Genomic DNA, 72,089 nt, shown 5'->3' with positions numbered 1-72,089 from the left:
AGCTGTGCCAACCGTGGCTAAGGGATAGAGTTCTGCAGTCTCGAAAGGGCGCCATGGCAATCAGCGTGGGACTGAACAATTAGACGGTGAGGGAAGGATACTGAAATTGTCCCAACCCTGTTACAGTTTGAAACGCCCCTCAACTGCTGTCCACTGCTTCACTCCTAGCTCTGCCCCTTTGAAATTATTAATCCCTACCCCCCGGTAGGCGGAGTTCTCCAGGCCCATACTCAGGAGTCACCACTGCTGTACATTATGTGCCGGTTGTAGAGGCAGAGCGGGGAACATCAGAGAACGCCACAAATTACACAGTGGGCAAGGAGATGGCTGGAGACAGCTGCACAGCCATGCCTTGCAAGTTCGAGAGAGCTGTTGAATTTCAGCACTTCAAGTCAGAGCCTGCCCCCTGCTGCCCAAGCAGTCCGTGACAGTTAGTGTCGAGGAGGGGGGGATTTGTGCATGTGTGCTATCAGTGTGTGTGTGGGGGGGGTGGGGGGGTGGAGGATGTGTGTGACTGTGAGGGAGCTGTCAGTGTCAGTGGGGAGAGGAGCAGGAGGGAGTTGTCAGTGTGTGGAAGTGATGAGAGTTGTCAGTACTGGGGAAATGTGTGTGTGTGTGTGTGTACTAGATTTAGGAGTGTGTGTTTGTGAGAGGTTTCAGTTGGGGAATTAGAGTTCATACAGTAATTAAATGTTTTCATATTGAGAACTACATCTCCCAGCATATACAGTGTGCTGGGGATGCTAACAAGCTTTATTTAAAAGTTTAAAAAACATTGCTTTTATGACTGCAATGGTTAAAAAGGGAGAGCTATAAATCAATTTATCAGTGAATGATCGCAGTTTGAGCTGTTACATTTTACTGAACCACCTATCCCTCCACACTCACTACCTGTCCTCAGGATACATTTACCATCCCGGCAGACGGTATACCGGCGGTCATTTGACCGATGTTGGAATCCTGACACCACTTGGGAGACTGGTGCCGGCACACAGACAGCCAACATCCCGAAGGCGAGTATTGGAGGGAGGGTTAGGACCGGGGGAGCGGGTGTTAGGGAAGGCACTAGGAGGGGGGGGGGGGTTAGTCCTAGCTGCCACCCCCTGAGGGTTAGCCCTATCCGCCGCCCCCACAGAGGATTAGGATTAGGTATCATGTGACTGCTGGAATCCCGAGCGCCGGATGCCATACCCAACCCCCTTTACTTTTTCAGGCATTTCTATCTCTCCTCTCTCTATGGTGTTCCGATTGCCCACTTTCCCTTGTGCTTTTCTCTCTCTCTCTCTCCTTTGTTTAGAGCATCAGTTTCTGTAGTCCACTTTATCCTTATTTTTTCCAGTGTTTCACTATCTCTCTGATGTAATGAGGATGTATGGTCTAGAGGGATCAGTAATGCATTGTACTGTATAGAGGCGTCAGGGATGTAGCGTAGGGTATAGAGGCGTCAGGGATGTAGCGTAGGTTATAGAGGCATCAGGAATGTAGCGTAGGGAATAGAGGCATCAGGGATGTAGCGTAGGGTATAGAGGCGTCAGGGATGTAGCATAGGGAATAGAGGCGTCAGGGATGTAGCGTAGGGAATAGAGGCGTCAGGGATGTAGCGTAGGGAATATAGGCATCAGGGATGTACTAGCAGGTATATAGAGGTCAGTGTACTGTATAGAGGGGTCAGTAATGCAGTGATGGTTATAGAAAGGTCAGTGATGTAGTGTAGGGTATAGAGGGGTCAGTTATGTAGTGTGGGGTAAAGAGGGGTCAGTAAAGATACTAAGCTGAAGTACTTAGAACACTTCTTGAATTAAGACACAACCTGCAAGAAAAAGTATGCAATATGGGTGAAAAGGCAAATGTCAGAGGTCTGATACAAGTGACCAGCTCCACACCTTGCACCACATAGCGTTATGTTAAACTGGGATATGTTCTTTTTTGGTGTGTGTGTGTGTGTGTGTGTGTCTGTGTGTGTATGTGTGTGTGTGGTGGGGGGGGGGTGCCAAAGGAAATTTTTGCCATTGGCTCCTTTGGTCTAGAACCAGCCCTGATCACAAAATATTTTTGTCTGAGCAGACTGGACACTGATCAGCGTTGGCTCATTCTCAGCCCCCCGCCCAGCCTCTGCTGCCAACAGACTGCTATTAGCTAGTTAACCTTCTGCCTTCCCTATCTATGACAAAGACTTCTGCTAATGCTACCAGACTGTTCCCAGTGGCTTCACACCAACAGTGAATCCCAGCCGATGATGTAGGGCAGCGTGTGGGGGAGGGGGTCAGTTGCTGTGGCTCCAACATGGTAACCGCCAATGGACTGCAATGCTTTATCGATAGGGGGGGCGCCAGTGCCTTACTTTGCCAGGGGCGCTTGGACCCCTAGCTACACCTCTGTTGACCCTAACCGATACCCCTAAACTAACCATAATTCCTGCAGTAAAAATCCATGTTTCTATGTATATAGGGGGTCATTCCGAGTTGATCGCATGCTGCCGTTGTTCGCTGCGTAGCAATCAGTTGAAAAAAAATGGCTAATCTGTGCATGCGCATGCTCCGTAATGTGCATGCGCATCGTACGAGTACAAAGTCCATTGTGGTTTTGCACTAGTTCTAGCGATTATTCCAATCACAGAACAGGCCACAAGGAGATTGACAGAAAGAGGGCGTTTCTGGGTGTCAACTGACCGTTTTCAGGGAGTGCTTGGAAAAATGCAGGCGTGGCAGAAGAAATGCAGACGTGGCTGGGCATTCGCTGGATGGGTGTGTGACATCAAAAGCCGTCCCTCGGTTGTTAGAATCAACGCACACGAAGTGTAACTACAGTGCTGGTCTTATTTTGAAACGATTTTGCAGGCGCTCTGCTACTCAAGTATTCGCACTTCTCCAAAGTGAATATACACTCTCCAGTGGGCAGCGACAATGCGTTTGCATGGCTGCTAAAAACTGCTAGCGAGCAATCAACTCAGAATGACCCCCATAGTGTATTGCAAGAAAATATCTGTAAATCCAATGGTACCGTAAGTGCGGTATATACTCGCACTTCTTTGCGGGGTGAGAACATCTCCCCTAAGTGAAGTCAGCCCTATGAATAGAGTTTGTGTGATCCCTGTGCAGCAGTCACAGAAAGGGTTCATCTCTGCAGTTTGTCACTCAAATTACATTGCTGCATTTTTTCTAGAAGTGGATCTGAGAGCTGTTACCCGCAGACCAGCTACAATAATTATCCTGGGTACTCACTAGACCAGTGGTTTCTTAAACTGCACCCTGGGGTGCCTCAGGACACTTGCAGGGGTGCCTTGGATTGGTGGTCCAGGACCAATTCAAAATATTTATAGTTAGTGTTATAGGCAAAACCAGTGCTGTTGGCTGGCAATCATAACATATGTGCACAAGCAGAAGCAAATCCTGTCCCCTACCAAAGGGCCAGTGCTAGGGTGTTTGGCGCCTCCCTGCAAACTATTAATTTGGGCCCTCTCTCCAATACTTAATAAAGGGACAGTGCGCTCCTTAAAAAAAGAAGGTGTGGTATCACAAGGAAGGGGCATGGCCACACAATAGCACCCCAAATCAAAATACGCCACACAGTAGCACTATCTTATTGTCATTACACCGCATGTAATAATAATAATAATAATACCCACAGTCGCAGTGCCCTTTATACACATAACCACCATATCAGTGCAGCTTACATACATAATGCCAACAGTAGCAGTGCCCCTTCTACACATGCCCATGGTGGCAATCCTTTACATGGCAAATATCAACCTGGTTTTGCCATGTAAAGGATTGCCACTTTAAAAACAAACAATCAAACAAAAACAAAAAAAAACAACAGGAAAAAACACAAAATCTCTCACTTTCTGATTCTCACACCCTATTACATTCCTCCCTATATATTTAAATGTTTCTATTACTGTATGTTCCCTCTTCCCTTCTCCAAACTATACACATCAACATTTTTTTGTATTTCCAGGTAAGTTTTGTGATGTAGGCCATGCACAATTTTAGTTGCCCTAATGTATTTACAGCCTTCTGGAGATATGGCTTCTGGAACTGAACACAGGATTCTAAATGTGGCTGTACCAAGGACCTATACAGTGGCATTACAGGTTGAGTATCCCTTATCCAAAATGCTTGGGACCAGAGGAATTTTGGATATCGGATTTTTCTGTATTTTGGAATAATTGCATACCATAACGAGATATTATGGTGATGGGACCTAAATCTAAGCACAGAAGGCATTTATGTTTCATATACACCTTATACACACAGCCTGAAGGTCATTTTAGCCAATATTTTTTATAACTTTGTGCATTAAACAAAGTGTGTGTACATTCACAGAATTCATTTATGTTTCATATACACCTTATACACACAGTCTGAAGTTCATTTAATACAATATTTTTAATAACTTTGAGTATTAAACAAAGTTTGTGTACACTGAGCCATCAAAACACAAAGGTTTCACTATCTCAGTCTCACTCAAAAAAGTCCGTATTTCGGAATATTCCGTATTTCGGAATATTTGGATATGGGATACTCAACCTGTATTACTTTTTTCTGCTACTGGTTCTTTAACCTATGCAAACAAGCATCTGACTTGCCTTTCCTATTGCTTTGTTACATTGCTTACCTGAAATAGTAATACTTAGATAGCTTTCCTCTTGCCATTATAATGCCCTTAATATTATAGTTAGCCTTTGCATTTTTGAGACGTGTATGATTTTGCATTTTTTGGCATTAAATGTTGCCATGTTCTTGACCATTCCTCTAGTCCAGGGGCGGAACTGCCAGAGACAACGGAGTCAGTTGCCGCCGGGCTCCAGCCCTAAAGGGGCTTCCTCCATTGCCCCCCGGCTGTTACGTGCCCTTCCTACTAAATAGACAAAGGCGCTACCAGCAGGGTCTCGCAGTTTGTACATTCCATGCCGTAACACCCTTCTTTCCACCTTCACAATGAAGCTATTGGTACTTTGCAAAAAAAAAAAAATTATTAGCATTGCAACTCAGCAGATCAATGCAGTGTGCAGCCACACACTCCATATATCTGCTCAGCCACAAAGCTGATTATTTCTTCACAAAGTACAAGGTGAGCTCCAAATAGAGTTCTCTAGCTTAGATTATACCTTTCTATGCAAGGGTAAATAGCTCAATTGTTTGACTGCAATGCCACAGGAAATGGTTTGGATCCAAGACAGTGTGACTGAATAATAAAGAAACCTTAAGATGAGTTCATGAATGTTGTATAAGTATTAGTGAGAGAAGGGGTCAGGAGCATGCTAGGCTGCAAAAAATAAGGTAGGCTGCAAGTGAAAGTAATGATCTCCTATATATTTTCCCAGATCTGTCACTCTGTGTGGCTAACTCTGGGGGAAGTCACAGCAATTAGCGGAGACGGCAACTGCAGGACGATACACCAGTGCCAGCAGCAGACCGTAACAAAGTGACAGATCAAGGAGAATATATAGGAGGTAGGGAGGTGGCCATGGTACATGGCTGGCCAAGGGACACTAGCTCATGTACCCCTTTACCACTGAGGCTGGCCACCAAGGATGGACCTGTCACCAGTGCACATGCAATAACCTCTTCTGCTGCCCTCTTTGCAACTCAGATTGCCCAGTGCTCCCCTTCGCTAACAGTCCACAAAGTTTCCCCATCTCACGATCTGCCTCCTCACCCCCACTTTCATCTCTACAGCACACGCGCATATCATACAAGATCCCATCATGCGTACGTAGGTCTGAAATGCAAGAGGGAGGTTGGGGGGAGATTGGCATGCGCCAGCAACACCACACAGCTCACTGTGACCACAGTGGAGAGGCGCTGCAACAGGACAATACACCAACCTCGGAGCAAGGAACTGCGTCGGTCAGGAGGAGAACTATTTCAATAGCATAAAAAGGTTAATGCGTCCCACCCTATGGACACCAGACTCATCAAGTCACTGTTGCCAGAGTCTCATACAATGACTCTGAACCTCTAAGCACACTATTTGACTGTCCACACCCTGCTGTGCCTATTACCCATCTCCTCCACCACCCTCAACACTGACCCACACATCATTCACCCACAAAGATACAATAAAGGTAGTTTGGATAAATTAGCTAAATGAAATGGATTTAACCAATTTATCTAAATGACCATTTTTGGATGTTTTCCAGTGTTTGTGAGCAAATGGTCAATTGTCATTTGCTGCCACATATTAGCATAATTTTGTTTCAACTAGAAAAAAAAATTGGACAGATAATCTAAGTGTGGATCCAGTTTAAAGGTCCGTATTCACGGCCCGATTTTGGGGAGAGATGTGTGCTGAGCGAACTGCTCAGCACACATCTCTCCACCCGCTCAGCACAGCGTGATGTGTGCTGAGCATACGGGGGGTGGGGGGGCGCTCATTTCACCCCCTGTGTAGGGCATTCTGTGTGTATCCAGCTTAACAGGTGTGAGCATCATACAACTACTGACTTGCGAGTAACTATACAGCAGCTCCATACCTTGTGACTTGAAGAAACACCAGTTAACCCCGGGAATGCTGCAGTCAAAGCAACAATTCCTCTTCTTACATTCCGCTGCACTTATTGTGGGGTAGCCGCAATCCCTTCTGCTGTACGGTTCCACATTACATTGTTTCTTGTCACTTCCTGTTGATGCAGTAAGGAAACATCCAGGAATTACAGCAGCTTAGTTTTTTTTTTTTTAACTGGGGCAATTTAGCTAGATCACAGGGCAATTTAGCTCCTTTGGTCCTTTTTTAGGACCCGTTAATCAGACAGTTGAGCAAACTGAAAAACAGCTAACAGGAAATTTCCACTTAAATGGTATTTTCTAATCTTATCTGACCATGACTAAGAATAAAGGATACACAAGATAAACTCTTAGAGCCATGGACCTTATCCATGTTTAAGCTCCATCAAATCTGTAATCAATAGCACTACATGCTCCCACTTTACCACTGTACTATATACTCTACCTGTGTTTTTAAGGTAAAAACACCATTTAACCCCAGTGACACTTGAATTAAAGCAGCAGCCTCTGGAATAGCATTCCTTAGCATTAATCCCAGGAAATCTGCAATCTTCACGCTCTTTGATAGCCATGCTACATTGCTGTTTACTTGGATGGAGCAGAGAGCACAACATCAGGACATAGGAAATATTACAATGCATGATAAGAAAGGTGTGAGCTCTACAGCAAGGCCTCTAACCCTTCGCCAGTGCCAAATACATAGGGCTTAACTCAGATCTGATCACAGCAGCAAATTTATTAGCTAAAACCATGTACACTGCAGGGGGGGGGGGGTATAATATGTGCAGAGAGAGTTAGATTTTGGTGCGGTGTGTTCAAACTGAAATCTAAATTGCAGTGTAAAAACAAAACAGCCAGTATTTACCCTGCACACAAACAATATAACCCACCTAAATCTCTCTGCAAATGTTATATCTGCCCCCCCATCCCTGCAGTGCACATGGTTTTGCCCACTAGCTAACAAATTTGCTGCATCTGGGAATTACAGCATCTTAATATTTCTTTTTACAGAAGGTTCAGCAAATTAAATTATTTAGTGAAATACTGTAATCATAACAGTTACAGGGATATTGTAGGTAGATTTATTGTCAGTGGATAAATGTAAAAATTAAACCCTTAGGCATAGTTCCAAAATGCTGTCATTGCAATCCAGATTTTAAGGATATCATGCTTGAGCACAGGTGACTTAATTAGAACTTCGGTCAATGTGAATTAACCATTGGACTCAACCATGGTTATCCTTAAAACCCAGGGGTCTATTTAAGATCGATCTTAATCGATGTTGGGCTTCCAGGTTGAAAAAAACACACACATTTACTAACATTTTAAAATTTATATAAAAAAATCATCTGTTCGTAAATGCAGTGCACATGGTTTTGCCCAACTGCTAACAAAAATCCTGCTGCGATCAACTCAGAATTACCCCCCATGGCCCTCATTCCGAGTTGTTCGCTCGCAAGCTGCTTTAAGCAGCATTGCACACGCTAAGCTGCCGCCTACTGGGAGTGAATCTTAGCATCTTAAAATTGCGAATGAAAGATTTGCAATATTGCGATAAGACATCTCTGTGCAGTTTCTGAGTAGCTCGAGACTTACTCTGCCAGTGCGATCAGTTCAGTGCTTGTCGTTCCTGGTTTGACGTCACAAACACACCCAGCGTTCGCCCAGACACTCCTCCGTTTCTCCAGCCACTCCCGCGTTTTTCCCAGAAACGGTAGCATTTTTTCCCACACGCACCTAAAGCGGCCTGTTTCCGCCCAGAAACACCCACTTCCTGTCAATCACATTACGATCACCAGAACGATGAAAAAACCGTGAGTAATATTCCTAACTGCATAGCAAATTTACTTGGCGCAGTCGCAGTGTGAACATTGCGCATGCGCATTAAGCGGAAAATCGCTGCGATGCGAAGAAAATTACAGAGCGAACAACTCGGAATGACCACCTATGTGCACTGCAGGGAAGGCAGATTTAACATGTGCAGAGAGAGTTAGATTTGGGTGTGGTGTGTTCAATCTGCAATCTAATTTGCAGTGTAAAAATAAAGCAGTCAGTATTTACCCTGCACAGAAACAAAATAACTCACCCAAATCTAACTCTTTCTGCACATGTTATATCTGCCTCCCCTGCAGTACACATGGTTTTGCCCAACTGCTAACAAAATTCCTGCTGCGATTATCTTGGAATTACCCCCATCGATTGATGTTTTCACACTGCTCGTGTATATAAGACATAGGGCCTAATTCAGTTTGGATCGTAATACGCGTTCCAACCGCAAAACCTATGAAGAGGATGGGGGCATATACGCAGGGTCCATCCTGTGCGTGTGCCTACATTTTCTCCGGGTGCCCCGCAGAAAATGCGAATGCCTCTGCCTGTCAATCAGTAGAGGGCGTACCTTCGCAGGTATATCGCGATCATGAGCCATGTCTCCCATTTTTGTCATTATAGGTGCTCTGTGAGCTGCTGGCCATGCCCCAGCCCCTCTGTCTCCCGTGAATAGACATTGAGGCTTATTCAGACCAGGTTATTGAGCTTAATACTATAGGATCAAAATTACCCCCAAATTCTATGATTTTAGCTGTTTGAGGTTTTTAAAAAAAATCACCCGAATACAAAATCCGAAAGGGTGGTTTTGCCAAAACGCGTCCGTATCCAAAACACAACTGCGGATCCGAAACCAAAACCAAAACATGAAACACGAACAATGCCCGCTGCACATCTCTAGTTAGGGGAGAAGCATGTAGCCTTGTAGACTATGCACAGCTATATCTAGAAAAATATATGATCTAATCTTTAACCAACCAATGCAAGAAAGTATTTAATGTGAAAATACGAAACACTAGACTAATTGGAGGTGCGCCCTAAAGCAAATTACAATGTTAGGATTAGGGGGTTCGGAAAGACCTCTAGTGTAAACACTACTATATACATTTTAAGATAGGAAGGTACAAATTACATATTCACATTGCATCTATGGGCTGGATTCAAATGTCCCTTTCCTCCCTCAATCGTGCCCGTCAGCAGCTATTCTAATGTTGCTGCCAACGGGTGCGACATGTTTATTTCAGCTCGCTACCCCCAGGGGAAACAAGCTGAAATGTGTGCAAAGAGACCCATTTGGGCAACCAAACGGTGTCTTTTCATGATCGCGCCCATTACTTTATTCAGGTTTAGGTGCTTTGTGCACCTAAACCAGAGTGTAATGGGCGCAATAATTGAGGGCATTTGAATTTCCCTTATATGTGTGTGTGTGTGTGTGATATACACACAGACACACATACTGTATTTCTTTATATAATGGACACCTCAGTTTCTATTCATTCATGTCCTGCCCCCTACTCTGTCAGACCCCTTCCCCTCTACTTTTCTGACCCCAAACGCCACTCATTCTTGTTGAGTGCTGGTGGGCCCATTCAGAATTTTGCTATGGGGCCCACAAAGGTCTAGTTACGCCACTGGGCAGGGTTATAGAGGAGGCGGTGCAAGGCATCCTGGGAACAGTCAAAGCTTTAGCCTGTTGGTGCCTTGGATCAAGATCCAACTCTACACCCCGATGTTAGTGTAGTGCCTTTTGGGGTTAAGGTTTTACAGAAAGTTACAGGTTTTTTTAATTTAGTAAAATATGCCCCATTTTAAAGATAGGGCATTTACATTTGTTGCACCTGTGCAGTACATAGCAGCCTGCAGGGCATGTACAGTGGCTTCATTTGGGTGCACATACATTGCCGGCTCCTGGTCGCAAACTGAAATTATTGTGTGTAAGTGGAATTAGCGGTGTTTATGTCATACAGGGGGGTTGGGGAGGTTTGTGGTTGGTGGGGGGCACGCTGTGTGATTATTATCCTGCATCTATACATACATGCGCTAACACCTGGACATACACTGATGTACCCACACCTAATATCCATACATACACGCCCTGACACCTGGACATACACCAACATTTCCACACCTGCATCTATACATACACATGCTGACACCTGGACATACACCAACATACAAGCACCTGCATCTATATATACACGCGCTGACAAATGGACATACACCGACGTACCCACACTTGCATCTATACATACATGCACTGACATCTGGACATACAAGCACCTGCATCTATACATACACGCGCTGACACCTGAACCTACACTGACCTTCCCACACCTGCATCTATACATACACATTCTGACACCTGGACATACACAGACGTACCCACACCTGCATCTATACATACACGCGTTGACACCTGGACGTACACTGACGTACACACACCTACATCTATATATGCATGGATGCAAATGTGGGTACGTCTGTATACGTCCAGGTGTTAGCATGTGTATGTATAGATGTTAGGTGTGGGTACATCAGTGTATGTCCAGGTGTCAGCACATGTATGTATAGATTCACATGTGGGTAAGCCGGTGTACGTCCACGTGTCAGCATGTGTAGGTATAGATGCAGGTGTGGGTACGTTGGTGTACGTTTAGGGGTCAGCGTGTTTATGTATAGATGTTGGTGTGTGTATGTCAGTGTACGTACAGATATAGGTGTGTGTATGTATGTATGTATGTATGTATGTATATGTATAGAGGAAGGTGTGATACATACATATAACACATACATGATAGATACATACATATATCACACACACGATAGATAGATAGATAGATAGATAGATAGATAGATAGATAGATAGATAGATAGATAGAACACATACATACAAGATAGATAGATACATATATATACACACACATACGATAGATAGATAGATAGATAGATAGATAGATAGATAGATAGATAGATAGATAGATAGATACACATATATATATATATATATCACAAACATATATGATTCATACATATATCACACACACATACATGATACATACATGAGAAAGACCTGGGATGGTGATGAGGCCAGGGCCCCCTGCTGATGTTGCATTGAGGAAGGCAGTGTTCCAGGGCGGATGCCAGTCGGGGAGAGCGCCGCGCAGCCCGGGAAAAATACTGCTGAGGAGCTACATCTGGAAGAGCCCCTGGGAGGGAGAGTGCCACATGCCCCATCTTGCGTGGCAGACTCTGCAGGCCTGCACATGGGAAGGGAGGTCTCTGGCCACACATACTCACCCTTCTGCTGAAGCCCCGCTGCTGTCCCCATCAGCGCTCTCCAGCGGGGAGCGGGGCCAGGATGAACCTCAACCTGTGAGAACTATCTTCATGATCAAGAGATCTCATATGCAAGATAAGTATGTGTTGGAATAGGGCTGGGGAGGGCGGCTGCTCGGGCACCCCCCCGTCAAGTTAAGGAGATTTAACTGAGGAAGCACAAGGGAACTCTCGTCTGGGGACAACAACTGCAGGGAGACCACATCTTTTCAGATGAACATGGGAGGGCGGAAGGCTGCCTAATACTGAAGCACCCTCAGACATTAAACCATATGCAACAACTATTGCAAGCATTCCTTGGGGAAGGTCTGCAGCAGACGGATTTGCATACGGTGATGTCATCCAAGCAGTGGGCCAAAGTTGGCTGGAACCCTCATCTGTATATGAAAAGAGAAAAGGGGCATGCAGGGCATGGCGGCCTTTTGCGGCGCTTGTATAACCCCAAGTTTGCATTAAACACCCCCACCCTCCTTCGGTGTGGGGCTCATGTTGGCCATGCCCAAGCCCCTGAAGCATTCAAGCTGATTTCTTGCAGCAGCTGGGCACTGTAACAGCTTCAGAGCTGCTCTACAAGACAAGTAAAAGGGTGTGGGCCCTGCAGCACCACCTGTAGTTTGCATACACACATATATAGGACAGCATCTCTTATATGCCCCAGGGTCAATAAAATAGTATCCTTGTCTAGGCTATCCATCCCCTCAGATAAGGTATTTGTCCATGCCGCTACAGCACTACACACCCAGGCCGACGCAATTGCCGGTCTGAGTAAGGTACCTGAATGTGTATAAATGGACTTCAGTGTAATCTCCTGTTTGCGGTTAGCACACTCTTTGAGGGTAGCCGTATCCTGGGACGGGAGGGCTACCTTCTTGGATAAGCGTGTTAATGCTTTGTCCACCCTAGGGGAGGATTCCCATCGTAACCTATCCGTTGATGGGAAAGGATACGCCATAAGAATCCTTTTGGAAATCTGCAGTCTTTTATCTGGAGATTCCCAAGCTTTTTCACATAACTCGTTCAGCTCGTGTGAGGGGGGAAAGGTTACCTCAGGCTTCTTTCCCTTGTACATATGTACCCTCTTGTCAGCGACAGGGGGTTCCTCTGTGATGTGCAAAACATCTTTTATTGCCATAATCATAAATCGAATGGATTTTGCCAATTTTGGCTGTAACTTTGCATCATCGTAATCGACACTGGAGTCAGAATCCGTGTCGGTATCTGTGTCAACAATCTGGGATAGTGGGCGCTTATGAGACCCTGACAGTCCCTGCAACATAGGATCAGGCATGGGTTGAAACCCTGACTGACCCAAAGCTTCTGCCTTGTCTAATCTTTTGTGCAATGAGTTTACACTAGCATTTAAAACATTCCACATATCCATCCAATCAGCTGTCGGCGGAGACACCACATTCATTTGCTCCCGCTCCTCTCTAATATAGCCTTCTTCCTCAGACATGTCGACACACGTGTACCGACACACTACACACACAGGGAATGCTTTTTCTGAAGACAGTTTCCCCACAAGGCCCTTTGGAGAGACAGAGAGAGAGTATGCCAGCACACCCCCCAGCGCTATATAACCCAGGAATAAAACAGTAACTTAATGTTTGCCCAGTAGTGCTGCTGTATGTAATTTGCGAATTATGTGCCCCCCCCCCACCCCTCTTTTCAACCCTCTTGTCTAACGTGGTATAAGCAGGGTAGAGTCCGGGGAGCTTCCTCTCAGCGGTGCTGTGGAGAAAAAATGGCGCTGGTGAGTGCTGAGGGAGAAGCCCCGCCCCCTCGGAGGCGGGCTTCTGTCCCGCTTAAACTGTAAAATTGGTGGGGGCTTATACATATATAAAGTGCCCAGCTGTATATATGTTATATTTTTTGCGAAAGAGGTTTATATTGCTGCCCAGGGCGCCCCCCCTGCGCCCTGCACCCTTACAGTGACCGGAGTATGTGAGGTGTATGGGAGCAAAGGCGCACAGCTGCAGTGCTGTGCGTTACCTCAGTGAAGATCATGAAGTCTTCTGCCGCCTCTGAAGTCTTCTTTTCTTCTCATACTCACCCGGCTTCTATCTTCCGGCTCTGCGAGGGGGACGGCGGCGCGGATCTGGGACGGACGGCGAGGGTGAGATCCTGCGTACCAATCCCACTGGAACTAATGGTGTCCAGTAGCCTAAGAAGCAGGACCTTGCAACTCAGAGAGTAGGGCTGCTTCTCTCCCCTCAGTCCCTCGATGAGGGAGTCTGTTGCCAGCAGTGCTCCCTGAAAATTAAAAACCTAACAAAATACTTTCTGTCAGAAAGCTCAGGAGAGCTCCTGAAAAGCATCCAGTCTCCACTGGGTACAGTATCAAACTGAGTTCTGGAGGAGGGGCATAGAGGGAGGAGCCAGTGCACACCCAGAACTAAAGTCTTTCTTAAAGTGCCCATGTCTCCTGCGGAGCCCGTCTATCCCCATGGTCCTTACGGAGTCCCCAGCATCCTCTAGGACGTTAGAGAAAATAGGATTTTAATACCTACCGGTAAATCCTTTTCTCTTAGTCCGTAGAGGATGCTGGGCACCCGTCCCAGTGCGTACTGTGTCTGCAGTTATTAAATGGCCCTTAACTCCAGAACATTTATGTGGAGATGAAAACATCCAAGGAAGACTTGACCATCTTCCTTGGATGTTTTCCCCCTGTGTGACTGCTCTCCAGCCTCGGAGGGTTGCATCCGTGGTCCCTAGGATCCCGTCCTGGATCCCGAACCATCGCCCCTCTAGGTGGTGAGAACTGTGCAGCCACCAATGGAGTGAGATTCTAGTCTTGGAAGACAGGATTATCCTCCGGTGCATGTGTAGGTGGGATCCGGACCACTTGTCCAACAGGTCCCACTGGAACACTCTGGCATGGAACCTGCCAAACTGAATGGCCTCGTAGGCCGCAACCATCTTCCCCAGCAACTGAATGCATTGATGGATTAACACTCTTGCTGGTTTCAGAATTTGTTTGACCAGACTCTGGATCTCCAGAGCCTTTCCACTAGAAGAAAACCTCTTCTGTGTCCAGTATCACTCCCAAAAACAACAACCGCGTCATTGGGACCAACTGCGATTTTGGCAAGTTTAGGAGCCAACCATGTTGTTGAAGAACTGTCAGGGAGAGTAGATGTTTTGCACCAACTGGTCCCTGGATCTCGCCTTTATCAGGAGATCATCCAAGTACGGGATAATTGTGACTCCTTGCTTGCGAAGGAGAACCATCATTTCCGCCATCACCCTGGTGAAAATCCTCGGAGCCGTGGACAGACCAAACGGCAACGTCTGAAATTGGTAATGACAATCCTGAATTGCAAACCTCAGGTAGCTTGATGCAGTGGCTAAATGGGAACATATAAGTAGGCATCCTTTATGTCTACCAAAACCATGAAATCTCCTTTATCCCCCGGACTGGAGATCACTACCCTGAGAGATTCCATCTTGAAATTGAATTTCTTTAGGTAGAAATTAAGGGATTTCAGATTTAAGATTGGTCTGACTGAGCCATCCGGCTTCGGGACCACGAAGAGGCTTGAATAAAAACCTTCTCCCTGCTGACTAAGGCTGATTTGAACAATCGGTGAGGGGGATACTGTAGCACAGAGATTTTCAACCATTTAGTTAATTTGATCTCGGCAGCTCCCGCAGGTAAGTCAACCTTCTTGCCCTATGTTCCCTCTCAACGGATGAAGACGCATCATTGTCTAACGCAGTCATTTTGTCCCAATAGATATGCAAGAAGTTAAGATTCCCCTTTCTTTGCAGGTAGAGGAAGGAGAAGAGGGAAGAGGTCTGTAGCCTCTTCAAGATCGCAGGAGCAGAGATCGTCCTCTGCTTCTGCCAAATCCACTGCATGACGCTGGGGCTCTCTTGCAGGAGCCCACACCAGTGGGGGCACGTCTAAAACACTTCAGTCAGTTCTGGATTAATTTGGACCTGGACTCGTGGGTTTTACAAATAGTGTCACAAGGGTACAAACTGGGGTTTCAAGACGTTCCCCCTCACCGATTGTTCAAATCGGCCTTAGTCAGCAGGGAGAAGGTTTTTATTCAAGCCTCTTCGTGCTCCCGAAGCCGGACGGCTCAGTCAGACCAATCTTAAATCTGAAATCCCTCAATTTCTACCTAAAGAAATTCAATTTCAAGATGGAATCTCTCAGGGTAGGGATCTCCAGTCCGGAGGAAGGAGATTTCATGGTTTTGGTAGACATAAGGATGCCTAATTACATGTTCCCGTTTAGCCACTGCATCAAGCTACCTGAGGTTTGCAATTCAGGATTGTCATTACCAATTTCAGACGTTGCCGTTTGGTCTGTCCACGGCTCCGAGGATTTTCACCAGGGTGATGGTGGAAATGATGGTTCTCCTTCGCAAGCAAGGAGTCACAATTATCCCGTACTTGGATGATCTCCTGATAAAGGCGAGATCCAGGGACCAGTTGGTGCAAAACATCTACTCTCCCTGACAGTTCTTCAACAACATGGTTGGCTCCTAAACTTGCCAAAATCGCAGTTGGTCCCAATGACGCGGTTGTTGTTTTTGGGAGTGATACTGGACACAGAAGAGGTTTTCTTCTAGTGGAAAGGCTCTGGAGATCCAGAGTCTGGTCAAACAAATTCTGAAACCAGCAAGAGTGTTAATCCATCAATGCATTCTGTTGCTGGGGAAGATGGTTGCGGCCTACGAGGCCATTCAGTTTGGCAGGTTCCATGCCAGAGTGTTCCAGTGGGACCTGTTGGACAAGTGGTCCGGATCCCACCTACACATGCACCGGAGGATAATCCTGTCTTCCAAGACCAGAATCTTACTCCATTGGTGGCTGCACAGTTCTCACCTCCTAGAGGGGCGATGGTTCGGGATCCAGGACTGGATCCTAGGGACCATGGATGCAACCCTCCGAGGCTGGGGAGCAGTCACACAGGGGGAAAACATCCAAGGAAGATGGTCAAGTCAGGAAAGTTTTCTCCACATAAATGTTCTGGAGTTAAGGGCCATTTAATAACTGCAGACACAGTACGCACTGGGACGGGTGCCCAGCATCCTCTACGGACTAAGAGAAAAGGATTTACCGGTAGGTATTAAAATCCTATTTTCTCTAACGTCCTAGAGTATGCTGGGGACTCCGTAAGGACCATGGGGATAGATAGGCTCCGCAGGAGACATGGGTACTTTAAGAAAGACTTTAGTTCTGGGTGTGCACTGGCTCCTCCCTCTATGCCCCTCCTCCAGACCTCAGTTTGATACTGTGCCCAGTGGAGACTGGGTGCTTTTCAGGAGCTCTCCTGAGCTTTCTGACAGAAAGTATTTTGTTAGGTTTTTAATTTTCAGGGAGCACTGCTGGCAACAGACTCCCTCATCGAGGGACTGAGGGGAGAGAAGCAGCCCTACTCTCTGAGTTGCAAGGTCCTGCTTCTTAGGCTACTGGACACCATTAGCTCCAGAGGGATTGGTATGCAGGATCTCACCCTCGCCGTCCGTCCCAGAGCCGCGCCTCCGTCCCCCTTGCAGAGCCGGAAGATAGAAGCCGGGTGAGTATGAGAAGAAAAGAAGACTTCAGAGGCGGCAGAAGACTTCATGATCTTCACTGAAGTAACGCACAGCACTGCAGCTGTGCGCCATTGCTCCCATACACCTCACACACTCCGGTCACTGTAAGGGTGCAGGGCGCAGGGGGGGGGGGGCACCCTGGGCAGCAATATAAACCTCTTTTTGGCAAAAATATAACACATATACAGCCGGGCACTGTATATATGTATGAGCCCCCGCCAATTTTACAGTTTAAGCGGGACAGAAGCCTGCCGCCGAGGGTGCGGGGCTTCTCCCTCAGCACTCACCAGCGCCATTTTTTCTTCACAGCACCGCTGAGAGGAAGCTCCCCGGACTCTCCCCTGCTTATACCACGGTAGACAAGAGAGTTGAAAAGAGGGGAGGGGGGCACATAATTTGGCGCAAATTACATGCTGCAGTACTACTGGGCAAACATTAAGTTACTGTGTATTCCTGGGTTATATAGCGCTGGGGTGTGTGCTGGCATACTCTCTCTCTGTCTCTCCAAAGGGCCTTGTGGGGAAACTGTCTTCAGAAAAAGCATTCCCTGTGTGTGTGGTGTGTCGGTACACGTGTGTCGACATGTCTGAGGAAGAAGGCTATATTAGAGAGGAGCAGGAGCAAATGAATGTGGTGTCTCCGCCGACAGCTGATTGGATGGATATGTGGAATGTTTTAAATTCTAGTGTAAACTCATTGCACAAAAGATTAGACAAGGCTGAAGCTTTGGGACAGTCAGGGTCTCAACCCATGCCTGATCCTATGTTGCAGGGACTGTCAGGGTCTCATAAGCGCCCACTATCCCAGATTGTTGACACAGATACAGACACGGATTCTGACTCCAGTGTCGATTACGATGATGCAAAGTTACAGCCAAAATTGGCAAAATCCATTCGATATATGATTATGGCAATAAAAGATGTTTTGCACATCAGAGAGGAACCCCCTGTCCCTGACAAGAGGGTACATATGTACAAGGTGAAAAAGCCTGAGGTAACCTTTGAGGGGGTCACACGAGCTGAACGAGTTATGTGAAAAAGCTTGGGAATCTCCAGATAAAAGACTGCAGATTTCCAAAAGGATTCTTATGGCGTATCCTTTCCCATCAATGGATAGGTTACGATGGGAATCCTCCCCTAGGGTGGACAAAGCATTAACACGCTTATCCAAGAAGAAAGCCCTCCCGTCCCAGTATACGGCTACCCTCAAAGAGTCTGCTGACCGCAAACAGGAGATTACCCTGAAGTCCATTTATACACATTCAGGTACCTTACTCAGACCGGCAATTGCGTCGGCCTGGGTGTGTAGTGCTGTAGCGGCATGGACGGATACCTTATCTGAGGGGATGGATACCCTAGATAAGGATACTATTTTATTGACCCTGGGGCATATAAGAGATGCTGTCCTATATATGTGTGTATGCAAACTACAGGTGGTGCTGCAGGGCTCACACCCTTTTACTTGTCTTGTAGAGCAACTCTGGAGCTGTTTCTGGGTCCAGCTGCTGCAAGAAATCAGCTTGAATGCTTCAGGGGCTGGGGCATGGCCAACATGAGCCCACACTGATGGGGGGTGGGGGTGTATAAAGCGATTTAGGGGTCATCCAAGCGCAACCCCACAAAGGCCGCCATGCCCTGCGTGACCCTTTTCTCTTTTCATATGCAGACGAGGGTTGCAGCCAACTATGCCCACTGCTTGGATGACATCACTATATGCAAATCCATCTGCTGCAGGCCTTCCCCCAGGAATGCTTGCAGTAGTTGTTGCATTTGGTTTGTTGTTAGGGGGTGTTTCAGTATTAGGCAGCCTTCTGCCCTCCCACATTCGTCTGAAAATGTGTTCTCCCTGCAGTTGTTGTTCCCAGATGAGAGTTCCCTTGTGCTTCCTCAGTTGTATCTCCTTAACTTGACAGGGGTGTGCCCGAGCAGCCGCCCTCCACAGCCCTATCCCAACACATACTTATCTTGCATATGAGATCTCTTGATCATGAAGATAGTTCTCACAGGGTGAGTTTCATCCATTACATTTTAAAGTAGGAAGGTACAAATTACATATTCAAATTACATATATGTGCTGGATTCAAATGTTTTCCCCCCTTCCTTTCTCAATTGTGCCCATCAGCAGCTATTCTAATGTTGCTGCCAATGGGTGTGACGCATTCATTTCTTCTGTGGGGTACACTGGACTCCACAAGGATTCACATTGTATGTACACCAGAGTAGGATCTTGATCTGAGGCACCCACAGGCTCAAAGCTTTTGACTGTTCCCAAGATGCTCAGCGCCCCCTCCTCTATAACCTCGCTTCCATGAACAGGGAGCTCAGTTTGTAGTTGGTGCCTTCAGTAGCAGGCCACTTAACAGGGGGCTGCCTCAGGCAGCCTATTCTTAGCTATTAATTTTGGCAAGAAAAGAATAACTTTTTTTATAAGAATCTACAAGGGCTGCAGCAGGCTAGGTCTAATAGACCTCTTTACTGCAGCTCCATCACTCCCAGTGGCGCAGTATACTCCCGTGCCCCGGTTGCTGGGTCACTGCAGCGGAGGCTCCGGTTTCTTCCTAAGGTCAGTCACACACACACCGCCCTCCGGGATCACGAGGCCGCTGATGGGGGCGGGCCGTGTGCGCACTGGCGTGGACACTGATTACTGGGCAGCCGCTCCACTAGCCACCAGGGACAGTTAAGGAGCACAGCTCTGGGGTTTTTTCTCCTATATTAACCCCATTTTGTACTACCCGCAGTGCATTGTGATAGGTAATGGGGCCTGATTCAGGTTGGATCGCAATCCAACTGCAAAAACTGCTAAGAGCATACGCATCCGCCTGCATTTTCTGCGGCACCCCGCAGATAATGCGATCACCTCTGCCTGTGAATCGGTGAAGGGGGGGGTGGAGGGGGGTCAACAACACTCCATTTCCAAGTCGGAGATGGAGCGGTGCGGGGGCACGGTTTCAAAATGGGGTCGGCAACGGAGAAACAGGAGGCGTGGTCAGAGCAGCTGCATGACATCACATGGGCCGGACTCTGCCAGTGGAGCCCCAGCGTCATGAGGTAGATTTTGTAGAGGCCGGGGAGGACTTCTGTTCCTGGGAACTAGCTGTGTTGTGCAGCTTTATTCCTCTGCCCCTACCTCTGGCAAGAAAGGACGCACCTCGCACTTTCTTGTTTCTTTGTGACCGAAAGGACTGCATTTGATAATGCGGAGCTTTCTTATGCTGTGAGGGAACATAAGGTAAAAAATTTGATTTTCCAACTGTAGCTGTGCGTGTTAATGCTTTGTCCATCCTACGGGAGGATTTCCATCGTAACCTATCCGTTGATGGAAAAGGATACGCCATAAGAATCCTTTTGGAAATCTGCAGTCTTTTATCTGGAGATTCCCAAGCTTTTTCACATAACTCGTTCAGCTCGTGTGACCCCCTCAAAGGTTACCTCAGGCTTCTTTCCCTTGTACATATGTACCCTCTTGTCAGGGACAGGGGGTTCCTCTGTGATGTGCAAAACATCTTTTATTGCCATAATCATATATCGAACGGATTTTGCCAATTTTGGCTGTAACTTTGCATCATCGTAATCGACACTGGAGTCAGAATCCGTGTCGGTATCTATGTCAACAATCTGGGATAGTGGGCGCTTATGAGACCCTGACAGTCCCTGCAACATAGGATCAGGCATGGGTTGAGTCCCTGACTGTCCCAAAGCTTCAGCCTTGTCTAATCTTTTGTACAATGAGTTTACACTAGCATTTAAAACATTCCACATATCCATCCAATCAGGTGTCAGCGGAGACACCACATTCATTTGCTCCCGCTCCTCTCTAATATAGCCTTCTTCCTCAGACATGTCGACACATGTGTACCGACACACCACACACACAGGGAATACTTTTTCTGAAGACAGTTTCCCCACAAGGCCCTTTGGAGAGACAGAGAGAGAGTATGCCAGCACACTCCCCAGCGCTATATAACCCAGGAATAACACAGTAACTTAATGTTTGTCCAGTAGCGCTGCTGTATGTAATTTGCGCCGAATTATGTGCCCCCCCTCTCTTTTCAACCCTCTTCTCTACCGTGGTATAAGCAGGGGAGAGTCCGGGGAGCTTCCTCTCAGCGGTGCTGAGGAGAAAAAATGGCGCTGGTGAGTGCTGAGGGAGAAGCCCCGCCCCCTCGGCGGCGGGCTTCTGTCCCGCTTAAACTGTAAAATTGGTGGGGGCTCATACATATATACAGTGCCCAGCTGTATATATGTTATATTTTTGCCAAAAAGAGGTTTATATTGCTGCCCAGGGCGCCCCCCCTGCGCCCTGCACCCTTACAGTGACCGGAGTATGTGAGGTGTATGGGAGCAATGGCGCACAGCTGCAGTGCTGTGCGCTACCTCAGTGAAGATCATGAACTCTGTGGAGCCCGTCTATCCCCATGGTCCTTACGGAGTCCCCAGCATCCTCTAGGACGTTAGAGAAACTAGGATTTTAATACCTACCGGTAAATCCTTTTCTCTTAGTCTGTTGAGGATGCTGGGCACCCGTCCCAGTGTGTACTGTGTCTGCAGTTATTAAATGGCCCTTAACTCCAGAACATTTATGTGGAGACAACTTTCCTGACTTGACCATCTTCCTTGGACGTTTTCCCCCTGTGTGACTGCTCCCCAGCCTCGGAGGGTTGCATCTGTGGTCCCTAGGATCCAGTCCTGGATCCCGAACCATCGCCCCTCTAGGAGGTGAGAACTGTGCAGCCACCAATGGAGTGAGATTCTGGTCTTGGAAGACAGGATTATCCTCCGGTGCATGTGTAGGTGGGATCCGGACCAATTGTCCAACAGGTCCCACTGGAACACTCTGGCATGGAACCTGCCAAACTGAATGGCCTTGTAGGCCACAACCATCTTCCCCAGCAACTGAATGCATTGATGGATTAACACTCTTGCTGGTTTCAGAATTTGTTTGACCAGACTCTGGATCTCCATAGCCTTTCCACTGGAAGAAAACCTCTTCTGTGTCCAGTATGTGTTATGATTCCAGCACTCTGGTCAGAGAAGATCTTATGGCAAGGACCGGAGCACTGGAACGGAATGCTGGGGAAGGGAGCAGGACAGGAAAATAGCCCCTGGCGCCCTAACTCTGTTGTCTCGCCCGTGTTGTCAGAAATCCCCTGCGAGACTATGGTTTCTTGAGCCCTTGGCAGCCGCGTTTGAAGGGCGGATTATGTCTGCCCAACTTCGATGCCCCCCGGTCTTAATGAGAGACAAAGGGAAACCCGAGACAGGGTGATAACAAGAGGCCCTCTAACTAAACAACCAGGCCAGGGGCTAAGCAAACTCAAAACTATAATATGTGCGGAGAAACCGCCAGGAAAAAGGACAACCAAAATATCCACTTGTCCAATTCTCCTACCCGGCACCGCCGAGTACCAGAGAGGACTTGTGGAAGCGGAACCCTCCGCAAATGCTCCAAACACAAAATATAAAAGGTAAAGCGGCTGAGCCGCAACACACGGCAGAGCCGCAACTCACGAACACCACTGGATATAAAACGGTGATCAGTCAGGACTCCAGGGAACCAAACGACCTCTTGGGATGAGATGACAACTCCCGAATACCGGACTTCTGCGGACTGGAATGACCGGATACAGCAGGACTGGAAACAGACTCTCAGCAAACAAATCTACAAAGAAATATAACTGCATCAATTGTATTCTGACTAAAATGATCTTATTTGGTTCTAGATTTAAGAGTTTTTTTGAAATACTTTAAGATTTAGAGATTATTTGGTATTAGGTTGGGTAATTTTACTGTCTATATTCATGGATTTCTACAGATCTGAATGGTCAATCTGGCATTAATATATGGTTAAAAGAGCTTCTTGGTTTTAAGGGTAATAAAAATTCCATGAGCATCATTCTCATAAGAGTAATAAAAATTAGGAGGTTTATGAAAGATTTATAAACATAATGATTGAGAGTATCGTTATTGTTTAATCGTGATTTAAAGTAACTTCTGGCTATGAGACATTGGTTTTTATATTATTGTTTTTTAATAGTTCATTTAAGTGTATTTTAAATAATTCGAGTCCACTCTCCTTTGTTTCTCTGCAAATGTGTTAATATATATATGTATAAGAAATTTTTTGACTGCCACTGCTTGAATAGGAGTCTGCAAGTCATTAATAGATTAAATTAAATGATGGCAGCTGAGCTCCTTCTGATTACAAGTGATTACCAACAGACAGGTGTATTGCCAATTAAGGAAGCAGAGGAGTATAAAGGAGACCAGGGGCTCTAGAGGCGGTACTTCTGAGGAAACAGCCCCAGGATTGAGGCTGAGAAACGCGTCAAGCAATCCGTCTGATTACATTGCCCGACATTCTGCATGGCATCCAGCTAACCATCACGAACAGAGACTGATTTCTGCAGCACGTCCCCGACAGCATCCGCCACTCAGCGCCTCACCCAGCATCTGTTCGGCATTTGGCTCACCGCACCAAACGGAGATTCAGCTTATGACAGCTAGCAGTATGCTCCAGGTGAAGCTTGATGGAAAGTGGTGAGAGAGCATTATAGTCTTTGAATTTTTATGCCGATCTGAATGAGACTGTGAGCATTTTATCTATTATTTCTCACAAGCCCTGCACATTCTGTTGCAGTGTCCCAGAGCGGGCAGCCGGCGCCCTACGGACATAACACAATTGTTGCCCATTGCATAAGTTGGGTTAAGTATAATAACAGACTCCAAAATAGCGTCACATGCTTAATCTGTTATTGTGCAATTATAAGCTTCATAAGAAAAGCTGATCAATTCTGGACGGCATTATTGAGAAATAAGAGCTAAATAGGGATTTCACAAATAATGGAGCGGATGACATCAATGTGAATAATCCCTATATACATCACGGATGAACTTTTAAACCCTCTACCAATATATGGTTTCAAGTGTTTCAATCAGCCCACGCGTGGAGCTTACTCTAAGGAATTCCTGTTAATCACAAGAGTTACTATACATTATATAAAGGGTAGATTGATACATTGTTCCAAAGGAGACCTTAGTGAGGAATACAAATTGTTACATGTTTTGATGTGTTGCTGCTAAAAGATTTTTTAAAGTCACAGGATGTTTAGGTTTTCTCATAATTTTTATATATGAATAAGGTCATTTTTAATAAAATATATTAATACTTTAGTGACAGCGCTTCTCTCTGTGGTTCTCAGCAAACAAAGGCAGCATGCAGGAAGCTATTACCGGCATCTGTGAGAAGCCCTGGGAGTGTATTTAACAAGGAGTCCTCCAATCAGCTGCTAAAGGCTGATTAGAATAAATGCCGTGCAGCTGCCTTGCTGCACGGCCAGAGAGCAGGTGAATATCTTAATTTCCTAAAGCCTAGCAACGGGGAACGCGGTCCACCAGTGGCGTCCCCGTTGCTAGGGTCCGTGCGGCTCAGCGCGCCCGGCGTCTAGCGTTGCTAGGGAGCCGGCGGCTGTACGTGCACGGCATCTCTAGTTGCTAGGCGCCGGGCCGCGCAGACCATCAAGCGGACCCCGGCGCCTAACAGTACCCCCCCCTTGAGGAGGGGTCAAGGAACCCCTAAAGCCAGGTTTCTGAGGAAATTCCCGAAAAAATGCCCTCTTGAGCCTCGGGGCATGAAGATCCTTATCCTGGACCCAAGACCTTTCCTCCGGACCATAGCCTTTCCAGTGAACCAGAAAATACAGCCGATCCCGGGACAATTTGGAATCGAGAGCCTTCTCTACCAAGAACTCCTGTTGTCCCTGTACATCCACTGGAGATCTACCCTGAGAGATCTTCCGAGGAAATCTACTGGAAGAAACGTATTGTTTCAACAGGGAACAATGAAACGTATTTCCAATCCTGAGAGATCTTGGTAAACGTAACCGAAAGGCAACTGGGTTGACTCTTTTAATAATAAGAAATGGCCCAATAAATTTGGGTCCCAGTCTAGCTGAGGATTGTCGAAGCCTGATGTTGCGAGTCGACAACCACACCCTATCTCCCACCTTAAAAGTGCAAGGACGTCGGAGCCTGTCAGAAAATTTCTTCTCTCGAAAGGCCGCTTTTCTGAGAGCAAGGTGCACCTTTTTCCAAATGGCTCTGAGATGGGAGGTTAAGGTAAGCGAGGAGACTGAGGAATGATGAAAAAAAGAATTAGCTCTGGGGTGAAAACCAAAAACTGAAAAGAATGGAGACTCTTTAGTGGAGGAATGACAAGAATTATTGTAAGCAAATTCAGCCAACGGAAGAAACTCGGACCAATCATTCTGGAGTTTGGCTGAATACAAGCGCAAATATTGTTTCAATGATTGGTTAACTCGTTCGGTTTGCCCGTTGGATTGTGGGTGGTAACCGGATGTTAACGACAATTTCATCTTCAATGAGGCACAAAAACATTTCCAGAATTGTGCGATGAATTGTGGACCCCGATCAGAAACAATATCAGTAGGCAACCCATGAAGCCTGAATACATGGCGGAGAAACAAAACTGCCAACCCTTGGGCAGAAGGCAATCGGGGAAGAGCAATAAAATGAGCCATTTTACTAAAACGGTCCACTACCACCCATATGACTCGGAATCCGGCTGAAAGGGGAAGGTCAACCACAAAATCCATGGAAATATGAGACCACGGCCTGAGAGGAACATTTAAGGGCATAAGTTGCCCGATGGGCAAGGAACGGGGAACCTTATGCTGTGCACAAACCTGACATGAATAAACAAATTCCTTGACGTCTTTAGAAAGACCAGGCCACCATACTGAGCGAGAGACTAACTCCAATGTCTTAGAGACTCCTGGATGCCCTGAAACTTTGTTATCATGGAATTCCGTTAAAACAGTAACTCTCAAAAACTCAGGGACGTAAAGACGACCAGCAGGGGTAATTCTAGGAGCTTGGTGTTGAAGCTGTTTTAACTGGGTAAATAAATCTTGTGTGAGGCCCGCCCAGATGACCGAAGATGGAAGTATGGGGGTAACAGGATTGTTATTGTGAACCGGAAGAAAGCTATGTGACAGGGCATCAGCCTTAGTATTCTTGGAACCAGGCCTGAAAGTGATTATAAATTTGAAACGCGTAAAAAATAATGCCCAACGTGCCTGCCGGGCATTAAGCCGCTTAGCCGATTCAATCTATTGCAGGTTCTTATGGTCAGTCAATACCGAAATAGTATGTTTTGCTCCCTCCAGCCAATGCCTCCACTCCTCGAAAGCCCATTTTACCGCCAGTAACTCCCGATTACCAACGTCATAGTTGGATTCAGCGGAGGAGAATTTCCTGGACATAAAGGCACAAGGATGTAACTCCAGAGACTCCGGATCCTTTTGAGAAAGGATAGCCCCAACTCCAACCTCCGAGGCATCAACCTCCACCACAAAGGGCAATTCCGGATTAGGAAGTCTGAGGACTGGAGCCGAGACAAAGGCTTGTTTCAAGGCCCGGAAGGACAACTCAGCTTCACGCGACCAGTTGGTAGGATCCGCTCCTTTCTTTGTCAGAGCTACAATGGGAGCAACCAGGTCAGAAAAAGAATGAATGAACCTCCTATAATAATTCGCAAACCCTAAAAAACGCTTAATTGCTTTTAAATTGGTGGGTTGCGCCCAACTAAGGATGGCCTGGAGTTTCTTTGGTTCCATGGAAAATCCCTGAGGGGAAATTATGTACCCTAAAAAAGATACTTCCGTGACATGAAACTCACACTTCTCCAGCTTGGCATATAAATGATTCTCACATAACTTTTGAAGAACCAGACGCACCTGGGTAACATGTTGTTCCATTGATTTAGAAAAAATCAGGATGTCGTCTAAGTAAACGACCACGAATTTCCCTAGGAAGTCACGGAGCACATCGTTAATGAGGTCTTGAAAAACTGCCGGAGCATTGGACAGGCCGAACGGCATCACCAGGTATTCGTAGTGACCCGACTGAGTACTGAAGGCCGTTTTCCACTCATCTCCAGATTTAATTCGGATGAGGTTGTACGCTCCTCTAAGGTCAATTTTAGAAAAAAATCACAGCAGAACGTAACTGATCAAAGAGTACAGAAATCAACGGCAAAGGATAGGTGTTTTTAACTGAGATCTTATTCAGGGCTCTAAAATCAATGCAAGGTCTAAGCGAGCCATCCTTTTTCTCCACAAAGAAGAAGCCTGCACTTAAAGGAGATTTTGATGGTCTAATAAATCCTTTCTCAAGGCTCTCCTTTACATAATCATTCATAGCCGCAGTTTCTGGCCCGGATAATGCATATAATCTTCCCTTTGGCAATGCGGCACCAGGAATTAACTCAATAGCACAATCATAAGGCCGATGGGGAGGCAGAATGTCCGCATTGCCTTTGGAGAAAACATCAGCAAACTCCTGGTATTCCACCGGAATGAGTTCTGGAATGATAGCTGCTACTCTGACTGGAAACGTGATACATTCCTTATCACAAAAAGTACCCCAATGTGAAATCTCCCCCGACCGCCAATCAATGGTGGGATTATGAAAGGCCAGCCAAGGGTGACCCAGAACAACTGGAACTGCTGGGCAATGTGTAAGAAAGAACTCGATTTTCTCGGAATGTAGAGCTCCTACTGTAAGTAGTACAGGAGGTGTACGGAGAGAAATAATCCCATTAGACAGCGGACTCCCATCTAAGCCATGCATGGTGACACACCTACCCAAAGGTAACTGAGGAATGCCTAAGGCCTTAGCCCAAGTTAAATCCATAAAGTTTCCTGCAGCTCCACTGTCAACAAAAGCCGACACCAAAGAACTGAGGCTGCCAAAGGAAACTTTAACTGGGACTAAAAGGGAGTTATTCGAGGAGATAAGCTGCAGACCTAGGTGAACCCCCTCACAATTCACCTGGTCAAAGCGTTTCCCGACTTGTTCGGACAATTACGAGCAAAATGTCCCTTACCCCCACAGTACAGACAAAGACCAGAATTTTGCCTTCTGGCTCTTTCTTCAGGAGACAGCCGGGAGAGACCCATCTGCATGGTCTCCTCTACGTCTTCAGGAATGGAATATACACACGGACTTGACCTTACAGGTGCTCCTTTTTCAGCCCTCCGCTCTCTGAGACGACGATCAATCTTAATAGAAAGCTCCATGAGTTTATCGAGAGTCTCAGGAGCGGGGTACTGAAGGAGACTGTCTTTTATAGACTCTGATAAGCCGAGGCGAAACTGACTGCGCAGGGCTGGGTCATTCCAGCCACAGTCGTTCGACCAACGGCGAAACTCCGTACAATAAACCTCTGCAGGATTTCTACCCTGTCTGAGAGCGCGCAACTGACTTTCAGCGGACGCCTCTCTATCAGGGTCATCATACAAGAGCCCTAAAGACTCAAAAAAAGCGTCAATTGACAACAATGCCGGATCCTCTGCTCTTAAACCAAATGCCCAGGTCTGAGGATCCCCCTGGAGCAAAGAAATAATAAACCCGACCCGCTGAGATTCAGTACCCGAGGAAGTCGGTCTTAAACGAAAATAAAGTTTACAGGATTCTTTAAAATTAAAAAAACTCTTTTCTATCACCAGAAAAACGGTCAGGCAAATGCATCTTTGGTTCAGGGACTACCCTTGGGGAAGCTCGCAAAAGATCTTCCTGCGACTTCACCCGAAGAGAAAGATCCTGAACCATCTGAGTAAGTTCTTGAATCTGGCTGACTAAGAGCTGACCAGGATTTGGCCCTAAACCTGTTGGATTCATGAGGCCGATAAACTCTCACAAAACTGAATGAGCAAAAATTAAACCCTGTTTAATTTTAAGTTTTGGTATGGCCGGTAATAATGTTATGATTCCAGCACTCTGGTCAGAGAAGATCTTATGGCAAGGACTGGAGCACTGGAACGGAATGCTGGGGAAGGGAGCAGGACAGGAAAATAGCCCCTGGCGCCCTAACTCTGTTGTCTCACCCGTGTTGTCAGAAATCCCCTGCGAGACTATGGTTTCTTGAGCCCTTGGCAGCCGCGTTTGAAGGGCGGATTATGTCTGCCCAACTTCGATGCCCCCCGGTCTTAATGAGAGACAAAGGGAAACCTGAGACAGGGTGATAACAAGAGGCCCTCTAACTAAACAACCAGGCCAGGGGCTAAGCAAACTCAAAACTATAATATGTGCGGAGAAACCGCCAGGAAAAAGGACAACCAAAATATCCACTTGTCCAATTCTCCTACCCGGCACCGCCAAGTACCAGAGAGGACTTGTGGAAGCGGAACCCTCCGCAAATGCTCCAAACACAAAATATAAAAGGTAAAGCGGCTGAGCCGCAACACACGGCAGAGCCGCAACTCACGAACACCACTGGATATAAAACGGTGATCAGTCAGGACTCCAGGGAACCAAACGACCTCTTGGGATGAGATGACAACTCCCGAATACCGGACTTCTGCGGACTGGAATGACCGGATACAGCAGGACTGGAAACAGACTCTCAGCAAACAAAGGCAGCATGCAGGAAGCTATTACCGGCGTCTGTGAGAAGCCCTGGGAGTGTATTTAACAAGGAGTCCTCCAATCAGCTGCTAAAGGCTGATTAGAATAAATGCCGTGCAGCTGCCTTGCTGCACGGCCAGAGAGCAGGTGAATATCTTAATTTCCTAAAGCCTAGCAATGGGGAACGCGATCCGCCAGTGGCGTCCCCGTTGCTAGGGTCCGTGCGGCTCAGCGCGCCCGGCGTCTAGCGTTGCTAGGGAGCCGGCGGCTGTACGTGCACGGCGTCTCTAGTTGCTAGGCGCCGGGCCGCGCAGACCATCATGCGGACCCTGGCGCCTAACAGTATGACTCCCAAAAACAACAACCGCGTCATTGGGACCAACTGCGATTTTGGCAAGTTTAGGAGCCAACCATGTTGTTGAAGAACTGTCAGGGAGAGTGCAATGTTTTGCACCAACTGGTCCCTGGATCTCGCCTTTATCAGGAGATCATCCAAGTACGGGATAATTGTGACTCCTTGCTTGCGAAGGAGAACCATAATTTCCGCCATCACCCTGGTGAAAATCCTCGGAGCCGTGGACAGACCAAACGGCAATGTCTGAAATTGGTAATGACAATCCTGAATTGCAAACCTTAGGTAGCTTGAGGCAGTGGCTAAATGGGAACATGTAAGTAGGCATCCTTTATGTCTACCAAAACCATGAAATCTCCGTCCTCCGGACTGGAGATCACTGCCCTGAGAAATTCCATCTTGAAATTGAATTTCTTTAGGAAGAAATTGAGGGATTTCAGATTTAAGATTGGTCTGACTGAGCCGTCCGGCTTCGGGACCACGAAGAGGCTTGAATAAAAACCTTCTCCCTGCTGACAAAGGCCAATTTGAACAATCGGTGAGGGGGAACGTCTTGAAACCCCAGTTTGTACCCTTGGGACACTATTTGTAAAACCCACGAGTCCAGGTCCGAATGAATCCAGAACTGACTGAAGAGTTTTAGACGTGCCCCCACTGGTGTGGGCTCCTGCAAGAAAGCCCCAGTGTCATGCAGTGGATTTGGCAGAAGCAGAGGACAATCTCTGGTCCTGCGATCTTGAAGAGGCTACAGACCTCTTCCTTTTCCTTCCTCTACCTGCAAAGAAAGGGGAATCTAAACTTCTTGCATATCTATTGGGCCAAAATGACTGCGGTAGATAATGATGCGTCTTCATCCGTTGACAGGGAACATAGGGCAAGAAGGTTGACTTACCATTGAAATGAGGATGCATCTTGCTGCCTTTCCAATGAAGCAAGTTTAATTTAGTAATAGGTGAAAAACCATCCTTACAAAGGTGTTAATCAGAGACTTGGCTTTGTGGACACTTTTCAGAGAACAAATTTGTTAGCATAAAAATAAAGCCAGAAAATGAAGAGCTGTTTAATCACGCAATTTGATTTTTTTGCCAGCATATTTCTTTTTCTCTGCAACCCACTGCTAAATTGTGATTCCTAGATGTTTTTATAAAATCACTGAATCAAATCTAACTCTGATTACATCAGAGAAGGCCAGGTACCCTACACCATAACAGGGGGTATGAAATTTGACTTGTCTACTTAAAGATCACCAAAATCTGATAACAAGGTCAAGTACGTCCCTGGGTGGGATTGAACCACCAACCTTTTGGTTAATAGCCGTACACACTAACTGATTGCGCCACAGAGACACTTTGCAAAAGTACATACTGACAAAGGCTAATAAGCATTCATCTAAAACGTTTCCTAGAAAAACTTTAAAAAGTCAATAATCTGGAGAGTTTTTGTAAGATGTTTCTTCCATCAACCAACGAAGAAACACATTGGTACTTTCCCATGATGAGTGAGTGCTTCAGGATCTCTTGCACTTACATGTGCAGCAGAGTACAGCAATGGAAGCATGCTAGGCCCATAACCCAGAGGTAGGCAGATTGAAACTATCTTCTGCTATATGCATTTTTTTTTGTTAATTAAAGTAATCCAAAACTGGGATTGATATTTTGGCTCTTTTATTTTTACTTAAAGTACAACAACTTTTACCATTTTAATTTGTTTTAATAGTATATTGACAGTATTGTTTTCTTTCAAAAATCCACTTAATTTTCTTTACCCTATTATTAAAATGGTAATTGACAAAAACAAACTACATTGTCACCAGAAGAGCAATACAAAATGTACAAGTGATATATTAAAATCATATTTCCAGCTTGCATTTCAATGATGCATTGGGGCAACGATTTTGTGAGAAACATCTTCACCCTTAAATAAAGATTTTCTTAATTCCTTACCTGTGTGCTAATTAGATATCACCTTGTTTTCATATTAAACAGACTTCCACATGAGAAAGCAGCAAGGATGCAGTGGCGTTAATGTTTCCTGGTGTCAACTTGTATTATTTCAGTAGACATTGAAATGAGGATGCATCTTGCTGCCTTTCCAATGAAGCAAGTTTAATTTAGTAATAGGTGAAAAACCATCCTTACAAAGGTGTTAATCAGAGACTTGGCTTTGTGGACACTTTTCAGAGAACAAATTTGTTAGCATAAAAATAAAGCCAGAAAATGAAGAGCTGTTTAATCACTCAATTGGATTTTTCTGCCAGCATATTTTTTTTCTCTGCAACCCACTGCTAAATTGTGCTTCCTAGCTGTTTTTATAAAATCACTGAATCAAATCTAACTCTGATTACATCAGAGAAGGCCAGGTACCCTACACCGTAACAGGGGGTTTGAAATTTTGACTTGTCTACTTAAAGATCACCAAAATCTGATAACAAGGGAAATTAGGTCCCTGGGTGGGATTGAACCACCAACCTTATGGTTAATAGCCGTACATACTAATTGATTGCGCCACAGAGACACTTTGCAAAAGTCCATACTGACAAAGGCTAATAAGCATTCATCTAAAGCGTTTCCTAGAAAAACTTTAAAAAGTCAATAATCTGGAGAGTTTTTGTAAGATGTTTCTTCCATCAACCAACGAAGAAACACATTGGTACTTTCCCATGATGAGTGAGTGCTTCAGGATCTCTTGCACTTACATGTGCAGCAGAGTACTGCAATGGAAGCATGCTGGGCCCATAACCCAGAGGTAGGCAGATTGAAACTATCCTCTGCTATATGCATTTTTTTTTGTTAATTAAAGTAATCCAAAACTGGGATTGATATTTTGTCTCTTTTATTTTTACTTAAAGTACAATAACTTTTACAATTTTAATTTGTTTTAATAGTATATTGACAGTATTGTTTTCTTTCAAAAATCCACTTCATTTTCTTTACCCTATTATTAAAATGGTAATTGACAAAAACAAACTACATTGTCACCAGAAGAGCAATACAAAATGTACAAGTGATATATTAAAATCATCTTTCCAGCTTGAATTTCAATGATGCATTGGGTCAACAAATTTGTGAGAAACATCTTCACCCTTAAATAAAGATTTTCTTAATTCCTTACCTGTGTGCTAATTAGATATCACCTTGTTTTCATATTAAACAGACTTCCACATGAGAAAGCAGCAAGGATGCAGTGGCGTTAATGTTTCCTGGTGTCAACTTGTATTATTTCAGTAGACATTGAAATGAGGATGCATCTTGCTGCCTTTCCAATGAAGCAAGTTTAATTTAGTAATAGGTGAAAAACCATCCTTACAAAGGTGTTAATCAGAGACTTGGCTTTGTGGACACTTTTCAGAGAACAAATTTGTTAGCATAAAAATAAAGCCAGAAAATGAAGAGCTGTTTAATCACTCGATTGGATTTTTCTGCCAGCATATTTTTTTTCTCTGCAACCCACTGCTAAATTGTGCTTCCTAGCTGTTTTTTTATAAAATCACTGAATCAAATCTAACTCTGATTACATCAGAGAAGGCCATGTACCCTACACCATAAGAGGGGGTTTGAAATTTTGACTTGTCTACTTAAATATCACCAAAATCTGATCACAAGTTTAATTAGGTCCCTGGGTGGGATTGAACCACCAACCTTTCGGTTAATAGCCGAACACACTAACCGATTGCGCCACAGAGACACTTTGCAAAACGTGCCTACTGACAAAGGCTAATAAGCATACATCTAGAACGTTTCCTAGAAAAACATTAAAAAATCAATAATCTGGAGAGTTTTTGTAAGATGTTTCTTCCATCAACTAACGAATAAACACATTGGTACTTTCCCATGATGAGTGAGTGCTTCAGGATCTCTTGCACTTACATGTGCAGCAGAGTACTGCAATGGAAGCATGCTGGACCCATAACCCAGAGGTAGGCAGATTGAAACTATCCTTTGCTATATGCATTTTTTTTTGTTAATTTAAGTAATCAAAACTGGGATTGATATTTTTGCTCTTTTATTTTTACTTAAAGTACAATAACTTTTACCATTTTAATTTGTTTTAATAGTATATTGACAGTATAGTTTTCTTTCAAAAATCCACTTAATTTTCTTTACCCTGTTATTAAAATGGTAATTGACAAAAAAAACTACATTGTCACCAGAAGAGCAATACAAAATGTACAAGTGATATATTAAAATCATCTTTCCAGCTTGAATTTCAATGATGCATTGGGGCAACAATTTTGTGAGAAACATCTTCACCCTTAAATAAAGATTTTCGTAATTCCTTACCTGTGTGCTAATTAGATATCACCTTGTTTTCACATTAAACAGACTTCCACATGAGAAAGCAGCAAGGATGCAGTGGCGTTAATGTTTCCTGGTGTCAACCTGTATTATTTCAGTAGACATTGAAATGAGGATGCATCTTGCTGCCTTTCCAATGAAGCAAGTTTAATTTAGTAATAGGTGAAAAACCATCCCTACAAAGGTGTTAATCAGAGACTTGGCTTTGTGGACACTTTTCAGAGAACAAATTTGTTAGCATAAAAATAAAGCAAGAAAATTAAGAGCTGTTAAATCAAGCAATTTGATTTTTTTGCAAGCATATTTCTTTTTCTCTGCAACCCACTGCTAAATTGTGCTTCCTAGATGTTTTTATAAAATCACTGAATCAAATCTAACTCTGATTACATCAGAGAAGGCCAGGTACCCTACACAATAAGAGGGGGTTTGAAATTTTGACTTGTCTACTTAAATATCACCAAAATCTGATAACAAGGTCAATTACGTCCCTGGGTGGGATTGAACCACCAACCTTTTGGTTAATAGCCATACACACTAACTGATTGCGCCACAGAGACACTTTGCGAAAGTGCATACTGACAAAGGCTAATAAGCATTCATCTAAAACGTTTCCTAGAAAAACTTTAAAAAGTCAATAATCTGGAGAGTTTTTGTAAGATGTTTCTTCCATCAACCAACGAAGAAACACATTGGTACTTTCCCATGATGAGTGAGTGCTTCAGGATCTCTTGCACTTACATGTGCAGCAAAGTACAGCAATGGAAGCATGCTGGGTTCATAACCCAGAGGTAGGCAGATTGAAACTATCCTCTGCTATATGCTTTTTTTTTGTTAATTAAAGTAATCCAAAACTGGGATTGATATTTTGGCTCTTTTATTTTTACTTAAAGTACAATAACTTTTACCATTTTAATTTGTTTTAATAGTATATTGACAGTATTGTTTTCTTTCAAAAATCCACTTCATTTTCTTTACCCTATTATTAAAATGGTAATTGACAAAAACAAACTACATTGTCACCAGAAGAGCAATACAAAATGTACAAGTGATATATTAAAATCATCTTTCCAGCTTGAATTTCAATGATGCATTGGGGCAACGATTTTGTGAGAAACATCTTCACCCTTAAATAAAGATTTTCTTAATTCCTTACCTGTGTGATAATTAGATATCACCTTGTTTTCGCATTAAACAGACTTCCACATGAGAAAGCAGCAAGGATGCAGTGGCGTTAATGTTTCCTGGTGTCAACTTGTATTATTTCAGTAGACATTGAAATGAGGATGCATCTTGCTGCCTTTCCAATGAAGCAAGTTTAATTTAGTAATAGGTGAAAAACTATCCTTACAAAGGTGTTAATCAGAGACTTGGCTTTGTGGACACTTTTCAGAGAACAAATTTGTTAGCATAAAAATAAAGCCAGAAAATGAAGAGCTGTTTAATCACTCAATTGGATTTTTCTGCCAGCATATTTTTTATCTCTGCAAACCACTGCTAAATTGTGCTTCCTCGCTGTTTTTATAAAATCAATGAATCAAATCTAACTCTGATTACATCAGAGAAGGCCAGGTACCCTACACCATAAGAGGGGGTTTGAAATTTTGACTTGTCTACTTAAAGATCACCAAAAGCTGATAACAAGATCAATTACATCCCAGGGTGGGATTGAACCACCAACCTTTTAGTTAATAGCCGTACACACTAACTGATTGCGCCACAGAGACACTTTGCGAAAGTGCATACTGACAAAGGCTAATAAGCATTCATCTAAAACGTTTCCTAGAAAAACTTTAAAAAGTCAATAATCTGGAGAGTTTTTGTAAGATGTTTCTTCCATCAACCAACGAAGAAACACATTGGTACTTTCCCATGATGAGTGAGTGCTTCAGGATCTCTTGCACTTACATGTGCAGCAAAGTACAGCAATGGAAGCATGCTGGGTTCATAACCCAGAGGTAGGCAGATTGAAACTATCCTCTGCTGTATGCTTTTTTTTTTTTATTAAAGTAATCCAAAACTGGGATTGATATTTTGGCTCTTTTATTTTTACTTAAAGTACAATAACTTTTACCATTTTAATTTGTTTTAATAGTATATTGACAGTATTGTTTTCTTTCAAAAATCCACTTAATTTTCTTTACCCTATTATTAAAATGGTAATTGACAAAAACAAACTACATTGTCACCAGAAGAGCAATACAAAATGTACAAGTGATATATTAAAATCATCTTTCCAGCTTGAATTTCAATGATGCATTGGGGCAACGATTTTGTGAGAAACATCTTCACCCTTAAATAAAGATTTTCTTAATTCCTTACCTGTGTGCTAATTAGATATCACCTTGTTTTCGCATTAAACAGACTTCCACATGAGAAAGCAGCAAGGATGCAGTGGCGTTAATGTTTCCTGGTGTCAACTTGTATTATTTCAGTAGACATTGAAATGAGGATGCATCTTGCTGCCTTTCCAATGAAGCAAGTTAAATTTAGTAATAGGTGAAAAACCATCCCTACAAAGGTGTTAATCAGAGACTTGGCTTTGTGGACACTTTTCAGAGAACAAATTTGTTAGCATAAAAATAAAGCCAGAAAATGAAGAGCTGTTTAATCACTCAATTGGATTTTTTTTGCCAGCATATTTTTTTTCTCTGCAACCCACTGCTAAATTGTGCTTCCTAGCTGTTTTTTATAAAATCACTGAATCAAATCTAACTCTGATTACATCAGAGAAGGCCAGGTACCCTACACAATAAGAGGGGGTTTGAAATTTTGACTTGTCTACTTAAATATCACCAAAATCTGATCACAAGGTCAATTACATTCCTGGGTGGGATTGAACCACCAACCTTTTGGTTAATAGCCTTACACACTAACCAATTGCACCACAGAGACACTTTGCAAAAAGTACATACTGACAAAGGCTAATAAGCATTCATCAAGAACGTTTCCTAGAAAAACTTTAAAAAGTCAATAATCTGGAGAGTTTTTGTAAGATGTTTCTTCCATCAACCAATGAAGAAACACATTGGTACTTTCCCATGATGAGTGAGTGCTTCAGGATCTCTTGCACTTACATGTGCAGCAGAGTACTGCAATGGAAGCATGCTGGACCCATAACCCAGAGATAGGTAGATTGAAACTATCCTCTGCTATATGCATTTTTTTTTGTTAATTAAAGTAATCCAAAACTGGGATTGATATTTTGTCTCTTTTATTTTTACTAAAAGTACAATAACTTTTACCATTTTAATTTGTTTTAATAGTATATTGACAGTATTGTTTTCTTTCAAAAATCCACTTCATTTTCTTTACCCTATTATTAAAATGGTAATTGACAAAAACAAACTACATTGTCACCAGAAGAGCAATACAAAATGTACAAGTGATATATTAAAATCATCTTTCCAGCTTGAATTTCAATGATGCATTGGGGCAACGATTTTGGGAGAAACATCTTCACCCTTAAATAAAGATTTTCTTAATTCCTTACCTGTGTGATAATTAGATATCACCTTGTTTTCACATTAAACAGACTTCCACATGAGAAAGCAGCAAGGATGCAGTGGCGTTAATGTTTCCTGGTGTCAACCTGTATTATTTCAGTAGACATTGAAATGAGGATGCATCTTGCTGCCTTTCCAATGAAGCAAGTTTAATTTAGTAATAGGTGAAAAACCATCCCTACAACGGTGTTAATCAGAGACTTGGCTTTGTGGACACTTTTCAGAGAACAAATTTGTTAGCATAAAAATAAAGCCAGAAAATGAAGAGCTGTTTAATCACTCAGTTGGATTTTTTTTGCCAGCATATTTTTTTTCTCTGCAACCCACTGCTAAATTGTGCTTCCTAGCTGTTTTTTATAAAATCACTGAATCAAATCTAACTCTGATTACATCAGAGAAGGCCATGTACCCTACACCATAAGAGGGGGTTTGAAATTTTGACTTGTCTACTTAAATATCACCAAAATCTGATCAGAAGTTTAATTAGGTCCCTGGGTGGGATTGAACCACCAACCTTTCGGTTAATAGCCGAACACACTAACCGATTGCGCCACAGAGACACTTTGCAAAAAGTGCCTACTGACAAAGGCTAATAAGCATACATCTAGAACGTTTCCTAGAAAAACATTAAAAAAGTCAATAATCTGGAGAGTTTTTGTAAGATGTTTCTTCCATCAACTAACGAATAAACACATTGGTACTTTCCCATGATGAGTGAGTGCTTCAGGATCTCTTGCACTTACATGTGCAGCAGAGTACTGCAATGGAAGCATGCTGGACCCATAACCCAGAGGTAGGCAGATTGAAACTATCCTTTGCTATATGCATTTTTTTTGTTAATTTAAGTAATCAAAACTGGGATTGATATTTTTGCTCTTTTATTTTTACTTAAAGTACAATAACTTTTACCATTTTAATTTGTTTTAATAGTATATTGACAGTATAGTTTTCTTTCAAAAATCCACTTAATTTTCTTTACCCTGTTATTAAAATGGTAATTGACAAAAAAAACTACATTGTCACCAGAAGAGCAATACAAAATGTACAAGTGATATATTAAAATCATCTTTCCAGCTTGAATTTCAATGATGCATTGGGGCAACAATTTTGTGAGAAACATCTTCACCCTTAAATAAAGATTTTCGTAATTCCTTACCTGTGTGCTAATTAGATATCACCTTGTTTTCACATTAAACAGACTTCCACATGAGAAAGCAGCAAGGATGCAGTGGCGTTAATGTTTCCTGGTGTCAACCTGTATTATTTCAGTAGACATTGAAATGAGGATGCATCTTGCTGCCTTTCCAATGAAGCAAGTTTAATTTAGTAATAGGTGAAAAACCATCCCTACAAAGGTGTTAATCAGAGACTTGGCTTTGTGGACACTTTTCAGAGAACAAATTTGTTAGCATAAAAATAAAGCAAGAAAATTAAGAGCTGTTAAATCAAGCAATTTGATTTTTTTGCAAGCATATTTCTTTTTCTCTGCAACCCACTGCTAAATTGTGCTTCCTAGATGTTTTTATAAAATCACTGAATCAAATCTAACTCTGATTACATCAGAGAAGGCCAGGTACCCTACACAATAAGAGGGGGTTTGAAATTTTGACTTGTCTACTTAAATATCACCAAAATCTGATAACAAGGTCAATTACGTCCCTGGGTGGGATTGAACCACCAACCTTTTGGTTAATAGCCATACACACTAACTGATTGCGCCACAGAGACACTTTGCAAAAGTACATACTGACAAAGGCTAATAAGCATTCATCTAAAACGTTTCCTAGAAACACTTAATAAAGTCAATAATCTGGAGAGTTTTTGTAAGATGTTTCTTCTATCAACCAACGAAGAAACACATTGGTACTTTCCCATGATGAGTGAGTGCTTCAGGATCTCTTGCACTTACATGTGCAGCAGAGTACAGCAATGGAAGCATGCTGGGCCCATAACCCAGAGGTAGGCAGATTGAAACTATCCTCTGCTATATGCATTTTTTTGTTTGTTAATTAAAGTATTCCAAAACTGGGATTGATATTTTGGCTCTTTTATTTTTACTTAAAGTACAATAACTTTTACCATTTTAATTTGTTTTAATAGTATATTGACAGTTTTGTTTTCTTTCAAAAATCCACTTCATTTTCTTTACCCTATTATTAAAATGGTAATTGACAAAAACAAACTACATTGTCACCAGAAGAGCAATACAAAATGTACAAGTGATATATTAAAATCATCTTTCCAGCTTGAATTTCAATGATGCATTGGGGCAACGATTTTGTGAGAAACATCTTCACCCTTAAATAAAGATTTTCTTAATTCCTTACCTGTGTGCTAATTAGATATCACCTTGTTTTCACATTAAACAGACTTCCACATGAGAAAGCAGCAAGGATGCAGTGGCGTTAATGTTTCCTGGTGTCAACTTGTATTATTTCAGTAGACATTGAAATGAGGATGCATCTTGCTGCCTTTCCAATGAAGCAAGTTTAATTTAGTAATAGGTGAAAAACCATCCCTACAAAGGTGTTAATCAGAGACTTTGCTTTGTGGACACTTTTCAGAGAACAAATTTGTTAGCATAAAAATAAAGCCAGAAAATGAAGAGCTGTTTAATCACTCAATTGGATTTTTCTGCCAGCATATTTCTTTTTCTCTACAACCCACTGCTAAATTGTGCTTCCTAGATGTTTTTATAAATCACTGAATCAAATCTAACTCTGATTACATCAGAGAAGGCCAGGTACCCTACACCATAACAGGGGGTTTGAAATTTTGACTTGTCTACTTAAAGATCACCAAAATCTGATAACAAGGTCAATTACGTACCTGGGTGGGATTGAACCACCAACCTTTTGGTTAATAGCCGTACACACTAACTGATTGCGCCACAGAGACACATTGCAGAAGTATATACTGACAAGGGCTAATAAGCATTCATCTAAAACGTTTCCTAGAAAAACTTTAAAAAGTTAATAATCTGGAGAGTTTTTGTAAGATGTTTCTTCCATCAACCAACGAAGAAACACATTGGTACTTTCCCATGATGAGTGAGTGCTTCAGGATCTCTTGCACTTACATGTGCAGCAGAGTACAGCAATGGAAGCATGCTGGGCCCATAACCCAGAGGTAGGCAGATTGAAACTATCCTCTGCTATATGCTTTTTTTTTGTTAATTAAAGTAATCCAAAACTGGGATTGATATTTTGGCTCTTTTATTTTTACTTAAAGTACAATAACTTTTACCATTTTAATTTGTTTTAATAGTATATTGACAGTATTGTTTTCTTTCAAAAATCCACTTCATTTTCTTTACCCTATTATTAAAATGGTAATTGACAAAAACAAACTACATTGTCACCAGAAGAGCAATACAAAATGTACAAGTGATATATTAAAATCATCTTTCCAGCTTGAATTTCAATGATGCATTGGGGCAACGATTTTGTGAGAAACATCTTCACCCTTAAATAAAGATTTTCTTAATTCCTTACCTGTGTGATAATTAGATATCACCTTGTTTTCGCATTAAACAGACTTCCACATGAGAAAGCAGCAAGGATGCAGTGGCGTTAATGTTTCCTGGTGTCAACTTGTATTATTTCAGTAGACATTGAAATGAGGATGCATCTTGCTGCCTTTCCAATGAAGCAAGTTTAATTTAGTAATAGGTGAAAAACCATCCTTACAAAGGTGTTAATCAGAGACTTGGCTTTGTGGACACTTTTCAGAGAACAAATTTGTTAGCATAAAAATAAAGCCAGAAAATGAAGAGCTGTTTAATCACTCAATTGGATTTTTCTGCCAGCATATTTTTTTTCTCTGCAAACCACTGCTAAATTGTGCTTCCTCGCTGTTTTTATAAAATCAATGAATCAAATCTAACTCTGATTACATCAGAGAAGGCCAGGTACCCTACACCATAAGAGGGGGTTTGAAATTTTGACTTGTCTACTTAAAGATCACCAAAAGCTGATAACAAGATCAATTACATCCCTGGGTGGGATTGAACCACCAACCTTTTAGTTAATAGCCGTACACACTAACTGATTGCGCCACAGAGACACTTCGCGAAAGTGCATACTGACAAAGGCTAATAAGCATTCATCTAAAACGTTTCCTAGAAAAACTTTAAAAAGTCAATAATCTGGAGAGTTTTTGTAAGATGTTTCTTCCATCAACCAACGAAGAAACACATTGGTACTTTCCCATGATGAGTGAGTGCTTCAGGATCTCTTGCACTTACATGTGCAGCAAAGTACAGCAATGGAAGCATGCTGGGTTCATAACCCAGAGGTAGGCAGATTGAAACTATCCTCTGCTGTATGCTTTTTTTTTTTAATTAAAGTAATCCAAAACTGGGATTGATATTTTGGCTCTTTTATTTTTACTTAAAGTACAATAACTTTTACCATTTTAATTTGTTTTAATAGTATATTGACAGTATTGTTTTCTTTCAAAAATCCACTTAATTTTCTTTACCCTATTATTAAAATGGTAATTGACAAAAACAAACTACATTGTCACCAGAAGAGCAATACAAAATGTACAAGTGATATATTAAAATCATCTTTCCAGCTTGAATTTCAATGATGCATTGGGGCAACGATTTTGTGAGAAACATCTTCACCCTTAAATAAAGATTTTCTTAATTCCTTACCTGTGTGCTAATTAGATATCACCTTGTTTTCGCATTAAACAGACTTCCACATGAGAAAGCAGCAAGGATGCAGTGGCGTTAATGTTTCCTGGTGTCAACTTGTATTATTTCAGTAGACATTGAAATGAGGATGCATCTTGCTGCCTTTCCAATGAAGCAAGTTTAATTTAGTAATAGGTGAAAAACCATCCCTACAAAGGTGTTAATCAGAGACTTGGCTTTGTGGACACTTTTCAGAGAACAAATTTGTTAGCATAAAAATAAAGCCAGAAAATGAAGAGCTGTTTAATCACTCAATTGGATTTTTTTTGCCAGCATATTTTTTTTCTCTGCAACCCACTGCTAAATTGTGCTTCCTAGCTGTTTTTTATAAAATCACTGAATCAAATCTAACTCTGATTACATCAGAGAAGGCCAGGTACCCTACACAATAAGAGGGGGTTTGAAATTTTGACTTGTCTACTTAAATATCACCAAAATCTGATCACAAGGTCAATTACGTTCCTGGGTGGGATTGAACCACAAACCTTTTGGTTAATAGCCTTACACACTAACCAATTGCACCACAGAGACACTTTGCAAAAAGTACATACTGACAAAGGCTAATAAGCATTCATCAAGAACGTTTCCTAGAAAAACTTTAAAAAGTCAATAATCTGGAGAGTTTTTGTAAGATGTTTCTTCCATCAACCAATGAAGAAACACATTGGTACTTTCCCATGATGAGTGAGTGCTTCAGGATCTCTTGCACTTACATGTGCAGCAGAGTACTGCAATGGAAGCATGCTGGGCCCATAACCCAGAGATAGGTAGATTGAAACTATCCTCTGCTATATGCATTTTTTTTTTGTTAATTAAAGTAATCAAAAACTGGGATTGATATTTTGTCTCTTTTATTTTTACTTAAAGTACAATAACTTTTACCATTTTAATTTGTTTTAATAGTATATTGACAGTATTGTTTTCTTTCAAAAATCCACTTCATTTTCTTTACCCTATTATTAAAATGGTAATTGACAAAAACAAACTACATTGTCACCAGAAGAGCAATACAAAATGTACAAGTGATATATTAAAATCATCTTTCCAGCTTGAATTTCAATGATGCATTGGGGCAACGATTTTGTGAGAAACATCTTCACCCTTAAATAAAGATTTTCTTAATTCCTTACCTGTGTGATAATTAGATATCACCTTGTTTTCACATTAAACAGACTTCCACATGAGAAAGCAGCAAGGATGCAGTGGCGTTAATGTTTCCTGGTGTCAACCTGTATTATTTCAGAAGACATTGAAATGAGGATGCATCTTGCTGCCTTTCCAATGAAGCAAGTTTAATTTAGTAATAGGTGAAAAACCATCCTTACAAAGGTGTTAATCAGAGACTTGGCTTTGTGGACACTTTTCAGAGAACAAATTTGTTAGCATAAAAATAAAGCCAGAAAATGAAGAGCTGTTTAATCACTCAATTGGATTTTTCTGCCAGCATATTTTTTTTCTCTGCAACCCACTGCTAAATTGTGCTTCCTAGCTGTTTTTATAAAATCACTGAATCAAATCTAACTCTGATTACATCAGAGAAGGCCAGGTACCCTACACCGTAACAGGGGGTTTGAAATTTTGACTTGTCTACTTAAAGATCACCAAAATCTGATAACAAGGGAAATTAGGTCCCTGGGTGGGATTGAACCACCAACCTTATGGTTAATAGCCGTACATACTAATTGATTGCGCCACAGAGACACTTTGCAAAAGTCCATACTGACAAAGGCTAATAAGCATTCATCTAAAGCGTTTCCTAGAAAAACTTTAAAAAGTCAATAATCTGGAGAGTTTTTGTAAGATGTTTCTTCCATCAACCAACGAAGAAACACATTGGTACTTTCCCATGATGAGTGAGTGCTTCAGGATCTCTTGCACTTACATGTGCAGCAGAGTACTGCAATGGAAGCATGCTGGGCCCATAACCCAGAGGTAGGCAGATTGAAACTATCCTCTGCTATATGCATTTTTTTTTGTTAATTAAAGTAATCCAAAACTGGGATTGATATTTTGTCTCTTTTATTTTTACTTAAAGTACAATAACTTTTACCATTTTAATTTGTTTTAATAGTATATTGACAGTATTGTTTTCTTTCAAAAATCCACTTCATTTTCTTTACCCTATTATTAAAATGGTAATTGACAAAAACAAACTACATTGTCACCAGAAGAGCAATACAAAATGTACAAGTGATATATTAAAATCATCTTTCCAGCTTGAATTTCAATGATGCATTGGGTCAACAAATTTGTGAGAAACATCTTCACCCTTAAATAAAGATTTTCTTAATTCCTTACCTGTGTGCTAATTAGATATCACCTTGTTTTCATATTAAACAGACTTCCACATGAGAAAGCAGCAAGGATGCAGTGGCGTTAATGTTTCCTGGTGTCAACTTGTATTATTTCAGTAGACATTGAAATGAGGATGCATCTTGCTGCCTTTCCAATGAAGCAAGTTTAATTTAGTAATAGGTGAAAAACCATCCTTACAAAGGTGTTAATCAGAGACTTGGCTTTGTGGACACTTTTCAGAGAACAAATTTGTTAGCATAAAAATAAAGCCAGAAAATGAAGAGCTGTTTAATCACTCGATTGGATTTTTCTGCCAGCATATTTTTTTTCTCTGCAACCCACTGCTAAATTGTGCTTCCTAGCTGTTTTTTTATAAAATCACTGAATCAAATCTAACTCTGATTACATCAGAGAAGGCCATGTACCCTACACCATAAGAGGGGGTTTGAAATTTTGACTTGTCTACTTAAATATCACCAAAATCTGATCACAAGTTTAATTAGGTCCCTGGGTGGGATTGAACCACCAACCTTTCGGTTAATAGCCGAACACACTAACCGATTGCGCCACAGAGACACTTTGCAAAACGTGCCTACTGACAAAGGCTAATAAGCATACATCTAGAACGTTTCCTAGAAAAACATTAAAAAATCAATAATCTGGAGAGTTTTTGTAAGATGTTTCTTCCATCAACTAACGAATAAACACATTGGTACTTTCCCATGATGAGTGAGTGCTTCAGGATCTCTTGCACTTACATGTGCAGCAGAGTACTGCAATGGAAGCATGCTGGACCCATAACCCAGAGGTAGGCAGATTGAAACTATCCTTTGCTATATGCATTTTTTTTGTTAATTTAAGTAATCAAAACTGGGATTGATATTTTTGCTCTTTTATTTTTACTTAAAGTACAATAACTTTTACCATTTTAATTTGTTTTAATAGTATATTGACAGTATAGTTTTCTTTCAAAAATCCACTTAATTTTCTTTACCCTGTTATTAAAATGGTAATTGACAAAAAAAACTACATTGTCACCAGAAGAGCAATACAAAATGTACAAGTGATATATTAAAATCATCTTTCCAGCTTGAATTTCAATGATGCATTGGGGCAACAATTTTGTGAGAAACATCTTCACCCTTAAATAAAGATTTTCGTAATTCCTTACCTGTGTGCTAATTAGATATCACCTTGTTTTCACATTAAACAGACTTCCACATGAGAAAGCAGCAAGGATGCAGTGGCGTTAATGTTTCCTGGTGTCAACCTGTATTATTTCAGTAGACATTGAAATGAGGATGCATCTTGCTGCCTTTCCAATGAAGCAAGTTTAATTTAGTAATAGGTGAAAAACCATCCCTACAAAGGTGTTAATCAGAGACTTGGCTTTGTGGACACTTTTCAGAGAACAAATTTGTTAGCATAAAAATAAAGCAAGAAAATTAAGAGCTGTTAAATCAAGCAATTTGATTTTTTTGCAAGCATATTTCTTTTTCTCTGCAACCCACTGCTAAATTGTGCTTCCTAGATGTTTTTATAAAATCACTGAATCAAATCTAACTCTGATTACATCAGAGAAGGCCAGGTACCCTACACAATAAGAGGGGGTTTGAAATTTTGACTTGTCTACTTAAATATCACCAAAATCTGATAACAAGGTCAATTACGTCCCTGGGTGGGATTGAACCACCAACCTTTTGGTTAATAGCCATACACACTAACTGATTGCGCCACAGAGACACTTTGCGAAAGTGCATACTGACAAAGGCTAATAAGCATTCATCTAAAACGTTTCCTAGAAAAACTTTAAAAAGTCAATAATCTGGAGAGTTTTTGTAAGATGTTTCTTCCATCAACCAACGAAGAAACACATTGGTACTTTCCCATGATGAGTGAGTGCTTCAGGATCTCTTGCACTTACATGTGCAGCAAAGTACAGCAATGGAAGCATGCTGGGTTCATAACCCAGAGGTAGGCAGATTGAAACTATCCTCTGCTATATGCTTTTTTTTTGTTAATTAAAGTAATCCAAAACTGGGATTGATATTTTGGCTCTTTTATTTTTACTTAAAGTACAATAACTTTTACCATTTTAATTTGTTTTAATAGTATATTGACAGTATTGTTTTCTTTCAAAAATCCACTTCATTTTCTTTACCCTATTATTAAAATGGTAATTGACAAAAACAAACTACATTGTCACCAGAAGAGCAATACAAAATGTACAAGTGATATATTAAAATCATCTTTCCAGCTTGAATTTCAATGATGCATTGGGGCAACGATTTTGTGAGAAACATCTTCACCCTTAAATAAAGATTTTCTTAATTCCTTACCTGTGTGATAATTAGATATCACCTTGTTTTCGCATTAAACAGACTTCCACATGAGAAAGCAGCAAGGATGCAGTGGCGTTAATGTTTCCTGGTGTCAACTTGTATTATTTCAGTAGACATTGAAATGAGGATGCATCTTGCTGCCTTTCCAATGAAGCAAGTTTAATTTAGTAATAGGTGAAAAACTATCCTTACAAAGGTGTTAATCAGAGACTTGGCTTTGTGGACACTTTTCAGAGAACAAATTTGTTAGCATAAAAATAAAGCCAGAAAATGAAGAGCTGTTTAATCACTCAATTGGATTTTTCTGCCAGCATATTTTTTATCTCTGCAAACCACTGCTAAATTGTGCTTCCTCGCTGTTTTTATAAAATCAATGAATCAAATCTAACTCTGATTACATCAGAGAAGGCCAGGTACCCTACACCATAAGAGGGGGTTTGAAATTTTGACTTGTCTACTTAAAGATCACCAAAAGCTGATAACAAGATCAATTACATCCCAGGGTGGGATTGAACCACCAACCTTTTAGTTAATAGCCGTACACACTAACTGATTGCGCCACAGAGACACTTTGCGAAAGTGCATACTGACAAAGGCTAATAAGCATTCATCTAAAACGTTTCCTAGAAAAACTTTAAAAAGTCAATAATCTGGAGAGTTTTTGTAAGATGTTTCTTCCATCAACCAACGAAGAAACACATTGGTACTTTCCCATGATGAGTGAGTGCTTCAGGATCTCTTGCACTTACATGTGCAGCAAAGTACAGCAATGGAAGCATGCTGGGTTCATAACCCAGAGGTAGGCAGATTGAAACTATCCTCTGCTGTATGCTTTTTTTTTTTTATTAAAGTAATCCAAAACTGGGATTGATATTTTGGCTCTTTTATTTTTACTTAAAGTACAATAACTTTTACCATTTTAATTTGTTTTAATAGTATATTGACAGTATTGTTTTCTTTCAAAAATCCACTTAATTTTCTTTACCCTATTATTAAAATGGTAATTGACAAAAACAAACTACATTGTCACCAGAAGAGCAATACAAAATGTACAAGTGATATATTAAAATCATCTTTCCAGCTTGAATTTCAATGATGCATTGGGGCAACGATTTTGGGAGAAACATCTTCACCCTTAAATAAAGATTTTCTTAATTCCTTACCTGTGTGCTAATTAGATATCACCTTGTTTTCGCATTAAACAGACTTCCACATGAGAAAGCAGCAAGGATGCAGTGGCGTTAATGTTTCCTGGTGTCAACTTGTATTATTTCAGTAGACATTGAAATGAGGATGCATCTTGCTGCCTTTCCAATGAAGCAAGTTAAATTTAGTAATAGGTGAAAAACCATCCCTACAAAGGTGTTAATCAGAGACTTGGCTTTGTGGACACTTTTCAGAGAACAAATTTGTTAGCATAAAAATAAAGCCAGAAAATGAAGAGCTGTTTAATCACTCAATTGGATTTTTTTTGCCAGCATATTTTTTTTCTCTGCAACCCACTGCTAAATTGTGCTTCCTAGCTGTTTTTTATAAAATCACTGAATCAAATCTAACTCTGATTACATCAGAGAAGGCCAGGTACCCTACACAATAAGAGGGGGTTTGAAATTTTGACTTGTCTACTTAAATATCACCAAAATCTGATCACAAGGTCAATTACATTCCTGGGTGGGATTGAACCACCAACCTTTTGGTTAATAGCCTTACACACTAACCAATTGCACCACAGAGACACTTTGCAAAAAGTACATACTGACAAAGGCTAATAAGCATTCATCAAGAACGTTTCCTAGAAAAACTTTAAAAAGTCAATAATCTGGAGAGTTTTTGTAAGATGTTTCTTCCATCAACCAATGAAGAAACACATTGGTACTTTCCCATGATGAGTGAGTGCTTCAGGATCTCTTGCACTTACATGTGCAGCAGAGTACTGCAATGGAAGCATGCTGGACCCATAACCCAGAGATAGGTAGATTGAAACTATCCTCTGCTATATGCATTTTTTTTTGTTAATTAAAGTAATCCAAAACTGGGATTGATATTTTGTCTCTTTTATTTTTACTAAAAGTACAATAACTTTTACCATTTTAATTTGTTTTAATAGTATATTGACAGTATTGTTTTCTTTCAAAAATCCACTTCATTTTCTTTACCCTATTATTAAAATGGTAATTGACAAAAACAAACTACATTGTCACCAGAAGAGCAATACAAAATGTACAAGTGATATATTAAAATCATCTTTCCAGCTTGAATTTCAATGATGCATTGGGGCAACGATTTTGGGAGAAACATCTTCACCCTTAAATAAAGATTTTCTTAATTCCTTACCTGTGTGATAATTAGATATCACCTTGTTTTCACATTAAACAGACTTCCACATGAGAAAGCAGCAAGGATGCAGTGGCGTTAATGTTTCCTGGTGTCAACCTGTATTATTTCAGTAGACATTGAAATGAGGATGCATCTTGCTGCCTTTCCAATGAAGCAAGTTTAATTTAGTAATAGGTGAAAAACCATCCCTACAACGGTGTTAATCAGAGACTTGGCTTTGTGGACACTTTTCAGAGAACAAATTTGTTAGCATAAAAATAAAGCCAGAAAATGAAGAGCTGTTTAATCACTCAGTTGGATTTTTTTTGCCAGCATATTTTTTTTCTCTGCAACCCACTGCTAAATTGTGCTTCCTAGCTGTTTTTTATAAAATCACTGAATCAAATCTAACTCTGATTACATCAGAGAAGGCCATGTACCCTACACCATAAGAGGGGGTTTGAAATTTTGACTTGTCTACTTAAATATCACCAAAATCTGATCAGAAGTTTAATTAGGTCCCTGGGTGGGATTGAACCACCAACCTTTCGGTTTAGCCGAACACACTAACCGATTGCGCCACAGAGACACTTTGCAAAAAGTGCCTACTGACAAAGGCTAATAAGCATACATCTAGAACGTTTCCTAGAAAAACATTAAAAAAGTCAATAATCTGGAGAGTTTTTGTAAGATGTTTCTTCCATCAACTAACGAATAAACACATTGGTACTTTCCCATGATGAGTGAGTGCTTCAGGATCTCTTGCACTTACATGTGCAGCAGAGTACTGCAATGGAAGCATGCTGGACCCATAACCCAGAGGTAGGCAGATTGAAACTATCCTTTGCTATATGCATTTTTTTTGTTAATTTAAGTAATCAAAACTGGGATTGATATTTTTGCTCTTTTATTTTTACTTAAAGTACAATAACTTTTACCATTTTAATTTGTTTTAATAGTATATTGACAGTATAGTTTTCTTTCAAAAATCCACTTAATTTTCTTTACCCTGTTATTAAAATGGTAATTGACAAAAAAAACTACATTGTCACCAGAAGAGCAATACAAAATGTACAAGTGATATATTAAAATCATCTTTCCAGCTTGAATTTCAATGATGCATTGGGGCAACAATTTTGTGAGAAACATCTTCACCCTTAAATAAAGATTTTCGTAATTCCTTACCTGTGTGCTAATTAGATATCACCTTGTTTTCACATTAAACAGACTTCCACATGAGAAAGCAGCAAGGATGCAGTGGCGTTAATGTTTCCTGGTGTCAACCTGTATTATTTCAGTAGACATTGAAATGAGGATGCATCTTGCTGCCTTTCCAATGAAGCAAGTTTAATTTAGTAATAGGTGAAAAACCATCCCTACAAAGGTGTTAATCAGAGACTTGGCTTTGTGGACACTTTTCAGAGAACAAATTTGTTAGCATAAAAATAAAGCAAGAAAATTAAGAGCTGTTAAATCAAGCAATTTGATTTTTTTGCAAGCATATTTCTTTTTCTCTGCAACCCACTGCTAAATTGTGCTTCCTAGATGTTTTTATAAAATCACTGAATCAAATCTAACTCTGATTACATCAGAGAAGGCCAGGTACCCTACACAATAAGAGGGGGTTTGAAATTTTGACTTGTCTACTTAAATATCACCAAAATCTGATAACAAGGTCAATTACGTCCCTGGGTGGGATTGAACCACCAACCTTTTGGTTAATAGCCATACACACTAACTGATTGCGCCACAGAGACACTTTGCAAAAGTACATACTGACAAAGGCTAATAAGCATTCATCTAAAACGTTTCCTAGAAAAACTTAATAAAGTCAATAATCTGGAGAGTTTTTGTAAGATGTTTCTTCTATCAACCAACGAAGAAACACATTGGTACTTTCCCATGATGAGTGAGTGCTTCAGGATCTCTTGCACTTACATGTGCAGCAGAGTACAGCAATGGAAGCATGCTGGGCCCATAACCCAGAGGTAGGCAGATTGAAACTATCCTCTGCTATATGCATTTTTTTGTTTGTTAATTAAAGTATTCCAAAACTGGGATTGATATTTTGGCTCTTTTATTTTTACTTAAAGTACAATAACTTTTACCATTTTAATTTGTTTTAATAGTATATTGACAGTTTTGTTTTCTTTCAAAAATCCACTTCATTTTCTTTACCCTATTATTAAAATGGTAATTGACAAAAACAAACTACATTGTCACCAGAAGAGCAATACAAAATGTACAAGTGATATATTAAAATCATCTTTCCAGCTTGAATTTCAATGATGCATTGGGGCAACGATTTTGTGAGAAACATCTTCACCCTTAAATAAAGATTTTCTTAATTCCTTACCTGTGTGCTAATTAGATATCACCTTGTTTTCACATTAAACAGACTTCCACATGAGAAAGCAGCAAGGATGCAGTGGCGTTAATGTTTCCTGGTGTCAACTTGTATTATTTCAGTAGACATTGAAATGAGGATGCATCTTGCTGCCTTTCCAATGAAGCAAGTTTAATTTAGTAATAGGTGAAAAACCATCCCTACAAAGGTGTTAATCAGAGACTTTGCTTTGTGGACACTTTTCAGAGAACAAATTTGTTAGCATAAAAATAAAGCCAGAAAATGAAGAGCTGTTTAATCACTCAATTGGATTTTTCTGCCAGCATATTTCTTTTTCTCTACAACCCACTGCTAAATTGTGCTTCCTAGATGTTTTTATAAATCACTGAATCAAATCTAACTCTGATTACATCAGAGAAGGCCAGGTACCCTACACCATAACAGGGGGTTTGAAATTTTGACTTGTCTACTTAAAGATCACCAAAATCTGATAACAAGGTCAATTACGTACCTGGGTGGGATTGAACCACCAACCTTTTGGTTAATAGCCGTACACACTAACTGATTGCGCCACAGAGACACATTGCAGAAGTATATACTGACAAGGGCTAATAAGCATTCATCTAAAACGTTTCCTAGAAAAACTTTAAAAAGTTAATAATCTGGAGAGTTTTTGTAAGATGTTTCTTCCATCAACCAACGAAGAAACACATTGGTACTTTCCCATGATGAGTGAGTGCTTCAGGATCTCTTGCACTTACATGTGCAGCAGAGTACAGCAATGGAAGCATGCTGGGCCCATAACCCAGAGGTAGGCAGATTGAAACTATCCTCTGCTATATGCTTTTTTTTTGTTAATTAAAGTAATCCAAAACTGGGATTGATATTTTGGCTCTTTTATTTTTACTTAAAGTACAATAACTTTTACCATTTTAATTTGTTTTAATAGTATATTGACAGTATTGTTTTCTTTCAAAAATCCACTTCATTTTCTTTACCCTATTATTAAAATGGTAATTGACAAAAACAAACTACATTGTCACCAGAAGAGCAATACAAAATGTACAAGTGATATATTAAAATCATCTTTCCAGCTTGAATTTCAATGATGCATTGGGGCAACGATTTTGTGAGAAACATCTTCACCCTTAAATAAAGATTTTCTTAATTCCTTACCTGTGTGATAATTAGATATCACCTTGTTTTCGCATTAAACAGACTTCCACATGAGAAAGCAGCAAGGATGCAGTGGCGTTAATGTTTCCTGGTGTCAACTTGTATTATTTCAGTAGACATTGAAATGAGGATGCATCTTGCTGCCTTTCCAATGAAGCAAGTTTAATTTAGTAATAGGTGAAAAACCATCCTTACAAAGGTGTTAATCAGAGACTTGGCTTTGTGGACACTTTTCAGAGAACAAATTTGTTAGCATAAAAATAAAGCCAGAAAATGAAGAGCTGTTTAATCACTCAATTGGATTTTTCTGCCAGCATATTTTTTTTCTCTGCAAACCACTGCTAAATTGTGCTTCCTCGCTGTTTTTATAAAATCAATGAATCAAATCTAACTCTGATTACATCAGAGAAGGCCAGGTACCCTACACCATAAGAGGGGGTTTGAAATTTTGACTTGTCTACTTAAAGATCACCAAAAGCTGATAACAAGATCAATTACATCCCTGGGTGGGATTGAACCACCAACCTTTTAGTTAATAGCCGTACACACTAACTGATTGCGCCACAGAGACACTTTGCGAAAGTGCATACTGACAAAGGCTAATAAGCATTCATCTAAAACGTTTCCTAGAAAAACTTTAAAAAGTCAATAATCTGGAGAGTTTTTGTAAGATGTTTCTTCCATCAACCAACGAAGAAACACATTGGTACTTTCCCATGATGAGTGAGTGCTTCAGGATCTCTTGCACTTACATGTGCAGCAAAGTACAGCAATGGAAGCATGCTGGGTTCATAACCCAGAGGTAGGCAGATTGAAACTATCCTCTGCTGTATGCTTTTTTTTTTTAATTAAAGTAATCCAAAACTGGGATTGATATTTTGGCTCTTTTATTTTTACTTAAAGTACAATAACTTTTACCATTTTAATTTGTTTTAATAGTATATTGACAGTATTGTTTTCTTTCAAAAATCCACTTAATTTTCTTTACCCTATTATTAAAATGGTAATTGACAAAAACAAACTACATTGTCACCAGAAGAGCAATACAAAATGTACAAGTGATATATTAAAATCATCTTTCCAGCTTGAATTTCAATGATGCATTGGGGCAACGATTTTGTGAGAAACATCTTCACCCTTAAATAAAGATTTTCTTAATTCCTTACCTGTGTGCTAATTAGATATCACCTTGTTTTCGCATTAAACAGACTTCCACATGAGAAAGCAGCAAGGATGCAGTGGCGTTAATGTTTCCTGGTGTCAACTTGTATTATTTCAGTAGACATTGAAATGAGGATGCATCTTGCTGCCTTTCCAATGAAGCAAGTTTAATTTAGTAATAGGTGAAAAACCATCCCTACAAAGGTGTTAATCAGAGACTTGGCTTTGTGGACACTTTTCAGAGAACAAATTTGTTAGCCTAAAAATAAAGCCAGAAAATGAAGAGCTGTTTAATCACTCAATTGGATTTTTTTTGCCAGCATATTTTTTTTCTCTGCAACCCACTGCTAAATTGTGCTTCCTAGCTGTTTTTTATAAAATCACTGAATCAAATCTAACTCTGATTACATCAGAGAAGGCCAGGTACCCTACACAATAAGAGGGGGTTTGAAATTTTGACTTGTCTACTTAAATATCACCAAAATCTGATCACAAGGTCAATTACGTTCCTGGGTGGGATTGAACCACAAACCTTTTGGTTAATAGCCTTACACACTAACCAATTGCACCACAGAGACACTTTGCAAAAAGTACATACTGACAAAGGCTAATAAGCATTCATCAAGAACGTTTCCTAGAAAAACTTTAAAAAGTCAATAATCTGGAGAGTTTTTGTAAGATGTTTCTTCCATCAACCAATGAAGAAACACATTGGTACTTTCCCATGATGAGTGAGTGCTTCAGGATCTCTTGCACTTACATGTGCAGCAGAGTACTGCAATGGAAGCATGCTGGGCCCATAACCCAGAGATAGGTAGATTGAAACTATCCTCTGCTATATGCATTTTTTTTTTGTTAATTAAAGTAATCAAAAACTGGGATTGATATTTTGTCTCTTTTATTTTTACTTAAAGTACAATAACTTTTACCATTTTAATTTGTTTTAATAGTATATTGACAGTATTGTTTTCTTTCAAAAATCCACTTCATTTTCTTTACCCTATTATTAAAATGGTAATTGACAAAAACAAACTACATTGTCACCAGAAGAGCAATACAAAATGTACAAGTGATATATTAAAATCATCTTTCCAGCTTGAATTTCAATGATGCATTGGGGCAACGATTTTGTGAGAAACATCTTCACCCTTAAATAAAGATTTTCTTAATTCCTTACCTGTGTGATAATTAGATATCACCTTGTTTTCACATTAAACAGACTTCCACATGAGAAAGCAGCAAGGATGCAGTGGCGTTAATGTTTCCTGGTGTCAACCTGTATTATTTCAGTAGACATTGAAATGAGGATGCATCTTGCTGCCTTTCCAATGAAGCAAGTTTAATTTAGTAATAGGTGAAAAACCATCCCTACAACGGTGTTAATCAGAGACTTGGCTTTGTGGACACTTTTCAGAGAACAAATTTGTTAGCATAAAAATAAAGCCAGAAAATGAAGAGCTGTTTAATCACTCAATTGGATTTTTTTTGCTAGCATATTTTTTTTCTCTGCAACCCACTGCTAAATTGTGCTTCCTAGCTGTTTTTATAAAATCACTGAATCAAATCTAACTCTGATTACATCAGAGAAGGCCAGGTACCCTACACCGTAACAGGGGGTTTGAAATTTTGACTTGTCTACTTAAAGATCACCAAAATCTGATAACAAGGGAAATTAGGTCCCTGGGTGGGATTGAACCACCAACCTTATGGTTAATAGCCGTACATACTAATTGATTGCGCCACAGAGACACTTTGCAAAAAGTGCTTACTGACAAAGGCTAATAAGCATACATCTAGAACGTTTCCTAGAAAAACATTAAAAAATCAATAATCTGGAGAGTTTTTGTAAGATGTTTCTTCCATCAACTAACGAATAAACACATTGGTACTTTCCCATGATGAGTAAGTGCTTCAGGATCTCTTGCACTTACATGTGCAGCAGAGTACTGCAATGGAAGCATGCTGGACCCATAACCCAGAGGTAGGCAGATTGAAACTATCCTTTGCTATATGCATTTTTTTTGTTAATTTAAGTAATCAAAACTGGGATTGATATTTTTGCTCTTTTATTTTTACTTAAAGTACAATAACTTTTACCATTTTAATTTGTTTTAATAGTATATTGACAGTATAGTTTTCTTTCAAAAATCCACTTAATTTTCTTTACCCTGTTATTAAAATGGTAATTGACAAAAAAAACTACATTGTCACCAGAAGAGCAATACAAAATGTACAAGTGATATATTAAAATCATCTTTCCAGCTTGAATTTCAATGATGCATTGGGGCAACAATTTTGTGAGAAACATCTTCACCCTTAAATAAATATTTTCGTAATTCCTTACCTGTGTGCTAATTAGATATCACCTTGTTTTCACATTAAACAGACTTCCACATGAGAAAGCAGCAAGGATGCAGTGGCGTTAATGTTTCCTGGTGTCAACCTGTATTATTTCAGTAGACATTGAAATGAGGATGCATCTTGCTGCCTTTCCAATGAAGCAAGTTTAATTTAGTAATAGGTGAAAAACCATCCCTACAAAGGTGTTAATCAGAGACTTGGCTTTGTGGACACTTTTCAGAGAACAAATTTGTTAGCATAAAAATAAAGCAAGAAAATTAAGAGCTGTTAAATCAAGCAATTTGATTTTTTTGCAAGCATATTTCTTTTTCTCTGCAACCCACTGCTAAATTGTGCTTCCTAGATGTTTTTATAAAATCACTGAATCAAATCTAACTCTGATTACATCAGAGAAGGCCAGGTACCCTACACAATAAGAGGGGGTGTGAAATTTTGACTTGTCTACTTAAATATCACCAAAATCTGATAACAAGGTCAATTACGTCCCTGGGTGGGATTGAACCACCAACCTTTTGGTTAATAGCCATACACACTAACTGATTGCGCCACAGAGACACTTTGCAAAACTACATACTGACAAAGGCTAATAAGCATTCATCTAAAACGTTTCCTAGAAAAACTTAATAAAGTCAATAATCTGGAGAGTTTTTGTAAGATGTTTCTTCTATCAACCAACGAAGAAACACATTGGTACTTTCCCATGATGAGTGAGTGCTTCAGGATCTCTTGCACTTACATGTGCAGCAGAGTACAGCAATGGAAGCATGCTGGGCCCATAACCCAGAGGTAGGCAGATTGAAACTATCCTCTGCTATATGCATTTTTTTGTTTGTTAATTAAAGTATTCCAAAACTGGGATTGATATTTTGGCTCTTTTATTTTTACTTAAAGTACAATAACTTTTACCATTTTAATTTGTTTTAATAGTATATTGACAGTATTGTTTTCTTTCAAAAATCCACTTCATTTTCTTTACCCTATTATTAAAATGGTAATTGACAAAAACAAACTACATTGTCACCAGAAGAGCAATACAAAATGTACAAGTGATATATTAAAATCATCTTTCCAGCTTGAATTTCAATGATGCATTGGGGCAACGATTTTGTGAGAAACATCTTCACCCTTAAATAAAGATTTTCTTAATTCCTTACCTGTGTGCTAATTAGATATCACCTTGTTTTCACATTAAACAGACTTCCACATGAGAAAGCAGCAAGTATGCAGTGGCGTTAATGTTTCCTGGTGTCAACCTGTATTATTTCAGTAGACATTGAAATGAGGATGCATCTTGCTGCCTTTCCAATGAAGCAAGTTTAATTTAGTAATAGGTGAAAAACCATCCTTACAAAGGTGTTAATCAGAGACTTGGCTTTGTGGACACTTTTCAGAGAACAAATTTGTTAGCATAAAAATAAAGCCAGAAAATAAAGAGCTGTTTAATCACTCAATTGGATTTTTCTGCCAGCATATTTTTTTTCTCTGCAACCCACTGCTAAATTGTGCTTCCTAGCTTTTTTTTATAAAATCTCTGAATCAAATCTAACTCTGATTACATCAGAGAAGGCCAGGTACCCTACACAATAACAGGGAGTATGAAATTTGACTTGTCTACTTAAAGATCACCAAAATCTGATCACAAGGTCAATTACGTCCCTGGGTGGGATTGAACCACTAACCTTTTGGTTAATAGCCGTACACACTAACTGATTGCGCCACAGAGACACTTTGCAAAAGTACATACTGACAAATGCTAATAAGCATTCATCTAAAACGTTTCCTAGAAAAACTTAAAAAAGTCCATAATCTGGAGAGTTTTTGTAAGATGTTTCTTCTATCAACCAACGAAGAAACACATTGGTACTTTCCCATGATGAGTGAGTGCTTCAGGATCTCTTGCACTTACATGTGCAGCAGAGTACAGCAATGGAAGCATGCTGGGCCCATAACCCAGAGGTAGGCAGATTGAAACTATCCTCTGCTATATGCATTTTTTTTTGTTAATTAAAGTAATCCAAAACTGGGATTGATATTTTGGCTCTTTTATTTTTACTTAAAGTACAATAACTCTTACCATTTTAATTTGTTTTAATAGTATATTGACAGTATTGTTTTCTTTCAAAAATCCACTTCATTTTCTTTACCCTATTATTAAAATGGTAATTGACAAAAACAAACTACATTGTCACCAGAAGAGCAATACAAAATGTACAAGTGATATATTAAAATCATCTTTCCAGCTTGAATTTCAATGATGCATTGGGGCAACGATTTTGTGAGAAACATCTTCACCCTTAAATAAAGATTTTCTTAATTCCTTACCTGTGTGCTAATTAGATATCACCTTGTTTTCACATTAAACAGACTTCCACATGAGAAAGCAGCAAGGATGCAGTGGCGTTAATGTTTCCTGGTGTCAACTTGTATTATTTCAGTAGACATTGAAATGAGGATGCATCTTGCTGCCTTTCCAATGAAGCAAGTTTAATTTAGTAATAGGTGAAAAACCATCCCTACAAAGGTGTTAATCAGAGACTTTGCTTTGTGGACACTTTTCAGAGAACAAATTTGTTAGCATAAAAATAAAGCCAGAAAATGAAGAGCTGTTTAATCACTCAATTGGATTTTTCTGCCAGCATATTTCTTTTTCTCTACAACCCACTGCTAAATTGTGCTTCCTAGCTGTTTTTATAAATCACTGAATCAAATCTAACTCTGATTACATCAGAGAAGGCCAGGTACCCTACACCATAACAGGGGGTTTGAAATTTTGACTTGTCTACTTAAAGATCACCAAAATCTGATAACAAGGTCAATTACGTACCTGGGTGGGATTGAACCACCAACCTTTTGGTTAATAGCTGTACACACTAACTGATTGCGCCACAGAGACACATTGCAAAATTATATACTGACAAGGGCTAATAAGCATTCATCTAAAACGTTTCCTAGAAAAACTTTAAAAAGTTAATAATCTGGAGAGTTTTTGTAAGATGTTTCTTCCATCAACCAACGAAGAAACACATTGGTACTTTCCCATGATGAGTGAGTGCTTCAGGATCTCTTGCACTTACATGTGCAGCAGAGTACAGCAATGGAAGCATGCTGGGCCCATAACCCAGAGGTAGGCAGATTGAAACTATCCTCTGCTATATGCTTTTTTTTTGTTAATTAAAGTAATCCAAAACTGGGATTGATATTTTGGCTCTTTTATTTTTACTTAAAGTACAATAACTTTTACCATTTTAATTTGTTTTAATAGTATATTGACAGTATTGTTTTCTTTCAAAAATCCACTTAATTTTCTTTACCCTATTATTAAAATGGTAATTGACAAAAACAAACTACATTGTCACCAGAAGAGCAATACAAAATGTACAAGTGATATATTAAAATCATCTTTCCAGCTTGAATTTCAATGATGCATTGGGGCAACGATTTTGTGAGAAACATCTTCACCCTTAAATAAAGATTTTCTTAATTCCTTACCTGTGTGATAATTAGATATCACCTTGTTTTCGCATTAAACAGACTTCCACATGAGAAAGCAGCAAGGATGCAGTGGCGTTAATGTTTCCTGGTGTCAACTTGTATTATTTCAGTAGACATTGAAATGAGGATGCATCTTGCTGCCTTTCCAATGAAGCAAGTTTAATTTAGTAATAGGTGAAAAACCATCCTTACAAAGGTGTTAATCAGAGACTTGGCTTTGTGGACACTTTTCAGAGAACAAATTTGTTAGCATAAAAATAAAGCCAGAAAATGAAGAGCTGTTTAATCACTCAATTGGATTTTTCTGCCAGCATATTTTTTTTCTCTGCAAACCACTGCTAAATTGTGCTTCCTCGCTGTTTTTATAAAATCAATGAATCAAATCTAACTCTAATTACATCAGAGAAGGCCATGTACCCTACACCATAAGAGGGGGTTTGAAATTTTGACTTGTCTACTTAAAGATCACCAAAATCTGATAACAAGATCAATTACATCCCTGGGTGGGATTGAACCACCAACCTTTTAGTTAATAGCCGTACACACTAACTGATTGCGCCACAGAGACACTTTGCGAAAGTGCATACTGACAAAGGCTAATAAGCATTCATCTAAAACGTTTCCTAGAAAAACTTTAAAAAGTCAATAATCTGGAGAGTTTTTGTAAGATGTTTCTTCCATCAACCAACGAAGAAACACATTGGTACTTTCCCATGATGAGTGAGTGCTTCAGGATCTCTTGCACTTACATGTGCAACAAAGTACAGCAATGGAAGCATGCTGGGCTCATAACCCAGAGGTAGGCAGATTGAAACTATCCTCTGCTGTATGCTTTTTTTTTTTAATTAAAGTAATCCAAAACTGGGATTGATATTTTGGCTCTTTTATTTTTACTTAAAGTACAATAACTTTTACCATTTTAATTTGTTTTAATAGTATATTGACAGTATTGTTTTCTTTCAAAAATCCACTTAATTTTCTTTACCCTATTATTAAAATGGTAATTGACAAAAACAAACTACATTGTCACCAGAAGAGCAATACAAAATGTACAAGTGATATATTAAAATCATCTTTCCAGCTTGAATTTCAATGATGCATTGGGGCAACGATTTTGTGAGAAACATCTTCACCCTTAAATAAAGATTTTCTTAATTCCTTACCTGTGTGCTAATTAGATATCACCTTGTTTTCGCATTAAACAGACTTCCACATGAGAAAGCAGCAAGGATGCAGTGGCGTTAATGTTTCCTGGTGTCAACTTGTATTATTTCAGTAGACATTGAAATGAGGATGCATCTTGCTGCCTTTCCAATGAAGCAAGTTTAATTTAGTAATAGGTGAAAAACCATCCCTACAAAGGTGTTAATCAGAGACTTGGCTTTGTGGACACTTTTCAGAGAACAAATTTGTTAGCATAAAAATAAAGCCAGAAAATGAAGAGCTGTTTAATCACTCAATTGGATTTTTTTTGCCAGCATATTTTTTTTCTCTGCAACCCACTGCTAAATTGTGCTTCCTAGCTGTTTTTTATAAAATCACTGAATCAAATCTAACTCTGATTACATCAGAGAAGGCCAGGTACCCTACACAATAAGAGGGGGTTTGAAATTTTGACTTGTCTACTTAAAGATCACCAAAATCTGATCACAAGGTCAATTACGTCCCTGGGTGGGATTGAACCACCAACCTTTTGGTTAATAGCCTTACACACTAACCAATTGCACCACAGAGACACTTTGCAAAAAGTACATACTGACAAAGGCTAATAAGCATACATCTAGAACGTTTCCTAGAAAAACATTAAAAAGTCAATAATCTGGAGAGTTTTTGTAAGATGTTTCTTCCATCAACCAATGAAGAAACACATTGGTACTTTCCCATGATGAGTGAGTGCTTCAGGATCTCTTGCACTTACATGTGCAGCAGAGTACTGCAATGGAAGCATGCTGGGCCCATAACCCAGAGATAGCTAGATTGAAACTATCCTCTGCTATATGCATTTTTTTTTGTTAATTAAAGTAATCCAAAACTGGGATTGATATTTTGTCTCTTTTATTTTTACTTAAAGTACAATAACTTTTACCATTTTAATTTGTTTTAATAGTATATTGACAGTATTGTTTTCTTTCAAAAATCCACTTCATTTTCTTTACCCTATTATTAAAATGGTAATTGACAAAAACAAACTACATTGTCACCAGAAGAGCAATACAAAATGTACAAGTGATATATTAAAATCATCTTTCCAGCTTGAATTTCAATGATGCATTGGGGCAACGATTTTGGGAGAAACATCTTCACCCTTAAATAAAGATTTTCTTAATTCCTTACCTGTGTGCTAATTAGATATCACCTTGTTTTCACATTAAACAGACTTCCACATGAGAAAGCAGCAAGGATGCAGTGGCGTTAATGTTTCCTGGTGTCAACCTGTATTATTTCAGTAGACATTGAAATGAGGATGCATCTTGCTGCCTTTCCAATGAAGCAAGTTTAATTTAGTAATAGGTGAAAAACCATCCCTACAACGGTGTTAATCAGAGACTTGGCTTTGTGGACACTTTTCAGAGAACAAATTTGTTAGCATAAAAATAAACCAGAAAATGAAGAGCTGTTTAATCACTCAATTGGATTTTTTTGCCAGCATATTTTTTTTCTCTGCAACCCACTGCTAAATTGTGCTTCCTAGCTGTTTTTTATAAAATCACTGAATCAAATCTAACTCTGATAACATCAGAGAAGGCCAGGTACCCTACACAATAAGATGGGGTTTGAAATTTTGACTTGTCTACTTAAATATCACCAAAATCTGATCACAAGGTCAATTACATCCCTGGGTGTGATTGAACCACCAACCTTTTGGTTAATAGCCTTACACACTAACCAATTGCACCACAGAGACACTTTGCAAAAGTCCATACTGACAAAGGCTAATAAGCATTCATCTAGAACGTTTCCTAGAAAAACTTTAAAAAGTCAATAATCTGGAGAGTTTTTGTAAGATGTTTCTTCCATCAACCAATGAAGAAACACATTGGTACTTTCCCATGATGAGTGAGTGCTTCAGGATCTCTTGCACTTACATGTGCAGCAGAGTACTGCAATGGAAGCATGCTGGGCCCATAACCCAGAGGTAGGCAGATTGAAACTATCCTTTGCTATATGCATTTTTTTTGTTAATTAAAGTAATCCAAAACAGGGATTGATATTTTGGCTCTTTTATTTTTACTTAAAGTACAATAACTTTTACCATTTTAATTTGTTTTGATAGTATATTGACAGTATTGTTTTCTTTCAAAAATCCACTTAATTTTCTTTACCCTATTATTAAAATGGTAATTGACAAAAACAAACTACATTGTCACCAGAAGAGCAATACAAAATGTACAAGTGATATATTAAAATCATCTTTCCAGCTTGAATTTCAATGATGCATTGGGGCAACGATTTTGTGAGAAACATCTTCACCCTTAAATAAAGATTTTCTTAATTCCTTACCTGTGTGCTAATTAGATATCACCTTGTTTTCACATTAAACAGACTTCCACATGAGAAAGCAGCAAGGAAGCAGTGGCGTTAATGTTTCCTGGTGTCAACCTGTATTATTTCAGTAAACATTGAAATGAGGATGCATCTTGCTGCCTTTCCAATGAAGCAAGTTTAATTTAGTAATAGGTGAAAAACCATCCCTACAAAGGTGTTAATCAGAGACTTGGCTTTGTGGACACTTTTCAGAGAACAAATTTGTTAGCATAAAAATAAAGCCAGAAAATGAAGAGCTGTTTAATCACTGAATTTGATTTTTCTGCCAGCATATTTTTTTTCTCTGCAACCAACTGCTAAATTGTGCTTCCTAGCAGTTTTTTATAAAATCACAGAATCAAATCTAACTCTGATTACATCAGAGAAGGCCAGGTACCCTACACAATAAGAGGGGGTTTGAAATTTTGACTTGTCTACTTAAATATCACCAAAATCTGATCACAAGGTCAATTACGTCCCTGGGTGGGATTGAACCACCAACCTTTTGGTTAATAGCCGAACACACTAACCGATTGCGCCACAGAGACACTTTGCAAAAAGTACATACTGACAAAGGCTAATAAGCATACATCTAGAACGTTTCCTAGAAAAACATTAAAAAATCAATAATCTGGAGAGTTTTTGTAAGATGTTTCTTCTATCAACCAACGAATAAACACATTGGTACTTTCCCATGATGAGTGAGTGCTTCAGGATCTCTTGCACTTACATGTGCAGCAGAGTACTGCAATGGAAGCATGCTGGACCCATAACCCAGAGGTAGGCAGATTGAAACTATCCTTTGCTATATGCATTTTTTTTTGTTAATTTAAGTAATCAAAACTGGGATTGATATTTTTGCTCTTTTATTTTTACTTAAAGTACAATAACTTTTACCATTTTAATTTGTTTTAATAGTATATTGACAGTATAGTTTTCTTTCAAAAATCCACTTAATTTTCTTTACCCTATTATTAAAATGGTAATTGACAAAAACAAACTACATTGTCACCAGAAGAGCAATACAAAATGTACAAGTGATATATTAAAATCATCTTTCCAGCTTGAATTTCAATGATGCATTGGGGCAACGATTTTGTGAGAAACATCTTCACCCTTAAATAAAGATTTTCTTAATTCCTTACCTGTGTGCTAATTAGATATCACCTTGTTTTCGCATTAAACAGACTTCCACATGAGAAAGCAGCAAGGATGCAGTGGCGTTAATGTTTCCTGGTGTCAACTTGTATTATTTCAGTAGACATTGAAATGAGGATGCATCTTGCTGCCTTTCCAATGAAGCAAGTTTAATTTAGTAATAGGTGAAAAACCATCCCTACAAAGGTGTTAATCAGAGACTTGGCTTTGTGGACACTTTTCAGAGAACAAATTTGTTAGCATAAAAATAAAGCCAGAAAATGAAGAGCTGTTTAATCACGCAATTTGATTTTTTTGCCAGCATATTTCTTTTTCTCTGCAACCCACTGCTAAATTGTGCTTCCTAGATGTTTTTATAAAATCACTGAATCAAATCTTACTCTGATTACATCTGAGAAGGCCAGGTACCCTACACAATAACAGGGGGTATGAAATTTGACTTGTCTACTTAAAGATCACCAAAATCTGATAACAAGGTCAATTACGTCCCTGGGTGGGATTGAACCACCAACCTTTTGGTTAATAGCCTTACACACTAACCAATTGCACCACAGAGACACTTTGCAAAAGTCCATACTGACAAAGGCTAATAAGCATTCATCTAGAACGTTTCCTAGAAAAACTTTAAAAAGTCAATAATCTGGAGAGTTTTTGTAAGATGTTTCTTCCATCAACCAATGAAGAAACACATTGGTACTTTCCCATGATGAGTGAGTGCTTCAGGATCTCTTGCACTTACATGTGCAGCAGAGTACTGCAATGGAAGCATGCTGGGCCCATAACCCAGAGGTAGGCAGATTGAAACTATCCTTTGCTATATGCATTTTTTTTGTTAATTAAAGTAATCCAAAACTGGGATTGATATTTTGGCTCTTTTATTTTTACTTAAAGTACAATAACTTTTACCATTTTAATTTGTTTTGATAGTATATTGACAGTATTGTTTTCTTTTAAAAATCCACTTAATTTTCTTTACCCTATTATTAAAATTGTAATTGACAAAAACAAACTACATTGTCACCAGAAGAGCAATACAAAATGTACAAGTGATATATTAAAATCATCTTTCCAGCTTGAATTTCAATGATGCATTGGGGCAACGATTTTGTGAGAAACATCTTCACCCTTAAATAAAGATTTTCTTAATTCCTTACCTGTGTGCTAATTAGATATCACCTTGTTTTCACATTAAACAGACTTCCACATGAGAAAGCAGCAAGGATGCAGTGGCGTTAATGTTTCCTGGTGTCAACCTGTATTATTTCAGTAAACATTGAAATGAGGATGCATCTTGCTGCCTTTCCAATGAAGCAAGTTTAATTTAGTAATAGGTGAAAAACCATCCCTACAAAGGTGTTAATCAGAGACTTGGCTTTGTGGACACTTTTCAGAGAACAAATTTGTTAGCATAAAAATAAAGCCAGAAAATGAAGAGCTGTTTAATCACTCAATTGGATTTTTCTGCCAGCATATTTTTTTTCTCTGCAACCCACTGCTAAATTGTGCTTGCTAGCAGTTTTTTATAAAATCACTGAATCAAATCTAACTCTGATTACATCAGAGAAGGCCAGGTACCCTACACAATAAGAGGGGGTTTGAAATTTTGACTTGTCTACTTAAATATCACCAAAATCTGATCACAAGGTCAATTACGTCCCTGGGTGGGATTGAACCACCAACCTTTTGGTTAATAGCCGAACACACTAACCAATTGCGCCACAGAGACACTTTGCAAAAAGTACATACTGACAAAGGCTAATAAGCATACATCTAGAACGTTTCCTAGAAAAACATTAAAAAATCAATAATCTGGAGAGTTTTTGTAAGATGTTTCTTCTATCAACCAACGAATAAACACATTGGTACTTTCCCATGATGAGTGAGTGCTTCAGGATCTCTTGCACTTACATGTGCAGCAGAGTACTGCAATGGAAGCATGCTGGACCCATAACCCAGAGGTAGGCAGATTGAAACTATCCTTTGCTATATGCATTTTTTTTTGTTAATTTAAGTAATCAAAACTGGGATTGATATTTTTGCTCTTTTATTTTTACTTAAAGTACAATAACTTTTACCATTTTAATTTGTTTTAATAGTATATTGACAGTATAGTTTTCTTTCAAAAATCCACTTAATTTTCTTTACCCTATTATTAAAATGGTAATTGACAAAAAAAACTACATTGTCACCAGAAGAGCAATACAAAATGTACAAGTGATATATTAAAATCATCTTTCCAGCTTAAATTTCAATGATGCATTGGGGCAACAATTTTGTGAGAAACATCTTCACCCTTAAATAAAGATTTTCGTAATTCCTTACCTGTGTGCTAATTAGATATCACCTTGTTTTCACATTAAACAGACTTCCACATGAGAAAGCAGCAAGGATGCAGTGGCGTTAATGTTTCCTGGTTTCAACCTGTATTATTTCAGTAGACATTGAAATGAGGATGCATCTTGCTGCCTTTCCAATGAAGCAAGTTTAATTTAGTAATAGGTGAAAAACCATCCCTACAAAGGTGTTAATCAGAGACTTGGCTTTGTGGACACTTTTCAGAGAACAAATTTGTTAGCATAAAAATAAAGCCAGAAAATGAAGAGCTGTTTAATCACGCAATTTGATTTTTTTGCCAGCATATTTCTTTTTCTCTGCAAACCACTGCTAAATTGTGCTTCCTAGATGTTTTTATAAAATCACTGAATCAAATCTAACTCTGATTACATCTGAGAAGGCCAGGTACCCTACACAATAACAGGGGGTATGAAATTTGACTTGTCTACTTAAAGATCACCAAAATCTGATAACAAGGTCAATTACGTACCTGGGTGGGATTGAACCACCAACCTTTTGGTTAATAGCCGTACACACTAACTGATTGCGCCACAGAGACACATTGCAAAAGTATATACTGACAAGGGCTAATAAGCATTCATCTAAAACGTTTCCTAGATAAACTTTAAAAAGTTAATAATCTGGAGAGTTTTTGTAAGATGTTTCTTCCATCAACCAACGAAGAAACACATTGGTACTTTCCCATGATGAGTGAGTGCTTCAGGATCTCTTGCACTTACATGTGCAGCAGAGTACAGCAATGGAAGCATGCTGGGCCCATAACCCAGAGGTAGGCAGATTGAAACTATCCTCTGCTATATGCTTTTTTTTTGTTAATTAAAGTAATCCAAAACTGGGATTGATATTTTGGCTCTTTTATTTTTACTTAAAGTACAATAACTTTTACCATTTTAATTTGTTTTAATAGTATATTGACAGTATTGTTTTCTTTCAAAAATCCACTTAATTTTCTTTACCCTATTATTAAAATGGTAATTGACAAAAACAAACTACATTGTCACCAGAAGAGCAATACAAAATGTACAAGTGATATATTAAAATCATCTTTCCAGCTTGAATTTCAATGATGCATTGGGGCAACGATTTTGTGAGAAACATCTTCACCCTTAAATAAAGATTTTCTTAATTCCTTACCTGTGTGATAATTAGATATCACCTTGTTTTCGCATTAAACAGACTTCCACATGAGAAAGCAGCAAGGATGCAGTGGCGTTAATGTTTCCTGGTGTCAACTTGTATTATTTCAGTAGACATTGAAATGAGGATGCATCTTGCTGCCTTTCCAATGAAGCAAGTTTAATTTAGTAATAGGTGAAAAACCATCCTTACAAAGGTGTTAATCAGAGACTTGGCTTTGTGGACACTTTTCAGAGAACAAATTTGTTAGCATAAAAATAAAGCCAGAAAATGAAGAGCTGTTTAATCACTCAATTGGATTTTTCTGCCAGCATATTTTTTTCTCTGCAAACCACTGCTAAATTGTGCTTCCTCGCTGTTTTTATAAAATCAATGAATCAAATCTAACTCTGATTACATCAGAGAAGGCCAGGTACCCTACACCATAAGAGGGGGTTTGAAATTTTGACTTGTCTACTTAAAGATCACCAAAATCTGATAACAAGATCAATTACATCCCTGGGTGGGATTGAACCACCAACCTTTTAGTTAATAGCCGTACACACTAACTGATTGCGCCACAGAGACACTTTGCGAAAGTGCATAATGACAAAGGCTAATAAGCATTCATCTAAAACGTTTCCTAGAAAAACTTTAAAAAGTCAATAATCTGGAGAGTTTTTGTAAGATGTTTCTTCCATCAACCAACGAAGAAACACATTGGTACTTTCCCATGATGAGTGAGTGCTTCAGGATCTCTTGCACTTACATGTGCAGCAAAGTACAGCAATGGAAGCATGCTGGGCTCATAACCCAGAGGTAGGCAGATTGAAACTATCCTCTGCTGTATGCTTTTTTTTTTTTAATTAAAGTAATCCAAAACTGGGATTGATATTTTGGCTCTTTTATTTTTACTTAAAGTACAATAACTTTTACCATTTTAATTTGTTTTAATAGTATATTGACAGTATTGTTTTCTGTCAAAAATCCACTTAATTTTCTTTACCCTATTATTAAAATGGTAATTGACAAAAACAAACTACATTGTCACCAGAAGAGCAATACAAAATGTACAAGTGATATATTAAAATCATCTTTCCAGCTTGAATTTCAATGATGCATTGGGGCAACGATTTTGTGAGAAACATCTTCACCCTTAAATAAAGATTTTCTTAATTCCTTACCTGTGTGCTAATTAGATATCACCTTGTTTTCACATTAAACAGACTTCCACATGAGAAAGCAGCAAGGATGCAGTGGCGTTAATGTTTCCTGGTTTCAACCTGTATTATTTCAGTAGACATTGAAATGAGGATGCATCTTGCTGCCTTTCCAATGAAGCAAGTTTTATTTAGTAATAGGTGAAAAACCATCCCTACAAAGGTGTTAATCAGAGACTTGGCTTTGTGGACACTTTTCAGAGAACAAATTTGTTAGCATAAAAATAAAGCCAGAAAATGAAGAGCTGTTTAATCACGCAATTTGATTTTTTTGCCAGCATATTTCTTTTTCTCTGCAACCCACTGCTAAATTGTGCTTCCTAGATGTTTTTATAAAATCACTGAATCAAATCTAACTCTGATTACATCTGAGAAGGCCAGGTACCCTACACAATAACAGGGGGTATGAAATTTGACTTGTCTACTTAAAGATCACCAAAATCTGATAACAAGGTCAATTACGTCCCTGGGTGGGATTGAACCACCAACCTTTTGGTTAATAGCCTTACACACTAACCAATTGCACCACAGAGACACTTTGCAAAAGTCCATACTGACAAAGGCTAATAAGCATTCATCTAGAACGTTTCCTAGAAAAACTTTAAAAAGTCAATAATCTGGAGAGTTTTTGTAAGATGTTTCTTCCATCAACCAATGAAGAAACACATTGGTACTTTCCCATGATGAGTGAGTGCTTCAGGATCTCTTGCACTTACATGTGCAGCAGAGTACTGCAATGGAAGCATGCTGGGCCCATAACCCAGAGGTAGGCAGATTGAAACTATCCTTTGCTATATGCATTTTTTTTGTTAATTAAAGTAATCCAAAACTGGGATTGATATTTTGGCTCTTTTATTTTTACTTAAAGTACAATAACTTTTACCATTTTAATTTGTTTTGATAGTATATTGACAGTATTGTTTTCTTTTAAAAATCCACTTAATTTTCTTTACCCTATTATTAAAATTGTAATTGACAAAAACAAACTACATTGTCACCAGAAGAGCAATACAAAATGTACAAGTGATATATTAAAATCATCTTTCCAGCTTGAATTTCAATGATGCATTGGGGCAACGATTTTGGGAGAAACATCTTCACCCTTAAATAAAGATTTTCTTAATTCCTTACCTGTGTGCTAATTAGATATCACCTTGTTTTCACATTAAACAGACTTCCACATGAGAAAGCAGCAAGGATGCAGTGGCGTTAATGTTTCCTGGTGTCAACCTGTATTATTTCAGTAAACATTGAAATGAGGATGCATCTTGCTGCCTTTCCAATGAAGCAAGTTTAATTTAGTAATAGGTGAAAAACCATCCCTACAAAGGTGTTAATCAGAGACTTGGCTTTGTGGACACTTTTCAGAGAACAAATTTGTTAGCATAAAAATAAAGCCAGAAAATGAAGAGCTGTTTAATCACTCAATTGGATTTTTCTGCCAGCATATTTTTTTTCTCTGCAACCCACTGCTAAATTGTGCTTCCTAGCAGTTTTTTATAAAATCACTGAATCAAATCTAACTCTGATTACATCAGAGAAGGCCAGGTACCCTACACAATAAGAGGGGGTTTGAAATTTTGACTTGTCTACTTAAATATCACCAAAATCTGATCACAAGGTCAATTACGTCCCTGGGTGGGATTGAACCACCAACCTTTTGGTTAATAGCCGTACACACTAACCAATTGCGCCACAGAGACACTTTGCAAAAAGTACATACTGACAAAGGCTAATAAGCATACATCTAGAACGTTTCCTAGAAAAACATTAAAAAATCAATAATCTGGAGAGTTTTTGTAAGATGTTTCTTCTATCAACCAACGAATAAACACATTGGTACTTTCCCATGATGAGTGAGTGCTTCAGGATCTCTTGCACTTACATGTGCAGCAGAGTACTGCAATGGAAGCATGCTGGACCCATAACCCAGAGGTAGGCAGATTGAAACTATCCTTTGCTATATGCATTTTTTTTTGTTAATTTAAGTAATCAAAACTGGGATTGATATTTTTGCTCTTTTATTTTTACTTAAAGTACAATAACTTTTACCATTTTAATTTGTTTTAATAGTATATTGACAGTATAGTTTTCTTTCAAAAATCCACTTAATTTTCTTTACCCTATTATTAAAATGGTAATTGACAAAAAAAACTACATTGTCACCAGAAGAGCAATACAAAATGTACAAGTGATATATTAAAATCATCTTTCCAGCTTAAATTTCAATGATGCATTGGGGCAACAATTTTGTGAGAAACATCTTCACCCTTAAATAAAGATTTTCGTAATTCCTTACCTGTGTGCTAATTAGATATCACCTTGTTTTCACATTAAACAGACTTCCACATGAGAAAGCAGCAAGGATGCAGTGGCGTTAATGTTTCCTGGTTTCAACCTGTATTATTTCAGTAGACATTGAAATGAGGATGCATCTTGCTGCCTTTCCAATGAAGCAAGTTTAATTTAGTAATAGGTGAAAAACCATCCCTACAAAGGTGTTAATCAGAGACTTGGCTTTGTGGACACTTTTCAGAGAACAAATTTGTTAGCATAAAAATAAAGCCAGAAAATGAAGAGCTGTTTAATCACGCAATTTGATTTTTTTGCCAGCATATTTCTTTTTCTCTGCAAACCACTGCTAAATTGTGCTTCCTAGATGTTTTTATAAAATCACTGAATCAAATCTAACTCTGATTACATCTGAGAAGGCCAGGTACC

At 39.8% G+C, this 72,089-nt stretch overlaps 4 non-coding genes across 4 annotated transcripts; all 4 read right to left on the bottom strand.

Moving 5' to 3' along the window:
- Window positions 1–33,614: 33,614 nt before the first annotated feature.
- Window positions 33,615–33,688, bottom strand: TRNAN-AUU (transfer RNA asparagine (anticodon AUU)). Its single transcript has one exon. It is a non-coding gene; the product is annotated as a tRNA-Asn (tRNA).
- A 4,600-nt stretch (window positions 33,689–38,288) lies between these two features.
- Window positions 38,289–38,362, bottom strand: TRNAN-AUU (transfer RNA asparagine (anticodon AUU)). The gene has a single exon. It is a non-coding gene; the product is annotated as a tRNA-Asn (tRNA).
- A 6,939-nt stretch (window positions 38,363–45,301) lies between these two features.
- TRNAN-AUU (transfer RNA asparagine (anticodon AUU)) lies at window positions 45,302–45,375 on the bottom strand. The gene has a single exon. It is a non-coding gene; the product is annotated as a tRNA-Asn (tRNA).
- Window positions 45,376–49,974: 4,599 nt separating this feature from the next.
- Window positions 49,975–50,046, bottom strand: TRNAL-UAA (transfer RNA leucine (anticodon UAA)). The gene has a single exon. It is a non-coding gene; the product is annotated as a tRNA-Leu (tRNA).
- Window positions 50,047–72,089: the final 22,043 nt, after the last annotated feature.

The sequence above is a fragment of the Pseudophryne corroboree genome, unplaced genomic scaffold (assembly GCF_028390025.1).
Source record: "Pseudophryne corroboree isolate aPseCor3 unplaced genomic scaffold, aPseCor3.hap2 scaffold_957, whole genome shotgun sequence".
NCBI lineage: Eukaryota > Metazoa > Chordata > Amphibia > Anura > Myobatrachidae > Pseudophryne > Pseudophryne corroboree.
The sequence above is the reverse complement of the archived record's forward strand: the minus strand, read 5'-3'. Positions and strand labels throughout refer to the sequence as shown.